Here is a 55,592-nt window from a genome sequence, read left to right as displayed (position 1 = left end):
ATTTATATGAGTAAAAAGTTATACATAATTGTCCTGTGAAATAATTTAGCTGCTTGAAAAATTATATCAAGTAATTAATATGTTTTGTGTATTTATGTATTATAATTAGAATTTACATCAATCTAAGTTATCGTATATAATAAAATATCATAATATTGGGTCCGTCTTGACACGGGCCATGCCTTTCTAGTATTTACACATAAAGTAAATATTTTATAATAAAAAATATTCATTTTTTGTTTATTACTTAAAATAGTTATTTTCGTCCTTTTTCTTTTATTTTTTCAACAGTAATTTTTCTACAAATTTTTTTGCTACATAATATAATTTTTTTCCTGTGTTTTTTTAATTAAAAAAAACTTTTTCCGTACAATGTTTTTTCATGTATCAATATTGTATAAATGATATTAAATATGTATATATGACGTAATGTATATGTAATGTATCAATATTGTATAAACAGTTTTGTAGTGTATATGTAATCTCTTGATTTTATATGAAATAGTGTATAAACATGTATATATATAGTATGAATGGTATATAAACATATATCGGTATTGTATAAAAGGTGTATAAGCATGTGTATATGATGTACAAATAGTCATGCAGTGTTATGTAATATATGATATTGTATAAATAGTTATATAATATATCGACATTGTATAAATAGTGTATAAGCGTGTATCAATATTGTATGAATCGTATATAAACATGTATATATAAATGTGTATCAATATTGTATAAATAGGTATGTAATGTATTGATATTGTATAAATGGTGTAAATATGTATCGATATTGTATAAATATTATATGTAATGTATCGATATTACATCCAAAGAATGAAGGTGGTAGAAATGCGGATGTTGCGCTGGATGTGTGGACTGACCCGAGGGGATAGAGTTCGGAATGAGACTATCCGGGAGAAGGTTGGTGTGACTTCAGTGGAGTGTAAGATGCGGGAAGCACGATTGAGATGGTTCGGACACGTGAAGAGGAGGGGCATGGATGCCCCGGTCCGTAGGTGTGAGAGGCTAGCGTTGGATGGTTTTAGACGGGGTAGGGGTAGACCGAAGAAGTACTGGGGTGAGGTGATTAGGCGGGACATAGAACAGTTACAGCTCACCGAGGACATGACCCTAGATAGGAAGGTCTGGAAGATGCGAATTACGGCAGAGGATTAGGGCCAGTTCGGGTCGCTAGTGTAGGGAATTAATTGGTGGGGGTGTATTCCTGTTATGATTCCGTATTCAATGTTCCGTGTTCCGTGTTCCATGTTTATTACGAATATGTGTGCTTTCCTCTGCTTTATATTCCTGCATTCCTGCTTTACTCTGTTTTATATTCCTTATGGGGGCCGTATCTATGTTATGTCATCTGCTTCTGTGCTGTACTATGTGTTTGTGTGATATCTCGTGACTTGAGCCGGGGGTCTTTCGGAAACAGCCTTTCTACTTCATCAGAGGTAGAGGTATGGACTGCGTACATCTTACCCCCCCAGACCCCACTAAGTGGGAATACACTGGGTTTGTTGTTGTTGTTGTATCGATATTAGATATTTATTTGACTATTATGTGTTTCACCTTAATAAATAAAAATATAAACAATAAATAATAAAACAACATAAATATTTTTTTTTTTTTGTAAAAAGGAAGATGTTTTATGGTGTATAAACGTGTATCGATATTGTACAATAATAATTTTTTTGTTAAGAAAAGTGATAGCAAATTAGAAAAAAAGGAGAAAGTTTTTTCTAAAATATAGCGAAACAAAAAAAAACAGAAAAAAAAAGCTTTTCCTAAACTAAAAGCTGAAATTTGGCCGTCCAGGTGGGTACAACTCACTTGAGTCAATCGTACCCTAAGGTGCAAGTGGTACCCTGACTCGTACCCTAGGCCTTTCCTATGTCACCTACACTATTTAGGGTATGATCACACACCTTTGAGTAATATCCAAAGGGTACGACTCATCCTCTAACTCGTATGCTTCAACCGTACCAAAAAGAGTCCACTCGAAGTTCAAATCCAAACTCTATATGACTCATACCCTTTGTTACGATTGAGGAGGGGGTCACTTGTACCTAGGACGGTGAATAAACCTCACCACACTGCCTAGGATACGAGAGGAGATGGGAAGGAGGATACAACTCGTATCCAAGGGGTACGACTCATGCCCCTAGTCGTACCCAACTCAGAGACACCAAATGAAGAAGTTCTTCTCATGGTTCAAAGCTTATGTGTTTCAAGTAACAACACTAAACCACTAATAATCGAACAATACATCAACCAATGACGCCGAACAATACTCAAGCCACCGAATAATGGATAAATTCGGTAGTCTCCACCTCTCTCTTCTTTTCTTTACTCCATTTCCGTCTATATCAATATCACTCATTTCTCTTTTCGATTTTCTAAAGCAAATAGAGCCAAAATCTACAATTTCAGAAAGAGATAGAGAAATTGAGTACCCATGAGTTTCAAGATATTTTTTCTAACTGGTTTTATGGTTCGAGAATTGAACATAATAGCTTGTATAGAAGTCTATCAATTTGGGTGCACAATGTGGTTGATAGAAGGGAAACGCTAAAGGTAGTTCTTCCTCTAGAAAGTCATTTAACTTTCTTGATAAGCTCAAATTTGTAGAGATGCCTGAGTGGAAGCAGTGGTATGTAGTGGGGAAGGGAGGGTTCCGTATACTTGAGGAACTTTCAATTGAAAATTGTACCAAGTTGCCTGAAAATTTTTCTTTTTCTGACATAATTATCTCTTTGTGATTGTAATTTTTTACGATCTAAGCTGGGGCACTGGCCATGATGAGCTCCCGAACCTATGAAGGCTTGAGAAAACTCCTTAATTTGAAATTGCAATTTTGCCTATACAAAAGAGGGCTTGGAGAATTTTGGGGGAATATATTGAGTTCTTTCGTACTCTTTCATTCACTAACTTCTCTATTATTCTTTGCTTTCTTTATTTTGATCTCCGACGAACTTCTATCGCTCTCACCATTTTTGTCCCGACACCCGAAGTAGAAGTTCGTGGTGAAGAACCTCTTCGACTCGCCGTCTCTGTTCGCTGCTCCGAAAAAGGTAACCTCTTTTTCATTTTAAGCGCAGTATTTTTCATTTATGTTGTAACCTCTAAGCCTCACCCTCATTTTTTTCTTCTTCTTTAATTTCGTTTTCTATTATTCTTGCCATTTGGTTGTTGTTTGCCTTTCATATAGCTATGTTATGGTCAGATTTTATTCGTTGCTTTGGCTGACATTATGAGATGAAATGGGAACATTCCATGGTGTTACCGTCTTTCTCTTTTTGTCTTTGGATACTTTCACTCCCCATGAAATGCTCTAGTTTGGTTGGTCCTCTCTTGATTAATACGAATCATTATATTTGGCTCAAGTATAAGGTGAAGAAAGTGCTAACATAAGCATCAAGTTTGCACGATGAACATCCTTTGATGTCCATCGTTTTCTATCCCTCTCTTCATCTCGGAAACTTGTAAATTTTCCTTCCCTGACACTCTTCATTTGTTTCTTAGATGAATTATTTATAACTTTTGAAAGTTCCTTTTTTTATTTGAGGAGAATGAGTTTAAGTTTATACTCATGGTACTCCCTAAATAGAATGACCACGGTTTGTTAGACTTGTCATTTTGGTAGTGTTCTTATAGTTACACGTTTAGTATAAAACTAGATATTGTTCACGGGCCCAATGTATCTAGTTTTGAAAGAAAAAATACTATCTTTCTCATTTGTAGTATGTTTATCATGAACAAACATTATCTAATATACAATAAAGAACAATGACATAAGCTATAGTAATACTCTTTTTAACTACTTTTTATAAATACGTAAAAAATCCAAAAGTATAAATACTACAATGTATGTCACTATAAAAGTTTCGTTTTAGATTGCTTACTTCTGTTCATATTTTTTGAAGTGTGCTAATAAATTTTATCAGATTTACACCACTATAAACATTCCACGTGGCAATGGATTCTAACTTTTCATAAAGATATTAAATATCTCCCTCTCATTCATCTAAAGATTTAAAGTCTAAAACGCGTCCCAAAGCTTTGAAGCAGCCTTAGTCCAAAAACAGGTGGTTGCTTTCCTTCATATCTTCTTCACACATGTAACCGAGTGAATAAGTTGCGGTCTTCTCTTTTTCTTTTTGTAAATATAACCACGTGAAACAGGTTCACAGGCCACCAGTATCCACAATGTTTTGAAGGGTGCTTCAACAAAATTATCTATGCAAAAATAGTACTTTAATTATTTTTATACACAACTAAAAGAAGAGGTAAGAAATAGAGTAAATATCGAAATTAATTCCCAGCAACAGTGCAAATAGGCCAAGAGGAGCTGAAGCTTCTCCTTTTGGTATTATTTGAAAAGAAGCAATTGCAGATTCACCACAAAATGATACTACTTGCAGATTTACAAATGTAATTCTTTTCTTTTAAAAGTATGACAGAATTATTGGAGATTGTTTCTTCGTTTAGGCCACCTCATTTTTGTTGCATGATGTATTTAGGGTATGAAATATCAACAATTCACCAATATGAAATCTCGCGAAGTACAAACAAACAAGTGATGTGCTATACATTTCTTTTTCAAGAATGAGCAAATTTGTTAAATACTACCCAACAACAATAACAACATACTCAGTGTATTCAATCAAATTAAATTTTTGCTATTGAATTCATGACAAAAATTGAATTTGGAGGCCAGCTTGAAGGATGCAAAGAAAAAAAGAGAAGCAATCCAAGAGCAAAAATTGAGTTTAGCCAAAAAGTGTTTAGAAAAATCTATTACTCTCGATGAAATTGAACAAACAGATGACTAGCAAGTGCAACAGACGCCACTGCTGATGGAAAAACAAACTGATATATCCATTTGTTGCAACAGATTGTCCATATGTTGTATTGTAAGTTATCTGACAGGTAAAATATATTTTGCAACAGATTACCAATCAACAGATTACCAATCTGTCTCTTTCCGAAATCCAATAAAAAGATAAAATGTTGTATTTAGATCCGTTTTTTTTTTAATTTGCATATTCGAAAAGTCACCAGTTTTATTTAATTAAGGGATATGAACAGTCATGGCTTTTTATTTGACTAAGTCAAGTCACCACCACTTCCAATTAAATCATTTTGTCATTGTGGTCGTTAAGCTCAGTATAGAGCTCTTGATCTTTTATGAGTTTGTCAACGAGGACCACTCTCTTTCTCGGCAGCTTTCTTATAATACTCCTCTTGGTCCTTCTTAGCTCTACGTAGGGTCAAGGAGAAGTATGGAAGGTTCTCTTTGAGTTTTTCCAAGGCAAGCGTTCTCTCAGCTGATAAATCCCGTGTTGCAGCATATATGGATAGTGCAACACTCAATGCAGAACAGTTTTTTGGTAAAAGCAAGTCTTGAGAAGACATAATCAGTAATCTATCAATATCAGCTTTCGTTGTGTCAAGCAGTTCTGTTGATATCTTGTCCTCTGCGGAGAAGATTGATTAGTAGAAAAACCAAGTGATTGAGATCGTTTAATTTGTTGACTAACTCGAGCAAAGACATCTTCTGGATTATCAAACTTTACAAGGCAGTTTGGTGGTTCAATAACATCAGATGTCTTGTTTCCGGTGTTAGCTAATGATAGGGAGATTCTGCCTTCCTCACCATCCTGAAAAGAAAAAACACTCAAAATTAGATGGAGTATCTCTACATAACGAGACAAGATGAACTAAATCTAGCATTCAGTTTTTCCTTTCTATTCCCCACCCTTTTTTACCTTCTCACCTTTATCAGATTCGAACTTTTTCTTTTTTTTTTGGATACTTGATAATGCTTTGGAAATTGCTTTCTTTCTCCTTTTAGCCTTAATCTCTAATGGAGTGAATGAAACTGAAATCCTCTATGATCGAATGACGCTACTGTTAGATATCAATTTCTTTACATTAGCAGTTAATGCATTAACAGTATTAATCACACCATCATGCTTCACATTTGCATGCACAAGATAAGCAATGAGGGATAAGATTGATCATTCTTCTACCATATAGAGGACAACATATCCGTCATGCAAAAGTCTACACCATTGCCAGAAATGCTTGCCACAACGAAAGTCTGTAGAAAGCATGACAAATAAACATGAGCAACATCTGACATTAAATCTTAACAAAGTATCAGAACCATATTCATGGTCCCTCAGCCTTATCAGTTCGGACCTACCAAACTTAACTGTAAAATTGCAAATATCTTGTTTGAATGATCTATGACTAATCGGTAAAAACAACATTCACAAAATCACTGTACTCTATGTGTCTTTCCATGATAACATTATCAGTAATACATACCTCCCACATATGAAGTGGTTTCATCTGCATGCAGCTTATTCCTCTGAACCTATCTTTACTGCAGCCTCTTGTGATGGTCAGACAAAAGTTGATTAACTTTCAGTTCCTTTTATATCTACAAAGAAGAAGGAAAAAATTTATGTCATAAAAAGAAAATTATCCTTCAGTTACATCAGATGAGGAGTCTGTTGTGTCAGATGTGGAGTCTGTTGCGTCAGATGTGGAGTCTGATACAACAGATATGAAGTCTGTTGGAATACATAGCAGCCTTACTGGTGGTTTGATTTGTTCCAACAGTTGCTCCGTCTGTTGCAACATCAACAACAGCATAAACTACAAGCAACAAAGAAAAGAACAACATTTGTTCTAACATCATCATCAATAACAAAGAAGCATGCATCCTATGTTCCAACACCATCAACAACCAGGGACGGACCCACATGGAGTCCTCCGGGTGCGCGAGCACAGACTGAACTCGTATCGAACTTTATATATGTATATGAAAATTAAGAAAAAACGTATATAATCTAATCAGTGAGCACCCATAGTAAGAGTTGTTTGGTTAGCCTAGTTGTTGTTTATGGGTGCTTAAAGCTATTTATTTCTTTTGGACTTGAGTTCGATTCCCACTCAGCACATATTTTTTTAATTTGTTTACCAACTCTTCTCTCCTTATTCACTTTAAACTTTCTTTTATTTTTTCTCTCTTATTCCTTGTGTTGATTGTTCGGACTCTATTATTTTTAAGCTAAGAAACACCCACCGTCTAAAAAACCTGGATCCGCCACTGTCAACAACACCATACCACAAGTTACAACAACGCCAACCCCACCAACAACATCAATAACAACATCAACAACAAAGAAACAAACAAAATACATTAAAAAATGATACTGCCAATAAGACTTTTAAACTTCTCCTAACAGATAACTTTTTTTCGCATCTTGTAATAAAAATTCTCGGTTCGTTTATTCAACAATTAAAAGTTCCTTCAAATTTTTAAATAAATATGATATTGAACAATGGTAATTAAATTAAAAAAATGTAAATAACTTGCAAGAAGAAGACGAGAATGAAAGAGCAACAGTGAATCATATCATATCTTAATGTCAAAAGGGGGTCAAAACAACAATTTTAGTCGAGGAATCTAAGATATGGATATGGATCAGTTTAGATTCGAACGAAAATTTATGAGAAAGATGAGAGAAAAAAAAGTTGTGATAACCCTAAAGAGGATAAAAAGAAAAAAGATAAGAGACGAATAAAATAAATTTAGGGCTGAAGGAGAGAAGAGGAAAGATGAGATAATTCTAATTTCTAGATGTACTATCCTTAATATTAAATGACTAAACAAAGTGTATTTATTCAAATTTATATTTTCAAAACATAATTAATAAGGCTAATTTGGTAGTAAAATAAACCCCTGATTAATATTTTCTTAATGGATGTGCCAAGTCAATATGAAACGAAAGAAATATTAGGGGTTTCAATATTCATTAATTAATATTCACTAATAATTTGAGGGGCACGAGGAAGAAAATGGGTGACATGGAAAAGACAGGACAAGAGTACTCAATGAGATTTTTGAGTTATCCAAGAAACATTTTTACCGCCTTTAATAGTACTACTACTTTATCTATTCGGACAGTAGCTTGTTTTAAAACTAAAAGAAAAAAAATATTTTTAAACTGATATGTCGTTTGTTGCAACAGATTTAAATATCTGTTTGAAAAATTCCAACAACTCAGTTATCTATGACAACAGATGGAAATGTCCATTTGATAACTAAATCAAAAATGTCATCTGTTACAACAGGTATCAATATCTGTTTAAAAATTTTCAACAGCTCAGTCATCCGTCATAACAGATGCAAATGTCTATTTGATAATTAAATTTGATAGGTCATCTGTTGCAACAGATATTGTTATCTGTTTGAAATTCTCTAACAGCTCAGTCGTTTGTTGCAACAGATTTCATTGCAATTGATTTAGGTGAAACTAGGAATGAAAGAATGAGCTTCTCATTAATGTTAAGATTAATAATAGTACCTACATCGATCTAGGTGGAACGATGGATGAATGAATGAGCTCACAGGGTCAACTACAAATTCAATTGAGTCGTTGCATTTGCATGGTGTTAGTATTGCGTTTATCCTGACCCGAGTCGTCGATCGATCACTCTAAGTTGAAATGAGTTCTCATTAACTTAATGTTAAGATTAATAATAGTACCTACATTGATCCAGGTGGAATTTGGGATGGATGAATAAGCTCAAATGGTCAACTACAACTTCAATTGAGTCTTTTGGCAATTGCATGATGAGACGGTACTGCATTCCTCCTGACAAGAGTTATCGATCGATCACTCTGAGACGAAATGATTCTTACTACCTTGTATGTTCAACTAATACATTAATTGAATAATCTGAGACTAGGGGTGAGTTCTCATAGGGTCAGCTACAACTTCAATTGAGTCTTTTGGCAATTGTATGATGAGACGGGACTGCGTTCCTCCCGACAAGAATCGTCGATCGATTACTCTGAGCCGAACCGATTCTTACTACCTCATATGTTCAACTAATACCTTAATTGATTAATCTAGGACTAGGGGTGAGTTCTCATAATGCCAACTACAATAGATGACAATGCCTATTTGATAATTTACAACAGATGGGTAATTTATTGCGACATTGACTTAATCCATTTGATAATTTACAACAGATGGGTAATCTGTCGCAACAGATACTTAAACTGTTTGATAGTTTACAACAGATTCGTGATATGTCGCAACAAATGACGTAATCTGTTTGATAGTTTACAATAAATGCGTAATATGTTGCAACAGATTACATAATCTGTTTGATTTGATCCAACAGAAAAGACATCTGTTGCAATAGGTTGAACATTTGTTTATATATAATTCAATTGAGTTCATATGTTAGACTAATATCTTAATTGAATGTGAGTTTTCATAGGGTCAACTACAACTTCAATTCAGTCTTTTGGCAATTGCATGATGAGACGGTACTGCGTTCCTCCCGACCAGAGTCGTCGATCGATCACTCTGAGCCGAATCGATTTTTACTACCTCATATATTAGACTAATACCTTAATTGATTAATCTAGGACTAGGGTACTGATACCTTAATTGAATAATCTAGGACTAGGGGTGAGTTCTCATAGGGTCAACTATAACTTCAATTGAGTCTTTTGGCAATTGCATGATGAGACGGTGTTGCGTTCCTCCCGACTAGAGTCGTCGATCAATCACTCTGAGTCGAACCGATTCCTACTACCTCATATGTTAGACTAATACCTTAATTGATTAATCTAGGACTAGGGTACTAATACCTTAATTGAATAATCTAGGACTAGGGGTGAGTTCTTATAGGATAAACTATCGATTAATCTAGGACTAGGGGTGAGTTCTCTTAGGGTCAGCCACAACAGATGACAACGCCTATTTGATAATTTGCAACATATGAGTAATCTGTTGCGACATATGACAATCCATTTGATAATTTACAACAGATGGGTAATCTGTCGCAACAAATGACTTAATCTGTTTGATAATTTACAACAGATTCGTAATATGTTGTTACCTAATCTGATTGATAATTTACAATAGATGAGAAATCTGACGCAACATGTTGAACATTTGGTTTTTACAATTTCAATTGAGATCATATGTTAGACTAATAGTACCTAAAGTGATTAATCTAGGACCAGAGATGAGTTTTCATAGGGTCAACTAGAGTAGTCGGTCAAGTACAACTTCAATTATTTTTATACAATTTCAATTGAATTACCCTCTTGACAATTGCATGATAAGAGGGTTAAAAATTACGCATATAGTTTATGATTTTAAAAATAATTAAGATCATTCAGACCAAATTAACATTTTCAAAACTACTTGTCATTCTTTTCCAAAATACAAATCAACCCATACAAAACGTTTCATCATTTCAAATCTCGAGGTCTCTCTCTCATTCTTACTCAGCAATACAGTACAGACAACAACTACTCAACAAATTTGCTCAACCCTCCATAATAGATCACTTTTCTTCTCATTTCCGACCACATAGGTGTTATATTTGACTTCATTCTTGCTTGTATCAGTCGTTTTCTTTGTCTTCGTAGGCAACAGAGTTCGAGAAGAGCTCTATATTTGTTATTTTTTTTTTCTAAAAAATAAGGACTTTTAAGTTAATGATGAAAAATAAAACTTTTAGTTGTATTATCTTCGAGAATGAGTTTACAATTTTGGGTTTTGATGATAAAATTATAGGAAAAACTCAAGAAGTTCCTAATTTCCGTTGCAGTGTTCTGTTGACTGTCGTAGTATTGTTGAATGGTGTTTGTGGTGTTGGTGGTGGTGGTGGTAGTGGTGTTTGTGGTCGTCGTGGTGGCATTGGTTGATGGTGTTTATGGTGGCTGTCGGTGGTGTCGGTATTCGTGGTGTTTATTTGTTTGTTGGCATTGGTTGTGGGTGTTTGTGGTGGTGGCTGTTGGTGTGTCGGTATTCGTGGTGTTTGTAATGTATTTTTTAAAATCTATGCATACATTAATTGTAATGTAATTTTTATTTTTCTTTGTCTGTAGGTAAAACATGTCTCCCAAAAGAAAAGAAAGTGAAAGTGGATCAACGTCTGACCAATAAAAAAAAGGCTACAGTACAGAGGGATTCGGAGGAGCTTCCTGAACAATCTCAATCAGGAAAAAGTGAAGCTGGGGAGAGATGTGAAAACAACGTTGAGGGAGGTGGACGAGGGTCAGTAGATGGTGATGAAGAAAATGAAAGTAAGAAAGAGGAGAAATTAGAGAGTGAGAAAGAGAAAGAGGATGATCATCAACATGATGATAATGGATCACCGATGGGGCGTGAATTAATATCGACATCCCACCATGATCCTGTCAAAACTTTTAGTATTGACAGGTTTCAAGTTGTGATGCCGATAAATGACCCAGAAGGAAAACAACTAACTGGTCAAATTGTACTTAAATGTCAGATGGGGAAAATTTTTGAACATTTTATGAAAATTATGAAGCACAAAAATATAGGCGGACTTTTTAAGAAGAGTTGCTTTGGACGCTTTCTTGAGCTGCCTGAGGATCCCTCTACCCGTATTCGTTTCTCTATGACGATGGTATATGGTCTTCTTAAATGCAGGATCAAGTACGCGGGGGATGATCAAGATCCGGAGGAGGGGGCAAAAAGAAGATGGATGAAATCTGGATCAACTATTGTGGCATGCCCGTTTGTTTTGGCTTGCAAGAGTTTGCCATAGTGACGAGCTTGAGATGCCATCGTCCAGAAAAACCACAACCTCGCAAAAGATCCAAGGCAAGAAAATGCAAGGAAAAAATAGATGGGTTGTTTGACATTGCTCGACTTGGCTTCAAAGCATCGGATTTGTTGACAGATCTCGAGGATAAAACATACAAGAGCAGTACAGGGAGCAATTGTGCTTAATTTTACTCATCCATTAATTTATATTGAATATAGTTATTATGACTTTTTTTTTGGCTTGCTTCCTGTTTACATTTTTTAGGCTTGGACATTTGAAGTCATTCCTCCCCTTCGAAAGCAGTTAATGGATTACCCGGATGAGGTTTCTCATCCAAGGATATTTAGGTGGTTCCTGCAAAGAGCAACACCAATATTAAGGATCTCTTTAACCTTCTGGATGATGCAGTACGTCTTCTTCAAGTAAAATAATTCTACTAAAAAATAAGAAAGATATTGAACAGAAGTTATATCTGGTGCAACAGATGTTATATCTGATGCACCAGATGGGACATCTGTTGCGATAGGGTATATCTTGTATCAGATTACCCATCTGTTGCTTTGGTTCTCTGAACCCGACTCCTAAAAGATTAACCATCTACTGCAAATTATGCAACAGATGTGTAATCTATGCAACAAATGTGTAATCTTATAACATATTATTTTTCTGTTGCGATGTACAGATCATCTGTTATATAACAAATTACCCATCTTGTGCAACTGTTGCAACAGATGATTGATATTTTGCATCAGATTATTCATGTATTGCTTTGTTTCTCTGAACCAGACTCAAACGGATTTTAACCATATACTGCAAACGATGCAACAGATGAGTTTTTTTTTAAAAAAAAAAATTTAGCCCAACTGTGAAAATTATTATATTATATGATTTAAATGCATCTGTCTTTTTTATAGGTTATGCATCCATGGATCGTGCCTACTAAGGAGGAGTCGGTGATGACTTCTTATATTACTCTAGGTCACGTTGATACTATATCAGACCCAATGGTGGAGTTAATAAAGAAAGAATTGGCTGGAGTAACAGCAATAAGAAGAGCAGTTAGGCAAGGCTAGCCTAATGTTGAGGCTCTTCATGACAAGGTCAGCCTAATGTTGAGGCTCTTCATGACCAACCTTTTACTAAGGCAGATCCGGGTGCTTTTTTTGGTGGAGTTGTTGGTGTTGGTGGCAGGCATGCTAATGCTGCTACCACTCGTGATTATGAGCATATTGATGTTCAAAAGAGAATAAATATGTTTGAAAACACCCCTTTTCGCCCTTACACAGGTCCCTCTCACCCCTCTTCACCTTCGTGTTCTCGTTGCGAATGCGAAGAGTGCAAGGACAGACAGGATAAACTCTTTGTAAAAGTAGAGGCTATCTCTAAAGCTACCGAGGAATTCAAATCCAAGAGGTGTGTCATACCATTCAAGAAGGTGAGGGAGCAGCGCACTCCTACAGTGTTGGTTAAGAGAGAGAAAAGAGCAATTCGAGACGTACTCTTCGGTCAAAAATAAAAAGAAATTGCAATTCCTCCCTCTCCAAAAGCTGTTGAAGTTCAGGGGCTAGTCAAGAAGGTGGACAAATACGTGGAACTTGACGCCGAAGAGAAGAGGGATCTGCGACAGGCCAAGAATGCCAAGCTAGGCGCACCAGATTACCCTAGGCCTCACTTTTCCGCCCAAGAATTCCAGACTATGACTGATTTGCGTATGCCGTACGAGGACAAGACAAGTTTACTTTTCCTAACCTAGCCCTTCTAATTTACCCCATAAAGAAGAAGCTATGCAACAGATTTCACATCTGTTGCAACAACTGGGTATACTGATGCAACTGGTAGTGGTTCTGTTGCAACTTATTATCCATCTGTTGCATAAGTTGCGTTGGATGGACCCTATGCAATAGATGGACCATCCGCTGAATCTTTACTATTACTAACCTATTTAAAAATTGACTTCTTATCTCACAACATGTTGACATAATTCTCTGCCTCATGAGGAAAAGGCAATTAACGTATCGGGAAGCTTATGACGCTGTCGATAGGATAATGGACCTCGACTTCTGTAAGAAGCTCAAGGATAGGTACGATTAACTCAATGGGGAGGCGTTAGCCCTTGGCGTGGGACTTGATTTCCTAGTTCCTACGTTGGTCTTGGATGAAGAAGAAATGATAAAATATGTTAGAGGGGACAGATCAAATCCACACGGCAAGAGCTGGACCGAGGTAAAAAGGATTCTTGCAGTCACTAGTGTGAACGACATACATTATCGGGCTGTTGAGATACTACTCGAGGGAAAAATCAATGTTTATGACTCCAATGTACCTTTCGTCGATGATTTCGATCTTTTTCTCCTCGTGGAGCCACTGATGGTGCTGTTGCCCATCTTGTTGAGAGAGAGTAAACTTATGAATCATTTGCCAAAGAAAGTGTTGATGAAGAAATCATGGTATTTTGAAGGTCGAAACAAGGGAATGATTCTTCCAAAAGATGATGCCGCTAATGCGAGCGACTCGCACACTCTTGCACACATCGAATGTTTGCTGACCGGCACAGAAATGGCCGAGCCAATGACTTTTCTGTGCGATAACGCTATGAAAAACCTGCAAGAGGTCTGGGCTTATGGGGTACTAACTGTACGCTTGAAGCCTGTGTATATAGAAGAGCATGTGAAATAGAAATTTTTAATTTCAAGTCACCCTTCACTTTATTACATGTACATATAGTGGCAATAATTTTTTTTCTGATGAAAGTTGAGTTTTTTATAATGCAATAGATTAGATTGTCAATCTGTTGTAAAATATATTTAATCTGTTCTGGCAGATAGTTTATCTGTTGCAATAGGTTGGTTATCTGTTGCATTACGTCGATGTTATTTCTATGAATAGTTTAATAATCTAAGTCTAATCTGTTGCAATAGTGGGAAGACCTGTTTGATAATTTTCAACAGATGACCTAAATTTTACAACATATGTCTAAATCTTTTTGATATTTTCCAACAGTTACGCTTGAATATTCATGTGCTCGACAACACCAAATCAGCAGCAAATATACACACTACTATAAAAATTTCAGCAATTAGGCTTGAATATTCATGTGCCCAACAACACCAAACCAGTAGCAATAACGACAACAATGTTGTATCTTCTTGCTCGATTTTATTTCTTTTCAGAAGCCTTAACTTTGTTCAACAAACCCCAGATTACACGATTTGCTTGTGAAGGGTGTCATTCATTATACCAATCAAAGTAATCGCATCCACCCAATTTCTATAAAAAAGAGAACATAAATTACAAAACAATTACAAGTCAATAATTAATCAACTAATTAAATAAAAAAAATATTACCTTTGAAATCTTACAAATGAAAAACTACGATCCGGATTTTGTTGAGTCCAAGAAGTTTTTAACAGAGCTTCATGACCGCACTTACAATATCGAAAATTTTTATCCCAAAAAACAGTGGAAGATGCGCTCGACATTGTCAAGCTTAGTTGAAAAATATGAAAGAAATAATTTGAAGAATTTGGATAGATAAAAAAAGATGACGATAAAGAAGAAGATTTGGGAATTTAGGGTTAAATTTTATGAGGAAGACGAATATATAAGACAATTGGGGAGGGGGGGAATGATGGGGGCCAAGTGACGGCAAGTCAGCGAAATGTGTTAGACTAACATATTTGATGCCTATTTTATTTTACGTGTTTAAAATGAACACTGTCTACTTGATGCCTATTTTATTTTAGGTGTTTGAACTGAACACCGTCGATGGGTTGCGTATTTTTTATTTCAATTCAATTCACTTTAACCTTTTTACACGTAGTGAAAATTTTTATGTCCAACGAAAGTTGAATTTTTATAATGCAACAGATTCTCCATCCGTTGTAACAGTTTATTTACCTATTCTGACATATAGTTTATCTGTTGCAATAGGTTGGTCATCTATTGCATTATCTCGATGTTTTTATCTAAGTCCATCTGTTGCAACAGTGGAAAGACCTGTTTGATAAATTCCAACAGACCACCTACCTGTTGCAACATATGTCTAAATCTATTCTATTTTTCTAATAGATGTGTCTTCTGTTGTAACAGATACATTATCTGTTGAATATTTGAATCTAGTATTCCTTTTCAATTAATAAGTTCAAATCTAAGGAATAAATGAAATTCATAGATAAAATAAAATAAATCGAAGCCTTCATAAATTAGCTGAAATAAGTCAACGAATAAATGAAATGTAATAAAAATTGTTATGGGTACAGATCTCAACAAATACATCAACAACAATTTAATTATACTGCCAAGGATTTCCTTGACAGGCTCAATCTATAAAGATCTACTCAGTATGAAAAAGTTGTTCTTCATCTGGTGCTATGGAATTCGGCTTTGCTCGTCGTGGATCTTTATTGTCGCTTACGTATGATTTTTGTGCTTTCTGTTCTCCGTATTTTCATAAAAAGAGTAGCATATTGTCAATGCTGTTGAGCAGTAGCTTCTTTTACATCCACCTGGAAAGCTAGAATTGGTTAATGCTAATCACGGAGATACAACAAAACAAAAAATGATAACTCATCTCTTCTGGCAAATCAAACAGGTCTTTCTCCTATTTTAAATTGTCCCAAACAGATTATATTTCTGTTGCAACAATGAATCAACTGTTGAGACAAATTTCTACATGAGGAAGACCTTGTATGATAATTTCCAATGGATGAACCATCTGTAGCAGTAGATAGGTCGTTTGTTGGTACAAATAAAAGCGGTATGAAGAGCTGTTTGATTTTCTAAAACAGATGAGACATATGTTTATCTGGTGCAACAGGTTAGTCAACTGTTGCAACAGATGTATATATCTATTTGATAATTTTCAGCAGATGTGTCATCTGTTGAAACAGATATGTGTCTGTTTGTTTTATCAGTTGGAAGACATAATATATTTACCTTCTTCAGCTTGTGTTGCTCTCCTTTGGATATTATACGCTGCTCAGTGAAACACACAGACAGAGGAGTTGCAATTTTGCTTTTTTGGATGCTTGATAATGCCCTGGAAATCACTCTCCTTCCCCTCTTAGCCCTAATCTCTAATGGAGCGGATGGAAATAAAATCCTCTTTGATGGAATAAGACCCCTCTTAGATGTCGATTCCTTTACAGAAGCAGTTAATGCATTAATAGCATTAATCACTACATCATGTTTCGCCCTGCAGTCTTGACATTTGCATGCAGAACATTCGCTGGGAGAGGCAAAATCTATATAACCAGTGTGATCATACTCATAATGGTTTGCTTTAAATACTGTAAGAGGAGCAACATTAGCACCAACAGCAGCACCACTACCACCACCAACAACTCCACCACCACTAAGACTATCAACAACAACAAGCCCACCCTCCAAAATTATTTTTCTTGCAATGGTTGTTGCTCTAAACAATTTCATTTTTATTCTGTCGATAACCTTAGGGCCTGATAAAGTTTGCACAGACCGTAAAGTAAGAAAAAATGACATCTTCAACTCTCGATTGGTCGGAACTAGCGACGGATGCACAATTTAACATAAATCATTACATATATTAGAATGATTGTTAAATCATTAAAAAAATCATTAATTAAAAGAAAAAATTAATTATAATTATACTTACTGCATCCTTCGGGGGGTTGAAAAGATAAATTTTTTTTGCATTTTTATCAGTTTTGGCCGACAACCATCTCAAGATTCTTGGACGGAAAACTCCTTCTTGGTAGTTCACTTGTTGTCTCAAATAAGGAATGGCTTCAAACGCCCAAGCCTATAAAATAACGCTAATAAATCAAAATCATTATTGAGTGAAAAAAATGAATGATATCATAATAGAAGAAAGAAACATTTACCATGAAAGCCCATGTGAAGCCATATAAGTTAACTGTCTTTGGCGCTAAGGAGTCAACAAATATTTGACAGTCATTTTGAAGCTTTCATACCCCCAAAGATAGTTGTTAAACGCCTCAAGATCCTCGGAGAGTTTTATTAAACCGAGGCTTATGTTGTTGTTAACGTCTCTCGCCCAAAGAATATTATGTACAAACCAAACCAAGCACAATGACTGCTTGTGCTTCTTTGAAAGTCCTTTACCTTTCAACGATTCTATCAAATTTTTATTTTTGAAGCTTGGACCAACAATGGATAAAGGTCATCACGATCACACGACTTGCCTTTGTCTTTTTTGGATGTGCGGGGTGCTTTTTTTGGGTTAGAATAGGTATAACTTGAGAAGGAGGATAACATTTTAATCCAGTAACTATGACAAACTCCTTCCAACCAAAATAAATAAGCACACCACAGTAATTTATCCATAGCTCATACATCTTATCTTTGTCTCATATATAAACCTATGCTTGAGAAGTTCATATATCATTTTCATTTGGAAATGAGTATTGTTGTCCTCCGACAAATCAAGATATTTACCAAAGCAGCTGTCCCTGAAATAAGCATCCAATTTTTTTTCTCGACGTATTTTTCTAAAGGCGTCGAAAGATTTTCCCATGGCTGACTTAACCAAGAAATCACCCGTTAAATCTGCGACACCATCACACTTCATTCTCTTAGGATAACGATCAATGCTGAAGGCTTTGACCAAATCTTCGGTGGAAGGGTTATTAGCATCTGCATCATCTGTTTTGAAATATTCCTCTTCCCCGTGTTCATCATATTCTGCTTTTGATTAAGATAACACTTGTAAATCAAGCTCATAGAGTGGTGGATGTAGCCTAGCTGCTTCACTTGTTCCTTTACTTGGACTTGATTCGGTTTCTGTTCTTTTGGGAACCATATTATCTAAAATTAATAGGAACATAAAATAATATATTATTATTGATTAATGCATCGTTAAAAAAGGATAACAGTAAATCAAACAAGCAAAACAGTAAAATAACAGTTGCAATAGATCACCGATCTGTTGCACCATGTAGTATATCTGTTGCAGCATATAACCAAACTGTTGCAGCGGATGAGTAATCTATTGCAACAATACAAAACATATCACTCATCTTTTAAGACAGATGAATGGTCTGTGCAACAGATCACACAACTGTTGTGACATCATCTGTTGCAACATATGAGTAATCTGTTGCAACAGTTAAATAATCCGTAGCAGCGGCTAAGTAATCTGTTGTGATAATACAAAATATATCACTCATCTGTTGAGAAAGATGAATGGTTTGTGCAACAGATCACACATCTGTTGCAATATATGAGTGATCTATCAGAGCAGTTAACTAACCTGTAGCAACGGCTGAGTAATCTGTTGCGATAATACAAAAAATATCACTCATCTGTTGAAAAAGATGAATAGTCTGTGCAACAGGTCACACATCTGTTGCAACACATGAGTGATCTGTTGGAACAGTTATCAACGGTCAATATTGTTAAGATTTCTTCCAACATAGGGTCGTCTATCGCGGTAGATGAATGATCAGTTGGAAAAATCAAGTCTTGGACATTTCCTGTAGGAAAAGTTGATAGGATTTTATCCAACAGGAGGTTCATCTATTGCATCAGGTCATTAATCTGATGGTTCTTCCATTGCAACAGATAGTTAATTAGTTGCATCATATTTTTTATTCGATGCTTAATCTGTTGCAACATATGGTAAAGTTGTAACATCAGATAGTTAATCTGTTGCATCAGAATTGTAATCTGATGGTTCCTTTGGTGCATCAGATGGTTAATCTGTTGCATCATATGATGAATCTGTTACATCAGATAGTTAATATGTTGCACCAGATGGGCAATCTGTCGGAGGAAACAAAAAATAGTAGCACGATTTTGTTCAACAAAAAAACAACAATTTCACCATTGTTACCAAGAACAAGAAAAGAACAAATCAACCCAAATTATCGTTTTATTTTTATAAACACAAACAATAAAAATCAAACTTCAAAAAAATGCAACAAACAACAAAATATCATAATTCACTTCGAAAAAAGAAGAGAAGAAATATCAAAAATTAGGATTTTATTCAGACCGCATTTCAAATTAATGCAACAAATATTGAAATTGTTAACCAATACTATAAGAGAAGTTGACTCAAGTTCCTCATTTTCTTCAAAACTAAAAAGGCCATAAATTTTTACTTGTGAAAGAAGAAAAGAAATGATGAAGAATTTGAAGCTATTGTGGCAGGAGAACAAGACTGTCACGTCGATTGAAAGTTGAAGTCGAAAATGAACTCGAAGCTCAACTATTTGTAGTCGGATGTTGAAGTCGCCGAGGATTGAAATGAGAAATTTACAGAACAGTTGGTTGAGTGAGAGTTGAGAGAAACTGTCGAGAGAGGGATGAGAGACGGGTTGATTTGAATTGAAGAGGGAAACTCGAGCCCAACTATTTGTCCCCGGAGGTAGATTTCGCCGGGGGTTGAAGGGAGAAAAGAAGGGAACTCGAACCCCAACTATTTATTACCGGAGGTAGAAGTCGTCGGGGGTTGAAGGGAGAAATTTTGCAGAACTGTTGGTTGGGAGAGAGTTGAGAGAAGCTGTCGAGAGAGAAGAGAGAGTGGTTGATTTGGATTGAAGAAGGGTGTGGGTTGGGTTGATTTGTATTTTTAAAAGATTAGAAAGTTTTGAAAATATTAATCAAGTCCACAGTTAACTTAATCAAGTTTTCTAATGAGGTTTGACCCTATCTGTTGGTCAATGTCACCAATTCTTCATTCAAGACTTAAAAACACCTTTCCTTCAATTTTCTCGACTTAGTTAGACCTAAAATCTTCAAATCTTGAAGTTCTCAGGTTTTTCGTCATGTAGTTTGTGCAGAATTTATTTTTCTTATCCATCAATTGGAGTAGTTCAAACTGAAATCCTCAAACTTAATTTTCTAGATTTTAGAAGGAAAATTCCAAACCAGAAAGATCGTTTATCAAAGTATAAAAAAAAGATTTCCGTTCAACTACTTTAGCATAGGACTGATCGACCTCAACATATAGTAGGATACAAACGAAATTTTAGGAAAGGTTGATTTTTTTATTCAACTAATCAATGTTTTAACATTCTAACTTTATAACACTTTTCAGTAGAAAGTGTTGTCCAATATCTGAATAGACAACACACAACAAATATTAACAACAAAAATTGTGTTAAAAAAGAAAATAAGTTGTGGCATCCCTTTACCTTCACAAGGTACGGAAAATCTGTGTACACATCACATTTTCTAGACCTCACTTATAAAATTACACTGGATTAGTTGTTCTTGTCGTGTAAGATTTTGTAACGAAAAACTTCATAAATTTGAAAAGAAAAATGTATTTTTTCACTCATACATGATGCCAAAAAGATGAAACTTCGTGGACTTGATGTGCAAAATGACTCTCTTGAACAATAAAAGAGGAAATTGGATGCTAGCTCCTCCAATAAATATGGTACATAGTGTACATAGTGTGCTGAAAATGGGGTTTGGTCAGTTGTCTTTAGCATGATGTTGTTGTCAGAAGATAAAAGCAGGAATAATCTTTCAATAAAACACGAGGAGAGGAATATTCCAAGGAATAATTTGACAAGCAACCCCAATCAGTTCATGAAATATTTAAGAATTAATACATAAAAATGACCCTAAACTTGACATCAAATTATAATATTGACCTTAAGCTTTGATAGTACACAAATAGGACCTTTAACTATTCAAAACCTGAACAAATATGACCTCCGATTTTACAACCCCATGTGTGAGTCTCACTCGCGCCTACGTGGAAAGGTAACCCAATCACACAGTGCCACGTCGTTAAAAGGGCTGACTTGGAGAGAGGTCATATTTGTACAGTTTTGAATAGTTAAAGGTCATATTTGTGCACTGTTAAAGTTTTGCTTTTTGTGTTAAAACGACGTCGTTTTATTTTTTTAATTATTATTATTATAATTTTTTTATTTATTTCTATAGTAGCAGCACCTAATATTTTTTTAATTTTAAAAAATTATTATTATTTTATTTATTTCTATAGCAACAACACCTAATTTTTTTTTAACTAAAAAAAAACAGCCACTAGCAGAGATCGAACCCGCACAGTAGGCTGAAGGAAGCGCCCAAGAAGAGAAAATAACACCACTGGGCTATCTAAGTGTCTTGTTTCATGTGGTTCAACATTAATATACGTACATAAATATACATTTTCTATCTTATATATATACAATGTAATTTTTTTACCGAGGGGGTTCGGGTGAACCCCATGGCAACAACGTAGGTCCGTCCCTCGTTAATTTAATAACATTTTAATTACGTTAATTTGATAAAGTTAATTTAATATCCTACTACTACTATCCTTAATAACATTAATTTAATAACGTTTTATTAAAACTATAATTTTTTTATTATTAGTATAGTTTCATCTTTAATTTAATATTTAAATAAATAATATTTAGATATATTATATAACTTAAATTCGTTCTCTGCTTTATAATATATATACATACCCGCTCGATTTTTTCATATGAGGCTGACCCGCCTAATTAATAAATCTTCAATATTGCTTTTTTTCCGTAATGACAAAAGAAATCAGATGCCATTTTCATCTTTGAGCCAAAAATAATGAAAAAATAATAGTGAAGAGTTATTTAAAGGTCATATTTGTGCAATTTTGAATAGTTAAAGGTCATATTTGTGCACTATCAAAATTTAAGATCATATTTATGTATTATGCCCTTAGATTTTAAGCTGGACGCGCCCAGTTTTGCGTGTTGAACACGCGTTTTGCCACGTAGGATTGGAGGTAATATTTGTGCAGTTTTGAATAGTTAAAGGTCATATTTGTGCACTGTCAAAGTTTAAGGTCAAAGTTATAATTTGGTGTCAAGTTTAAGGTCATTTTTATGTATTAACTCAATATTTAAACATGATATGTCGATTAACAGGACTAGTCATGCCATGAATTTATCTGCTTAGCCTGCAGAGCTGATAAGAGACCATAATATTTTGAGGGACAAGAAATAATTGATTATATATTTTCTTTCCAGTTAGATTTCTCACTTACCAACATAACAACGGGGATGAACAACGATTTGGGACTTTAATCTTAGAAGCATGTTCATATGGCTTTCATGTGTTCTGAGTCTCGAGCATTGTCAATATGTTTCTCCATCAGATCAGTAAATCGAAATAATACCTTTGACCTTTCCTACAATTATAAATCATGGAGGATTAGGTCTAATCTTGCCTGCACACCATTAACATAGCATAAGACTTCACTAACACACACTCTAGGCTACGGTCATGTTCAATTAACTCCCTTGTCTTAAAGTCGAGGGTCAGAAAATCGTTTCCTAAAAGCTCAAAGAATTAGTTCCATTGTGCAATAAAGGTTCAAATACAAATATGAAAAAGAGAATTGAATTCCATTAAGGTGATTGACTTGGATTAACAAACTTACCTGATGCAACATCAACAAACTGTGCGTTGATGAAAAGTTGAGTATGTTCCACATTGACGACTGGCTTGATGGGTTCCTTGACAACAACCGTTATGCTATAGTTATAAGCGGATATTATGCCTAGATGGAAGAATTTTCCTAAATAAAATGATTTTTCTCAATGTAATTCTCTAAAGTACAAAGTCTGCTCAAACTCTTATTAAATAGAGGGAAGATGTAACATCTTAGATTGTTTCTAGTTTACAGTTTACATTTTCATTAGGATATATACAACAATTTTTTACAAGGAGTATATATAAGAATGAAAATGATGTTGACAATAAATTTAATAAAACTTGTTGCATGTTATATTATACAGAGTTGTATATAAAAGAGTTTTGAAAGAAAACCAACATTTCTCATCATTAACAACACAATATAAAGCAACTTGATATCACAATTGTTTAGCTTTAGTTGTAAAACACGCCGAGGAGGAGTATGTTAATAACAAGATGAGTTCTTCAATTGGGTCATTTTAAAGGAAAATTTCAAAAAATAAAGGGTTCATTCGCTACAGAGCGAGCAAAAGAAGAGGAGCCCTCCGCGCATTAGTCACTGATTCCAACAATTCAATTTCAGTCTCTCTCGAAAGGGAATAGTCTCTAATACATTGTAGACATAACAATTGCCTATCACTAATCCACTGTAGACATAACAATGGCTTATCTTCTCTGAAAGCCGAAAGGAACTCAATACCTTAGAAATTAATATAGGGGAGGAGTGAATGCTGAGTTAGAGTACAAGCTAACTGAATCTAGACTACAAGGTTTGTTAATTCACCCATACAAATTGGGAGAGAGCAATCTGAAGAAAACTGAGAAAAATTGTTTGCAAAATTAAAAAGAAGAACATACCTCGATTTATGAAGAATTACAAATCGATGTGATGTTGTTGGAGATGATTCTAGGATCATATTTGAGTGTTTGCAAATACAAGTTGAAAATCTTGTGTTTGGAGTGGGAAGACGGAAAAAAGGGATGCTTCTAGAGGTAGATCATAGAGGATTTCTTCCTAAAAGTCTCATTTCTATATGGTAGAAAAATGTCCTGAATCTGCAAAAATGAAACAAGGACAGAAGGAACTTCTGATGAAGTCCCTCTTGTTCCTTTTATTTAATTCTATTGTCATGTACTTGATTTAAACTAAAATGAGTGCAATAAAATAGTGAATACTCCTTTTGTTTTGTTTTTTTTTTCGATTGTTGGGTATGGCAAAAGTTTCATGTATATCTTGTTTTATATTTGTTTTGGTCTTAACTTTCTATATACACCAGTTTTAGCCTCAATGCTTGGGCACAAAATAGTAGTGACAACCATCAAAACATTGTTTGCATATGTTTGTTTTGTCTGGGAATAGTCAAATTGTTTGTATGTGGCATTCCACTTTTCATGTTTAATCATCTCCTTTTTTCATCGAAACTTTAGTAGCTAATCCTTATTTTTTTTATTTGCATGAACTTCTTTATTGAGTCTATCGGGCTCCCATTTATTGCATTCCGTCGGTTAAAATCAACCTCCATCGAGTCAAAAGCCTCAACCAAATCCACAAATGAGCTGGTATATACGGATATACTGCAATATACAGTGAATATACACTGGGAAGCAGCAACCATGCATTATTGTACGACGTACATGAAAATAGAGGAGAAATAAACAGGTTTTCACACAAATCTATATCTATAATCTATCTATAATAATATATTAAAAGTGTGAAGGACCTTAAAAATAACGTTTGAACTTTTTGCCCTTCATTAAAAATCTTTACTTTAGACAAAGTTGTCTTTTTACCTTTTTTTAATTATTTTAATAATATTAAATTATAAAAACCAAAAAACCTTTTCTCACAAAAATAGAAATTTTTTTCCAGCATCTAAAAAATTAATCATTCCTAATTAAAAGAGGACAACTCATAAACCCCAATTAGTTAAAACAAGGAATAAAAGTATGCAACAAAAACTTTCCTCTCCCAGCTTTGATCAATTTTTTTTTTCCTTTTTAGCTTTGTCTCTTTGATCATGCATTAATGCTATTCTAATTCCTTTTCTTAGGCTACTATTATAATGAACTTAATTACCGAAGCTGTTGTAATTAATGCATTGAAGTCATTCGATTGCATGTCCATAATAAGTCTTGGTCATAGGGAGTTGTCCAACAAAAGAATATAATAAAGCAACAACTGACACTCGAAAGCTTCTGAAGTTAGTTGATTAAGAGGTAAGAATTTTTTCTACTTCATCTTTAGTTTTTTATTTTTTCATTTATGTTTCATCCATTAAAATTAACACGTTCACTATTTTTTAGGAAACAAAACTTGGTGCTATACTATTCATTGATTCAATCAAAAAATGGGCAACATTATTACAACAAGATATTTTTTGCTATATCATGCATAGCTGCATCACTCCTCCTAATCCTAATTTCCTGTCAGCCAACAAGGAAATCGAGAACCACATCAGTATAGACGTCGCGTATTAGGATAGAAGGTTAAATTCGTTTTAATTTATGAATCATGTTTTTCTGTAATGTGTGGCTTTTTTGTGCAATTTAATTGTAATATTGTTGTATGCTTTGGTATATTCGTTTTAAGAAATTTGTGATTATTTTATGGGCATTGGATGAAAGGGTATGGAGGTTGCAAATTAGGGTAGAAGGTTAAATTCTTTTTGATTTATGAATCATGTTTTTTGTAATGTCATAGCTTTTATGTTCAATTTAGTTTTAATATTGTTGCATGTCATATTATATTTGTTTTCAGAAATTTGTGATTCTTTTTTATACAGATGCATTAGATAGAAGGGTATGAGGGCCACAGATTAGGGTAAAATATTAATTTTTTTTTTATTTATGAATCATGATTTTTGTAATACCAAAGTGTTTATGTGCATTTTAGTTCTTATTTATTTTAGAAGTTTGTTATTATTTTTATATGGGTGCATTAGATAGGAGGGTCCGAAGGTCATATGTTAGGTGAAAGGTAGGTAGTTAGACTTTAACTTACTTTTTTGGAAGTTTAGGTTTGGTGGGAGTCTGAGAACATAGTGTTTATTATCATTTTAGCATCATAAATGTATTTTTTTTGCCTTTGATGTTTATAACCATCTAATGTGTATTGTGTTTCAATTACCACATTATTTTATGCATTATTTTTCTAGATGTTGTCACTGCTTTCCTTGCTAATTGATATATGTGTTAGCTTCAGTTTAATTAATTAGGATTTCTAAATAACACAATTTAAAATTTTATTTTGCATTATATTAAAGGTAATGTTTTGGTGATGATCAATTAAAACTCACGTGTAACACACGTATCTTAAACTAGTAATATATTAAAAGTGTAAAGACCCTTAGAAAAGTGATTTGAATTTTTTGTCCTTCATTAAAACACTCCATAATAGACAAAATCGTCATTTACTATTTTTTAAAAATAATTATCATTATATTATTATTTACATACTTTGGATAAAAAAAAAAGGAAGAATCCCACACCTAAAATAAATTAAATATAATGTGTGAAATTTTTTGTTAGGAATCCTATGCAATTTTTTATTAGAAAAATTATGTGAAAGGGAAAAAAATTAAGAATCAAATATATACTTATTGAAAAAGGAAATACGCATAGGAGCTTTTAAGGAAAAAAAAATTACTAAGCAAAATATTTCTTTTTTTCAAAAAAATCTATGCAAAAGGAAAAAAAATATATGATTTAGTTAAGGAATCATATTATTTAACACTTCTAAAGCAATTAAAATTTTATCTTATATAAAAACTTCTAAATCATATAGAATTTTACCTTATATAAATTTCATTTTACCTTATATAAATTTTATTTTACCTTATATAAAAAAAAGAATGTCTATAATTCTATTTAAGTTGAATTTTGATCAAAGTTTACTTGAAAAAATTTTGATTTTGATGATTGATAATTAATTAAAGCTTTCTTCTTGCATTCATCACTAGTGTTTTCTAGCTTTCTTTCTTATATGAATTCTCTTTTAATTTTTTATTATACGCATTTAGTTTAATTGTAAATAAATCATGAGATCTAACATATCATCATTATGTTTGTTAATAAACGTTATTTGTTGTGTTTTTTTGAGGAGTATGACAATTCATGCATCCTATCAGAATCTGGCTCTCCTACCATCCACCACTTTAATTTTAGTATTGCTTTCAAAATACGATCATAAGTTGCATATTGTTTCCATATCTTTGTCGTCTTGAGAAAAATGACAGTACCTTAATTTGGTGTTATTGTGATCTCCACAATGCGTTCATGCAGGTCATTGAGATATCAAAAGGAAACAAAGTCAAATATGAGCTGGACAAAAAATCGATCTTACTAAGGTATATGACACGATGATCTAAATTAAGGTAGCTCTAAGCGATCCTCTGAGGAGAAATATTATCAAATAGTATTTGTAGAGGTAATTTTAATTTCTTTTATCAATTTAAATAATTATTTTTCTTTAATAAATGATGTTTTGTAACTTGCAAGCATGTTTTTCCATTCAAAGTATTAGTTCAAAATTGGGACATAACTTCTTTTTACTATAGTTTTTTTTTTTATAATTGTATATATGCCAAAGTTGGAGTCTTTTAGCAAAATTATTTATTTTAAAGTTTAATGGCACTTTCTAATAATTTTATTGTTTGTATATATTTAGTTATGACACTATGTTTCGGACTTAAGTATATCAAATACTTTATATTCATTATTTACAATAACAACAATATACCCAGTGAACCACTAAAGCTGGCATGATGGTTCAGCGCCATGTCTCTTAAGCAAAAGGTCGGGGGTTCGATCCCCGCCTCTGGCGAATGGAGCAAACTCTGTGGCCAGTTTCCTACCGCTTAGTGCGCTGACAGAGGAACGGAGGATTAGTCTCACGAGTGCCGGCTGTGGGGATACCTTGGGAAACCAAAAAAAAAAAAAATATACCCAGTGCATTCCCACTAAGTGGATATTCATTATGTCTAATTGTATTATTTTGGTAAGTGATATTTTTTTAAATATAAATAGTGTATATATGTAACATGATTGATCATAATTATACCTTTTAAATATATAACTTATAATTTAAATATATTATCTAATGTTATTTATGTAATTTTCTAAAGTCATCTACTCATCGATACACACATATATATGCAAAATGAATTTTTATTTTTAATATACGCAACACTCTTTTTAGCGTTAGAAACTAAAGAGTCCAAAAATACATCGTACGAGAAAAATATATGATAAATTTTAAATATTATTTAATTTGAATTCTATTCAAAGTCATATTAATTAATTATATATGGTCATAAACTTTTGATTTTGGAGTTTAAGGACTTTCTATTAAGGAAGATTTTAAACAAGATTTTAATTTCTAATAATTATTAATAAACTTTTGATTTTGGAGTTTAAGGACTTTCTATTAAGGAAGATTTTAAACAAGATTTTAATTTCTAATAATTATTAATTATCACGTTCTTTTTCCAAGTTTAAGAGTTTTTCTCTTTTATTAGGATTTGCTTTAATTTTCTACCATAATTAAGGTTTTTTTTTTATGCAAAGTATTTTCTTTTTTTGAAAATATTTCTTCCATCCTTGATGAGAAAAATTTTGACTTATCTTTTCTTTGTACAAATAATATAATAGCATCAATAAGTAAAGAGTTTTGTTTTGGAGAGATTTATTCTCTCTAGACTTTGTGTTTATAATATTAATTTTTTAATATGTCGATCATTTAACTAAAGCATGATAAATATTATGTTGTTTTATTATAATTTTTTTTATAATCCTATTTTGTGAATGTTTGTAATATAAGCTTTGCATAACATCGTGTTATTCAATTTCAACTTTAATATTTTTTAGGTTTACAAGTGTATTTTTTATTGTAGAACTTCATGAGTTAAAACTGTAATTTTTATTTAATAGATCTTCGTGATTTTCAGATTTATTTTTTTATGAACAAAAATATTTATATTTATTTGTGCTTGGTTAATAGAATGATTGAATTTTTCTAATGCGGGCGTGGACATGTATTACATTGTAATGTATGCTAATACCTCCTGGAAATGATTGTGAGGCCAATTTTTTTTTTTTTTCTTTTGCCGGTTAGCAAAAAAGAATTCTGTTAGTTTGAATTCAAATTGTTAAGTTGTTACTCAAATAATCATATTCATCATTTACTTAAATTAGCAATCTATGTTAAAGCACATAACGAAAAAATAATTTAAATAATAAAAAAGATCTAAATAAAATATTAATTGATTATAAAAGTGCTAGATTAAATGACATGAAAGACACTGTGTTTACATAATGCATTAAATTAAGTATATGTTTAAAAATACCTTATGTTCAAGGATGAGAGATTAAATTAAAATAAATCTAACAAATAGAACAAGTTTTGAACTTCAACTATTTTCATAAATTAAAAAAAAAAAGTAATTTTACTTTAAAAGTATTTTTGGGAAAAATATATTTAAAAACTTTGTCAAATACTGATAGTTAGTCAAATACTAATAGGTGTTCTGTTTCTAAATTTATTAGTCAAACATAAATTGTTTCTTGCCAAAAAATAGATATCGAAGTGATTTTATAAAATTAAACTTATTGAAACAAATTACACGCGTGGAACGTGTATACTAAAACTAGTATACAATGTATAAGCGGGAATATACAGAAAAACGCACGAGAGAAGTGTAGTGATATGCATGAACGAAAAATGAGCAGAAAATCCATGGAATTTAAGTCAAAAAACTGGACAAACCTTTAATGGACCAAAAAGGGTCCAATCTTAAATCTTCTCTACTTATTTTTCATTCTAATTTATTTATTTGTATTTACTTGAATATTTTAATTAATTAATATAGATAAATTTTTTAAGATGTTGCTATTTTTATCTTCATTTTATTTTATCTACTCTTTTTTTTTTTTTTGTTGAATTTCCCTATTCTCTTTTATTTTTTTAAAACAAATAAATAAATAAAAGAATAAAAATGAACTCTGCGTTAATTTTTCCGAAAGCAAGTTTTTTGTGCTAAGATGACTTTTTTTTTTCAGTCCATATGTCAATTAGTCTCATTTAGGCTAAAGGGAGTTTTCTTAAATATAAAAAGAAAGTGTTTTTTTTTTAATTGAACAGGTTTAAACTCTTCCATAATTGATTAAATGTTTCTTATTTATTTTGGTTTGGTATTTCTTCTTAAAATTTATTATTGTCAAAATTATGATTTTAATTAACATTGACCATCAAAATAGATTTTTCTTTAAAAATGACCCTCTTTTCCTTGAAAAGAAATTGTTTTTCCTTAAAATTATGTTACTGAAAAAAATGAAAATTTGCTTAAATTTCTTCTTCCAAAGACAATTCCTTTTGACTAAAATAAGACTATTTAGACTTGAACGAAATAAAGCTATTTTCAAAATCGCTCAATCAAGTTTGATATTTTCATAAAAATTAAAATTTTCATAAAGTTAGCCATTTTGAGTTAGTCAAAATACTTTGGTCAACCGTTTTAAAAGGAACGTTCTTAAGTATCTTATAATCCTTCTTAGGATGTTAGTTGAACCCTTATCCATTTTCTTTAATTTTAAAGGTTTATTTTTATTTTTAAACTTTTGGAATTCTTTTAAGTTTTTCTATAATTTTTTTTTAAATAATTTATCTTTTTTTGATAAATTTGAAAAGGGATAAAACAAAAATAAGTAATTTTTCTTGAGTTATTTTAAAATTTTCCCAAGCTTCGAAATGAATTAAAAAGTCAAATATTATTTTCTTTTAAATAATTTATCTTCTCTTGACAATCTTTAATCTTCTTTGTTCTTTTTGTCAAGATTTTGGTAACCATATTTAAGACCTTGAATTAAAAGGGACAACCAAGTTTTGCAATTAAGTAAGAGTCCTTTAAGTTTAAAAAATGAGGTAAAAGGGATAACTTTTATTTCAGTTTTTTTAAAAAAAAAAAAAAAAATTCGCTCCAACAACTTTGCATGGTTGTTGAACAACTATTCAAAGTTGTGGAACAACTTTGATATTTGTTCAATAACACTATTAAAGTTGTTCGACAATCGTGCAAAGTTATTGAGATAACTAATGTAGTTATCAAACAACTGTCTCAATTGTTTAAATGATTTTATTCTAAGTCTGTAATAATATTATGAGACTCACCCATCCTTTTTTTTAATTAAAGAGTTGAGAGGCTCTTCTGGGCTCATTTTTCTCATATTTAAGCTATGGTTGGTGAAAGGAAAATGTCGTGCTGACATTCCTATCAAAGCTTTGAATTGTCTGCAAAGTGTGTGAAGAGAACTCCTTCTCTTTGGAGTGGAATTTGTCACTACTTCTTCGCTTTGATCAGTCATAGAAAATATTGTGGAAAATTTTGTTTGACGGAATGGAAGATATTTTGCTCAAAGGCTCTCAAAATAATCTGCAAGTGTATGTAAACTTTTAAAGTTCAAAATAAACCATGATATTTTTCTTTTGGTTAACAACCATGAATTGTATGTCCATCCAAAGTTTTAGGAAATAAGTAAAAGGAAAAAGTCATTGTTTTCACCTCAAACTATACACAAAAAGTCTAGATCACACCTAAACTATGATAATGATCTATTACACATCTAAACTATAAAAAGTGGAACTATTACCTCCATAGAAGATGACGTGGCAGAGAAGGTGTATTCACCTTCCTAAGGTGCGTGAGAGCAAGGAAAAAAACTTAAAATGACAGCTTTTATACCCGTGTCACTGTTTCATTTGTCATTGTATCATTAAGTACTCCTAATATACTTCTTTAACACGTACAATTAGATTAATTATTTTTTCAATTGAAAAAATGTTAGTAAAATTTTTATTTTATTCAGTTGAAAAAATATTAATAAAATTAAATTTTCTTATTTATTCATTTTAATATATGGGTCCCACCTTCTTCAATTGCTTCTTCTTCACCAAAATCACCATTAAAACACCACCATTGACACCATCATCATCAAACTCAAATCTTCACCACAATAATTTTAAGAATCCACCATAAATTTCATTATCGGAATCACAATACAACCGTCACTATTTCATTTGTCATTATATCATTAAGTACTCCTAATGTTCTTCTTAATATATACAATTATATTAATTATTTTTTCAATTGAAAAAATGTTAATAAAATTAATATTTTTTTCAACTGAATAAATATTAATAAAATTAAATTTTCTTATTTATTCATTTTAATATGTGGGTCCCGTCTTCTTCAATTGATTCTTCTTCACCAAAATCACCATTAAAACACCACCATTGAAACCTCATCATCAAACTTAAATCTTCACCACAATAATTTTAAGAATCCACCATAAATTTCTTTATCGAAATCACAATACAACCATTAGTATCACAAAAATCACAAACAACCACCATAAAACTCAACATTCACTTTGTCAGTATCACTATTCTTTAACTGTTTCTTCTTCACTTTGTTGTGAAGAATTGGATATAGTTGGAGGTAGTAGTTTGTTGTTGCTACTGCTAACACAACAACCCATTTTTGTTAGCAAAGAAAAACAGACAGTTACTTCTAGGGGTGTGCATCGGTAGATTTGGTTCGGTTTTATATATTATTGGTTCGGTTTATCGGTTTTCAATTTTTAAATATGCTAAACCAATAACCAAATCAATAAGATATTTTTTTATTGATTTTTATTTTATCTATTTTTAGTCCTTAACGATTCGGTTTTCGGTTTAACCGATAAGAAAATATTCATAAAATAGAAATAGAAGTAACCAACATGAAAAAATCCGAATCTTAGTTGTAATAAAAAATCCTACATGATGTATTTTATACAAAAATCTTCAAGTTTGAACTAAATGCTGTTAGGAGAAATTAAGAGTTCGTATAATTGAAATAATAAGTTTGTTAATTTGTAGAAAATAAAGAGAAATATATATATAATAAGTCATATATATATATATATTGGGTTATCGGTTTACCCAATAAGAAAAAATCGAGCCGTACCAATAACCCAATAATTTTTTTTATAAAACCATTAAAAAATCATTAACCCAATAATAATAAACCAATAATATTTTTATCGGTTTGGTTTATTGGTCGGTTTGGTTTTTGCACACCCCTAGTTACTTTATTGTGTGACGGTGGTTATGACGACGGCGATGGTGATGGAGGACGACGGTGACAACTGGGGAAGAAATTGGGAAATGGAGAAGAATGGGAGAGAAGTGAGTCAATGAAGTGATTCAAAGAAACAATGGTGATTTTTATTGTGATATTGTGATTTTTGTATTGTGATTCGATAATGAAATTTATGGTAGATTCTTAAAATTATTGTGGTGAAGATTTGAGTTTGATGATGATGGTGTTAATGGTGGTGTTTTAATGGTGATTTTGGTGAATAAGAAGCAATGGGGACGTGGAATTTTTTTAAAAAAAATTGACATAATATCTGATGTGGTAATGACATGGCGATGATGTGGCGCGAATGTAAATCACTCTCCATCATGTGACGGGTTCTAACGTTACGTTTTGGGGTGGAAATAGTTTCACTTTTTTTTATAGTTTAGGTGTGTAATAGGACACTATCATAGTTTAGGTGTGACATAGACTTTTCGTGTATAGTTTGAGGTGAAAACGATGACTTTTCTCATAAGTAAAACTTCCTTTGCAACAAATTGGCAGCAATACAACTTCCAATATTGTCTCAGTTAGAGTGCTTCTCTGTCCTTTTTTGGAGTTCATGTGATGCTAATTTCTTTCATTGTTTTACATTTAAGTTTTTGAGTTTCACCTACGGCAAGGGTGGGAATTACATAAGTTCCAAGACCATGTTATCAAGGTACTTCTTGCTAAATCACTATTAAAAATAATGGCACAAATGAACTTGTTTTGTATGATAGTGACATAGATGAGCCAAACATTTAAACGATGACATAGATGAACCATTTCTAATAGTTCATTGTTATATTTGAGCATTTTTCCTTATATTTGAAATTCTTTGGTAAAATCACCGATTTTTGTGTGTTGAAAAAATTACTAACTGATTATCAACGGAACAACTAAATAAACGAAAAAAACCTATTCCATTATATTATAATTACAAATTGATTACCTACGTACTTTTAAAATAGAACAATCGATTTTACCAACTTACTTTATATCCATTAGTAAATTTATAACGAAAAAAGGACAAATATACCCTTGAACTATGATAAATGGTACGTATATACCCTCTGTCATACTTTGAGTACACATATGCCCTTACCATTAATAAAATGGTACGTAAATAGCCTCCTCAATCGAAACTCCACATTACCAAAATAGCCTCCTCAACCGAAACTCCACTTCCACAAAACCGATATGTCCATATAGAGGAGTATGGAAGAAAGGGACATGAAGTATATGGAGTCTACGATGATGCTTATATAATGGAAGGAGACTTGAGTCGGATAAGATTGAAGCCAAGTCTCAAGATGGAGAGGAAGCCGAGGTTCAAAATGAAGATGTTGGCCGAGACTTGTTCATATTGAGCTCTCGGGTTCTTCATGTTTTGCGGACTGTTTTGAGTGCTTGTTTTTGAAGTGGCCAATTGAACGAAGTAAAGCCGTGAATTTGTGGGCAAATTCTTCTCAAGATGGAGAGGATGATACAAGTATGATCATGATCATGACACTTTTGAGTATTTTTTAAGACTAGTCACTAAAGGGCCCTTTTGTCATTTTGTCTATTATTGTAATGTAGTATAAATAGAACATTGTAGGGTTTCTTTATTTAGTTGATCATTATTATTTAAGAATACTTCTCTTAGAGTGAGAGAGAGTCCAATTGAAACTAGGGCATAGCATAAGGGTGGATTCTCTTGTCTGTTGCATTTTGCTTGATACGTTGGTGCTTGGGTGGTGGATGCCTCTCTTGTGTCAATCGTAAGAGTTAGGTGTTTGTTGTGTGAAGTTTTAAAGGTCCAAGAGTGGAATATGCTCTTGGATTGTTAAGACTACATCAACACTTGTCTAACTACTTATCTTGTATCTTGTTTTAGTTTCGGCTTCTTGTGTTGTTAATGTAACCCGTTTGTTCTTGTTGCTATTGTAATATTGTGGAGCTACATCTTGTGTTGCTAAACTTATTGTTGGATGGCTGTTTGGTGTATTAACACCTTGTATCCTTTTCTTTCTTGTTCTAGATAGTGAATCCAAGAGAGGTCCCCATTTGGTCCACAATTTATTGTGATTTGTGGACTGTTTTGGGATTGTTATCTTGAAAAAAAAAGTTATTGTTCACGTTTTTAGGATCTTTCAAAAAACTTGATTTTTGTGTGTTTCTAGTGTTAGATCTTGTTCCCTAACACTATTAGAGTATAGAAATTGAAAATTCCAACAAAAGAGAAGTGTTAAAATCGAAAATCCCCCAAAAAATATACTAAACTCGTTTTTAACCCTAGGTCAAATTTTGAGTTTTTAATTTTGCGTTTTTCTTATATTTTTAGTGTTAGATTTGTGTTGCCTAATACTATAGGAGTATAAGGTTCGAATTTGAGCTAAATTGGAGGTTATTTGAGTCATCCACCAATGTTGAGCTTGAGTTTGAAGAACTTGAAGGTGGCATCTCATTGTGGGAGGTTGTTTTGAAATAACGCGTGTTTTGTGTTGTAGGTTTTGCATTGTATTATTGTGTGTGATGTTGCTGATTGATTTGGTAGCTTGATTGAACCGTAACTTGAAGGGTTATTTTCGATACCACCTCAATGGAACCCGAGGCTTCAAATGCTTAAACAATGGATAATAATGCCATCAATCTAATTTTGGCTCACCTTGAAACTATGTCTCGAGATGTGGCTAGGTTGAATGTGGGTCTTGAGAAATTAGATGCGGATATGGCATCAATAAGTGGGAGATTAGAACGTGTGGAAAGCCAAAGGAGTCGACCTTCTACCCCTCAAAACATTTCCCCAACTAATACTCCTGAGACCTTGCACCAAATGCAATATTAATCAATTGCCATAAATCAAACCAATCTTTACTCCCGAAGCCGAGAAAAAGATAGACCAAACCATCCTCCACTCCACCAAGTCCAACAAGAAGGGCTTGGAACCCAAATACCATCACCAAACCTGAACCCTCCCATCCAAACTCCACTTGACCAAAGACCTCACTATCCAAATCCAATCCTTCTACTACAAGCTCCACTTAACCCAAATAGACCCATCCATGTTGAGGGCTATGGTAAGGGAGGAAGATATGATAGTTATGGGCCGTATGATGATGTTTACTTGAGGGAAGAAAGAATGAGGCGTAGACATGGAGAGTTACGCTGAGAGGTGAGAGATGGCCACCCAAATCGAGATGTAGGTCTCAATTCCATCAAAGTGAGCCTTCCCATTTTCAAAGGTGAGAGTGATTCCAACTTAATGATCTCACCGAAGAAAAAACAGTTGTTATGCTATAACTCACTTCGAAGGGTATGCTAATACATGTTGGGAGTATGTTAAATGGTTTGGGAATGAGATGATTGGGGGAAAACCTCATCCTTGGTTTCGATTGAAGAACCTTATGCGACAAAGGTACTTTCTCGAGACTTATAGGCATGAGCTCCTTGCTAAATTATACAATTTGAGGCAAGGGAACAAGAGTGTCATGGCTTACTACGATGAATTTCAACAATTGATGTTGAAACTTGACCACTGAGGCGAGCAAGTAAGTCATGACATTGTGCGCTTCAAGGTTGGGTTAAACAAGGACATCTCCACTCGCATGACGCTTCACAAATTCGACACCATAGATGGCATCTTCCATGCGGCTTTATAGGTTGAGAGGGAGTTCAAAGATAACTCATTCATGGCTACCCAACTCGAGGCCACCAAGGTTGTCCAAAAACATCCTCCAAGGTATGAAGGTAAATTGAATTCTACTTCCAATCCCAAGGGATTTTAATGCTTCAAATGCCAATGGTGGGGGCACAAGGCTAGTGAGTGCCCAAACCGGAGGAATGTGATCCTAAGGGAGGGAAAATTGTACTATCTTGGGGAAGAAGTAGTAATTGAATCGGCTAAGGTTGATGACAAGCCTCAAGATGGAGAGCAAAAAGAGGTTAAAATGCAAGGCGAGAACGATGTAGAAGATGTGTGGCCATGTGAAGGAGATTGTGAAGTGCCTTTGTAAAAGTGGTGAGGTTATGAATTTGTGGGCAAATTCCTCTCAAGATGGAGAGGATGATACAAGTATGATCATGATCATGACACTTTTGAGTATTTTTTAAGAATAGTCTCTAAAGGGCCCTTTTGTCATTTTGTGTATATTTGTTTTGTAATATATAAGGAACATGTAGGGTTTTATTTACTTAGTTGATGAATGAAATTGTAAGTCTTACAAGACAAAGAAACACAAGTCCTCTTTCTTTGAGGCACCCAAAACCGAAATTAGGGCTTAGACAAGTGTAGAATCACTTGTGTTTGCATTTGCTTGGAAACATTGATTCTTCAGAGGTGGATTCTGATCTTGTGTCTTTGTAAGAGATATGTTTATTGTTGTGTGTAGTGTTAAGGGTTCAAGAGTTACCATTATTGGGTTCTTAACATTATACCTTCATGTGGTCTATCTATCTATCCTTTTTCTTTTGTAATCTTGTATTCGTTTTGTATCTTGTACTGTGAAGCCGTTTTTATTGTTGTTGTTGTTGTTCTTCTCATTGTTGTTTCATCTTGTGTTGTTAACTTAGTTTGTTAATAACTGCCCCTCACACTAACGTTAGGGACATATGTGTACCCCAAAGTATGACGGAAGGTATATACGTACCATTTATTATAGTTCAGGGGTATGTTTATCCCCTTTTCGTTTTAATTTTTTTATTTTAAATTATTAACCCAAATCCTCTACCCGACCCAATAAATCCACTACCCGATCCAGTCCCAATTAAAGTCCAAGAGACGCCTATCTTATAGATCTGTTTTTCTCATCCCTATAACGATATACACAGATAATACAATAACACTTACTACCATCAATTTCAAAAGAAAACAAAACATTAATCCATAACACCAAAACAACACCAAATAAATTGAACCCCTTACGTTTCATTTCCAGCGAAATTTCATCGAGAAAACACTATCCACCATCGATCAAACACCACATAGCCACCGTCTCCGTTGAATTGGAAACACCCCACTGATGGACCATCGTCGCACCCCTAGCTCTCTGGCCATCTCTGACCTAGTCTCCACTCCCTAATTAGTAAACACCAACTAGTAGCAGTGATCCATCACTGCAATTTGATGAGATTCACATTTAAGAGAAAAACAGAGGGAGTATCAAATTTGAAATAAAAAATAGAGGTCGGATCGAGTTGGTTTGAAATCTGTTTCGATGGATTTATTGGGTCAGGATCGGGTTCGATAGGTTGGTTTGAAATCGGTTTTGATGGATTTATTGGGTCGGGATCTAGTTTGATGGGTTTATTGGATCACATAGTGGATTTAAGTTAATTATTTGGGATAAAAATTAAAATAATAAAGGACAAATATACCCCCAAATAATGACAAATGATACGTATACCCTCTGTCATACTTTAGGGTACACATATGCCCCTACCGTTAGTGTGAGGAACATATATGTACCATTTCATTAATGATAGGGGCATCTGTGTACTCAAAGTATAACGGAGGGTATATACGTACCATTTATCATAGTTTGAACGTATATTTGTCCCTTCTCCGAATTTATAATTTAAGGGCCCACTTGGCCATGGAAATTTTTCCCTTTTTTTCAAAAAAAAAAATTGGAGTTGAAAATTGTGGTGTTTGGCCATGAAAATTCAGAAAATAATTTCAAAAAAAAACATCTGAAAAGAGAAAACAGATTTTTGGTGTTTTCACAATTTTTCAACTCCAATTTCAACTTTTATTATTATTACATATAACCTCAATCTTATAAATTTTTTACATAAAACTCTCCCAGTTTTAAAAAATAAGATAATTATAGTTTCAAACTTAATGCTATCTTAATTAATATATATCTCTTTTTCTCGCTCATCATTATTTTTTCCCTTATTTAATTTTCTCTCTTATTTAAGACATTATTTTACTGCTAATGATCCTAATTACTATAATATAATAATAATAATAATTTTTCTGTTGTGATACGGATGTTTAAGGAATTATAGTCGTATAATTAATAATGGATAATCGTTTTCTATATTTATGGAATTAATAAAGTTGTAACAGATTAATTTACCACTGTCACAAATTATTTTCATTTTTAATTTGATTATATATATTATATTGTGTACATATTTATTATACTATTCAAATATAAATAGTTTATACCGTATATATGCTAAAAATATAAATCGGTGATACATATTTTTCATAAAAAAATATATCTAATTTAACAAATTTATACCTTAAACTGCAACTGCTACCTTTATATACCATAATATTTGGTATCTTTATACACAAAGTATTATATTTATACCCATAAATATATAAAATATTATATTTATAACAGAAATATACAAAGGATGTTATATATAAAGTTTATACCATGTATATATTATATACACACATATATAAATACTAGTTTAGGTGTACGCGTTTCGCGCGTGTACCTCACTTTATTGAGTTCAAACGTTACACTAAATAGGATATTTGTTTAAATAATAAAGATGAATACAATAATTAAATTCGACATCTTTTGGAGAATTTATTTAATTAAACTAACTTTTACCAAAACAAATTCTCAAAGCTGATCGACATTCATTTACTACCTATAAACTGCAACAAAACAATATGATGATAGAGACATCAAAACAATATAATTGAATCTAACTTTTACACAAAAAAATTTTCAAAGTCGTCTGACACTCATCTAGCACCTGTAAACTATACAAAATAATCCGACAATAGAGATATCAAAATAATACAACTAAACTTTACCTTTACACAAAAAGAATTCTCAAAACATAGATATAAAAATAATACAATTAAACCTAACCTTTACCTAAAATAATTTCTTAAAGTCGACCGACATTTTTTAAAAAAAAATTAAAAGAGTCGATCGACATTCATCTACGACCTGTAAATTCATCTACGACCTGTAAACTTCAACAAAATAATACAATAGTGATCACAAAGCTTCAGTTTTGATGAAAATAATTTTTTTCTGAGCAAAAATTTTGACACTAAAGAATGAGTTGAATGAAAATAAAAAAGACATATATATACACGCACATTGAATTCTATTATGTTGACAAAAATAGTGAAGAAGTTGAGGCTTATAAAATTAAGCATCCATCAATCTAGACATGCAACTGAATCAAGTTAGATGGACATCAATCATATTTTCACAATAAGTAAATCAGTTTCTTCTCTAGTTTAACGTGCATCTCAATATTTATAGAACTATTTTATTAATAGAGTCCTATTTTAAGAGTATTTTTCTATCCTATTTTAGGAGTATTTCTCTAATGAAAATATTAATTGATTCTCCTTCCATATGTTTTAAGAGTCCCATGTATTTTAGAAATCTAGTTAATATAATAAAAATAATTAAATAATAAATTGAAGAAAACAGTGAAAAGACAGTTTTGTCTAAAGGAGAGTCTTTTAATAAAGGACAAAAAGTTCAAATCACTTTTGTAAAGGTCTTCACACTTTTAATATATTATATATTATAGATTATAGATATAGATATAGATATAGATTATTAATATTAATAATAATTATTATATAATATATTATATTAAACGTTAAGACATTTGTTTAAATAATAAAGATGAATACGATAAATAAATTCAACATCTTTTGGAGAGTTTAATTAATTAAACCTAACTTTAAAAAAAAAATTCTCAAAGCCGATCGACATTCATCTACAACCTGTAAACTACAACAAAACAATACGATGATAGAGATATCAAAAAAATATAATTAAATCTAACTTTTACACAAAACTTTCCTCAAAGTCGTCCGACACACATCTACCATCTGTAAACTATAACAAAATAATATGACAATAGAGATATCAAAATAATACAACTAAACTCTACCTTTACACAAGAAAAAATTCTTAAAACAGAGATATAAAAATAATACAATTAAACCTAACCTTTATGTAAAAAAATTTCACAAAGCCGATCGATATTCATCTACTACCACCTGTAAATTCATCTACGACATGTAAACTATAACAAAATAATACAATAGTGATCACAAAACTTCAGTTTTGATGAAATAATTCTTGTCTGAGCGAAAATTTGACACTAAAGAATGACTTGAATGAAAACAAAAAAGATATATATATATATATATATATATATATATATATATACACACACACGTTGAATTCTATTATATTGATAAAAATAGTGAAAAAATTGAGGGTTAGAAAATTAAACATCCATCAATCTAGACATGCAATCGAATCAAGTTAGATGAGCATCAATCATGTTTTCCCAATAAGTAAATCAGTTTCTTCTCTAGTTTAACGTGCATCTCAATATTTATAGAAGTATTTTCTTAATAGAGTCTTATTTTAAGAGTATTTTTCTATCCTATTTTAAGAGTATTTTTCTTATTGATCAATACAAAAAAAATAAATATTAATTGATTCTATTTCTATATATTTTAGAAGTGTAATTAATATGATACTACTAAACTTTACAAAAAATAACAAAACAATTTTGCCAAAAATAAATTGTATTGCATATATACTAATTGTACTAATTGTATTACAATATTACAGTACCTCTGAATTTGCCAAAAAAAAGAAATTCTACAAATATGAGGAAACGGTCGTTTCGAGAGCAAAAGTCAACATGGAAAAATTATTTAATTTTCTATATATTTAGGAGTTTACTTAATATTATAAATATAATAATATAATAATTACAACAAATAAGTGAAATTTTTTTTTTATCTATTAGAGATTTTTAATAATAAAGGGCAAAAAGTTCAAATCACTTTTCTAATGGTCTTTACACTTTTAATATATTATAGATATAGATTATAGATATAAAATATTAAGAAACATACTAAGTATATTTATAATATAAATATACAAAGTATGTTATATATGAAGTTTATACCATATATATATTATATACACATTTATAAATAAACAAAGTATAAAGAAACATACTAAGCATATTTATATACTTATGGTATATGATATAATATACCATAAATATGCAAAGTATGTTTTATATAGAAATAATTTATTTACACACAGTAAAATCTTTCATGTATAAGAAAATTAAAGAAATAAATGAGCGGCACCCTAAAATTTAATAACAACTCATCATTTTCTATTTTTTAGGACCGAAAAATAAAGGAAATAAATTAAATAAATTCCTAAAAAAATAAATTTGTTTGAAAGATAATATTTGTTACCAAGCAGTAATCTGTTAATATAATATTTGTATTTAAAATTTTCAAATATGAGAAAACAACTATTAATGTAAATATTATATATGTCATAATTGAAAATTCATTAAATATGGCCATATATATATAATTATTTTTATAAAAGTGGCTAATTGTATTCTTTTCCCGTTAGTAAGAAAATTTTAGTTGGGTGATTTTGATAATTTATAAAAGTATTTTTTAAAAGTATGGCCAAATACAACTCCAACTCAATTTTTTTTTTTTTTTTTTTTTTTTTTTAGTTTTCATGGTCAACCGATTACTAACTATCATGAGCTGTGGAGATGTACCTTTCCTCTTGCCTCAATTATTGAACTGATAAATTAATGAATAGTCAATTATTGAAAGCAGACTCCATTACGAAGTCTTTGTTTTCTTGTTGGATAAAAAGTCATGCTGTTTGAAAAGGACATTTTTTTCCCTATGACTTGGACTGTAGTTAATAGCAGAAAATAGGTAATAGAAACATTAATCTTTAAAAAATTCTTAAAATCAGCTTGTTTTGGTTTGCAGATTTCAGAAATGGATATTGGCTTAGCAGTCGGTGGTGCATTTATCTCTTCAGCTTTGAATGTTTTATTTGATAGGCTTGCTCCTCAGGGTGAACTATTCAAGATGTTTCAGAAGCTGAGGATGACTTTGCTTGGTCTTCAGGCTGTGCTAAGTGATACACAGAATAAGCAGGCGTCAAATCCATATGTGAGTCAGTGGCTTAATGAGCTGCAAGATGCTGTGGACTGTGCTGAGAACTTAATAGAAGAAGTCAATTATGAAGTTTTGAGAGTAAAGGTGGAAGATCAGGGTCGAAATCTTGGAGAAACAAGCAACCTGCAGGTAAGTTGTCATCTCAGCTTGTCCTTGAGTGCTGAATTTTTTCTTAACATAAAAGATAAGTTGGAAGAAACCATTGAAACATTGGAGGATCTACAAAAGCAAATTGGTTTCCTTGACATGAAATCGTGTCTTGATTCGGGTAAACAAGAAACTAGAAAACCTTCAACTTCTGTGGTTGATGAAGCTGATATCTTTGGTAGGAAAAATGAAATAGAAGAATTGATTGACTGTGTATTGTCTGAGGATGGAAATGGAAAAAATCTTACTGTAGTTCCTATTGTTGGAATGGGGGGTGTGGGCAAGACAACACTAGCTAAAGCTGTTTACAACGATGAGAAGGTAAAGGACCATTTTGGATTGAAAGCTTGGATTTGTGTGTCTGAATCATATGACTCTGTCAGAATAACAAAAGAGCTACTTCAAGAAATTAGTTCTTTTGACTGTATGGTTAAGAACACTCTTAATCAACTTCAAATCAAATTGAAGGAAAGCTTGAAAGGCAAAAAGTTTCTTATTGTTTTAGATGATGTCTGGAATGACAACTATGAGGAGTGGGATGACTTGAGAAATATTTTTGTACAAGGAGATATAGGAAGTAAGATCATTGTGACGACACGCAAGGAGACTGTTTCCTTGATGATGAGTAGTCGGGCAATCAATGTTGGGACTCTGTCAAGTGAAGTCTCTTGGGCTTTATTCAAACGGCATTCATTCGAAAACAGGGCTCCCGAGGAACATCCAGAATTTCAAGAGGTTGGAAAGCAAATTGCACGCAAGTGCAAAGGATTGCCATTATCTCTAAAGGCACTGGCTGGTATTTTACGCTCCAAAGTAGAGTTGAATGAGTGGAAAGACATTTTAAGAAGTGAAATATGGGAGCTTCCAAGTCATTCGAATGGCATCTTACCTGCATTAATGTTGAGCTACCGTGATCTTCCAGCACATCTGAAGCGGTGTTTTGCTTTTTGTGCAATATATCCCAAAGATTATCTATTTTGCAAAGAACAAGTTGTTCAGCTGTGGATTGCTAATGGTCTTGTACAGCAGTTGGCTTCAGGTAACCAATACTTTCACGAGTTGAGATCAAGATCATTGTTTGAAAGGGGTCGAGAGTGTTCTGAATGGAATTCGGAGGGATTCCTAATGCATGACCTTGTCAATGATTTGGCCCAAATTGCATCTTCAAATCTTTGTATTAGATTGGAAGACATCCAAGGATCTCATATGTTGGAACAAAGTCGGCACATCTCTTATTCAATGGGCCATGGTGACTTTGGAATGTTGAAACCCCTCTACAAATTGAAGCAGCTTAGGACATTGCTTCCAATCACTACCCTGTTCGGTTACTCATTTAAGCTGAGCAAGAGGGTGCTGCATGACATATTGCCCAGACTAACATCCCTAAGGGCACTATCCTTGTCTCATTATCAGATCAAGGAATTGCCAAATGACTTGTTTATCTAGTTAAAGCACCTAAGATTTTTGGACCTTTCTTCGACAGAGATTAAAAAGTTACCAGATTCCATTTGTGCATTGTATACCTTAGAGACACTTCTCTTGTCTTCTTGTAGATATCTTGAGGAGTTACCTCTGAATCTGGAAAAGTTAATCAACCTGCGTTACCTTGACATTAGCTGCACCGCTTCTTCTCGCTTGAAGATTTCGCTACATCCAAGCAAGTTGAAAAGCCTCCATGTGCTAGTCGGAGCTAAGTTTCTTCTAACTAGTTGCAGTGGTTTGAGAATTGGATATTTGGGTGAACTACAAAACTTGTATGGGGCTCTATCGATTCTAGAGTTGCAAAATGTGGTTGATAGAAGGGAAACTCAGAAGGCAAACATGAGGGAAAAGGAACATGTTAAAAGGTTATCATTGGAGTGGAACACAAGTATTGCTGACAATTCACAAACTGAAAGAGACATACTTGATGAGTTACACCCACACAACAACATAGAAAAACTCCAAATCAACGGATATAGAGGGACAAAATTTCCGAACTGGCTTGCTGACCAATCGTTTCTTAAGCTGGTGGGATTGTCTCTTAGCAACTGCAAGGACTGTGATTCCTTGCCAGCACTGGGACAACTTCCTTCTTTGAAATTCCTTGCCATTAGAGGGATGCATAGAATAACAGAGGTGACTGAAGAATTCTATGGTAGTTCGTCCACCAAAAAGCCTTTTTACTCTCTTGAGAAGCTTGAATTTGCAGAGATGCCGGAGTGGAAGCAGTGGCATGTACTAGGAAATGGAGAGTTCCCTACACTTCATGAATTTTCCATTAAAGGTTGCCCCAAGTTCATTGGGAAATTGCCTGAAAATCTTCGTTCTCTGTCAGCATTGAGGATTTCAAAATGCCCTGAACTCATTTTGGAGACACCTATCCAACTATCATGTTTAAAATTGTTTAAAATTGTTGGTTCACCTAAGGTTGGAGTACTTTTTGATGATGTTGAACTGTTCACATCTCAACTTGAGGGAATGAAGCAGATTGTTGAATTATCTATTACTGATTGCAACTATCTTACCTCCTTGCCTATTAGCAGTGATTTTACCATGTTTCTGGAGAAATTGATACTAGTTGGATGTGATTCTATAGATGAGATATCACCTGAGTTGGTCCCAAGAGCACACACTTTGACCGTAAAGCGTTGTCACAGCCTTACTAGGCTTGTTATTCCTGCTGGGATTGAAAATCTCTATATTAGGGATTGTGAGAATCTTGAAATACTTTCGGTGGCATGGGAGACTCAGATGATGTCATTGCGTATTAACAACTGCGAGAATCTGAAGTCCCTGCCAGACCATATGCATGAACTCTTTCCATCTCTCAAGGAAATGGATCTGCAAAATTGTCCAGAAATAGAGTCCTTTCCTGATGGAGGATTGCCCTTGAATTTAGAACTCCTTTGGATCAACGATTGCAAGAAACTGGTGAATGGTCGAAAGGAGTGGTGTTTACAGACACTTCCTTGTCTCAGAGAGTTATGCATCTTCCATGATGGCAGTGACGAAGAGATTCTGGCAAATGAGAATTGGGAGTTGCCTAGCTCTATTCGAAACCTTTATATATCCAATCTGAAAACATTAAGCAGCCAAGTTCTCAAAAGCCTCACCTCTCTTGATTACCTATATGCTACTAATTTACCTCAAGTTCATTCACTGCTGGAAGGAGGACTTCCCTCGTCTCTTTCTGAGCTAGAATTATACCGCCATCATGACCTCCATTCACTACCAACCGAAGGTCTTCAACGCCTGACATCACTTCGACGTCTAGCGATCTGGGATTGCCCTAATCTCCAGTCTCTTCCTGAATCAGCGATCCCCTCCTCCCTCTCTGTGCTGGCCATTTCGTATTGCCCTAACCTCCAATCTCTTCCAGTAAAAAGCATGCCCCCTTCCATGTCTACATTATCTATTTACGAGTGCCCGTTGCTCAAACCACTCCTAGAATTTGACACGGGGGATTATTGGCCAAACATTGCTCACATTCCCACCATAGAAATCGATTGGGAATACCAGTAGAGATTAAAAGAAATGGCTCTCAGATAAATGTAAGTTAATTCTTTTTCCTCAGTAGCTTTTTACTTTTGTTTACTTCCCTTTGCTTGCTTGTTAATTCTTTTCCTGTGTTAAATCTTTGAGCAGCACAAAGCGTATATTGTCACTATGAAGCCGAGGAATCATCTTTCGATTGGGATGAAGTTATTTTTAGATGACGACAAAAGAGGTGGAAAAATGAAAGCTGTTATTGCCTTTGAGAATTCATCTTTTTAGCGATTCATATATTCTTGTTATATATCTTACTCTACTCCATCTTGCTTGACTATTAAGTCCCTTTTCTTAATGTACTAATAATCTTTTAAGACTCTCTTTTAACCTATTTTCTCCCTCAAATCTTGCAGACTGGAAATTATTTGCCATCATGAAAGCTGTTAAATGTAAGCTCTTTTTTGCTTACTCTTTAGATAATGTGCCAGTTACTTTTGAAAATTTCTCCTTCCTTGTCTACTAGCTCGTTTCAGTTCGCTGACCCAATGATTGTTGCAGGAGTTGTTCAATCAATTTGTGGAATCACATGGAAGTGCACAAATGCTTGAAAAATGAAATCTCTATTTCACAATCAGGTATGTGTTTTTTATTCCCTGTAATAAGACTGCATCAAGCTTGGAAAGAAAAATTCTGAAGGAAAATTTTCATACTTTGTTCTTTTTCATTCACTTTGCTTTAATGTCTAGATAACTTGACAGTTAATTTTGTGGAATTCTCTGCTTGTTTATTAGCTTTGATTTGATGGTTGAGCCATTGTCATTGTAGGAGTTGTTCAATCTCTGAGCTGCGTATATATCATTGACATAATCTCCAATCACTTCCACAACCATTGGATTGTCCTCTTCCATGTATGAACTATGTATGTCCAACTGCCTGTTGCTCGAACCACATCGAGAATTTGAGAAGGGGGGATTACTTGCCAAAAATTGTTCGTATTTCCTAGTTTAGACGACAAAAAGGTGATAAGTTGCAACTAATGTAATCTTTGAACTTTCTCTGAGACATTGTAAAAAAAAAAAAAATCCAATGTAGGTTGGAACTGATAATTTGCTTTAGAAGGTTGCTAGCACAAAGTAATGCTAATGTACTGCAAATCTTTTCCATTTACATAGGTAGATATGTCAGCCGGATGTGCATGGTATTTCGAAACATGAACCAATCTCCATTAAAGATTCTTTTTGTTAATGTTCTATTTCAAGTTTCATCTCAGTAACAATCCATGTATTCCTGTCGTTTTGTTTTTTTTTCCAGGAAGAGGTGTTTTGGAGGAACAGACATTCCTCAACAATATTGGCATAACCCAAATTGCTCCCACAAAGCACAATTTATCACCCTTGATCCCAAACATAGCCACCTAGATGGTGTTGAGCTGCTTTTCCCTGAGGTTCGTTTGCATTTTGTCCACCGGCCATTTGATAATTGTGATTCCGGGCCATTCATGACACTTTGTTCCCCATTTCACCTCTCTTCCACATAGATAAAGGGTCCAAAGGAACACAACCTCATTTTCTCAGTCAGGTAGGCAAAGCCCTGAACTACATCAAGCTTGAAAGTTAAAGAAATTCGAAAAGACTTCCAATATCTTCTTCCATTATTTAAGCAATGTTATATCACATTGATTTCAAGTTTGATATGACTGCATTTGATATCACATACTGAGATTTTGTCAATTGTCAGTATTTGGATCTTTATCTTGATAGATCAAACATCACTTTTTTCAGTATTTGGATCTGTAGCACAATGGTTAAAACATCAGTTTCTTGTTTTGAATATTCCGAGATTTGAATCAGAAGATATAAACAGTAAGCTGATGATTTTGAAGATTATGAAGTTTCCTTCAAATTATTTCGGCATAATCTATAAACATGGCCTTTAACTTGACCTTAGATCACATCTATGACCTCCAACTTTGGGTGTGCACAAGTACACTTAAACTTGTATAAGGTTGAACAAGTAGACACAAGTCCTATGTGGCATAATATATAGGACGCCATGTAGGACAAGAATCGGCCATGTTGGATGCAACATAGGACATATGTGTCTACTTGATCAACTCTATACAAGTTTAAGTGTCTACTTGTGCACACCCAAAGTTGGAGGTCATAGATGAGGCCAAGTTAAAGGGCATGCTTATGTATTCTATTACTCGGCCTCGAGTCGGACCTCAGAACTAGGGGAAAGGCAAGGAAGTGTATCCTACTCGGAATGAATTCAAGGTTAGATAACAAAAAAGGATTTACTCATTTCATGTTTATATTGTACTAGTAGTAGTAGTAGCAGTTAGCTGACAGCATAACCAAGAAAGAATCATCTCTTGTTAATGCCGTCTTACTAGGCACTGTTGCAATTTACTGTCCAGATAAATTGACTGTTAATTTCGAGGATTTCCTTTGCTAGTCTATTAGCTTGATTTGGTTGTTGATCCATTGACACTTTAGGAGTTTCTTAATATTTTCTTTGTTGTTCTTAAAGTCCATGAATTCTCGGAATCACAAGGAAGATCATAAATGGCAGAAACCATGCAATAAAAATTTGGATGAAGATTTCCAAACTCAGATTTTTTTTTTCTTCCCTTTTTTTAGGCAGCTTGAAGTATTGCTTAAAATAGTTTGTTGGCTTATACGAGTCCATCCAGGTTCCCTTACACACAGAAACAGTAAATAAACAAGATATAAAGAAAAGTGCTGAAGATATAAACCACGACCTGCCTCACATCACAGGATTTCCCACAAACTCCACTATCTTCAAGCCAAGATGTGATTACAGACTCCAATAATCACAACGATCAAACTCTTAATCCTATTCACCTTGTAACACCTCTATTACAAGACTTGTGCAGCAACTCTAATACACACTTTAAATCAACTGAGTCTAGTTGACTTCCTAGGTAACTGTATCCATAATAACAAAAGGCATGATGAAGAAAACTGGACTAATCAAAAGCTGAATTGAGTAACTAGCTCTAGTTGACACGACTCATCCTAAGAACATAGACAAGACTAATACCTACCCTCCTTTATAACTCAGGAGCAGGTTTACAATATTAAGAATGAAAGACAATGACTCAAGAAATCGACAAAGACACAATGAAACTCGATCAGGTCCCTTGTTGAAAGTGAGCAGTAATCTTTTGGAAAGAATTTTGCTTGAGAGATAAATCTTTGTTTGCAAAAACTAGGTTTTGCTCTTCTCACATCGTCCTTTAATACAAGAGAGCAAAACCTTAACATCACTCTATTGGTCCAGCATGGACAGGCCAGCTGCCAGTGCAACAGTTCCACCAATCAGCTGCAGGAAAATACAACTTACAGTTGTACCATACGACAACAGGATAACCATTAGTTAATGAACCAGGTCCTTTGTTGGATTTGTCAAATCATCAAAATCAAAACTATAACATTGTTATTTCCCTTTTTCGAGTGAGTTGAGGAAGGAGGAGGTGGTTTAGAGTAATGCAGAGTCAATTATTGATCTACTGCAATTATAACTTTATTATCTGTAATTATCTGGTGTTAACTTAACCACCTCTTTTTCATTCCTTGTCAGGTTTCCGGTAACATTTTGTAAGCTATTCCAGCTTCTTTTGCCAGTTGTGTTGAAATAGACAAATATCAGCTCAGCTGTGATTTATCAGCAGTGTGTAGGTGAAGAAAGGTACTTTCTCTTTTCTATGGATCACTCTGAGAAGGAAATATTCAGCAAATTTTTGTACAAGTAGTTTTTTATGTATGAAGCTCTGATGTTTGTTCACTACTCCAGCTGCAATTCAAAATTGAGAAACTGCAATTGTTCAAATTCACATTGTATCATCATTTTATGCTTGAGTAATTTAACTGTTGTTGTCTTTATCAGGTAAACATGTCGACCGTGAGAGTTCCTTATAGCTCTATGTCTGAATGTGCTCCTCAGACTAAAGAAAAAAGGGTTTAAAATGTTTGAATTGAAAGACCGCGAGAGTTCCTTTAGCTGTAGCTGCTTGTAAGCTGCCGGATTGAGTTACTTGCGACCTGCCTGCTTTCATTACTTGCGTGCAACATGTCTACTTGAGCTACTTGCGAGCGGTTTGTCTGATTGCAAGCCTGAGGAAGCTGCTGCAAGGCTTTTCAGCAAGCTGCCTACTTGAGTTACTGGCAACTTGCTTAGTTTCAAGCTTATTCAGAAAGCTGCATAAGCCTATTCGAAAGTTGTGTAATATATTTTTACGGCATAATACATAAATGTGTCCTTTAACTTGGCTTTAACTTTCATCTATGCGCTCCAACTTTGGGTGTGCACAAGTAGACACTTAAACGTATATAAAGTTGAACAAGAAGACACATGCATCCTACGTGGCATTCTACGTGGCCAATTCATGTCCCACATGGCATCCTACATGTATTATGTCACATAGGATGCATGTGTTACTTGTTCAACACTATACAAGTTTAGGTGACATTCAAAATTGGAGGTTATAAATGTGAACTGAGACCAAATTAAAGAACATGCTTATGTATTATGCCTATTTTTATTCCACCTTATATTCCGTACGAGTTAAACAAAAACTATCTGCATAAATTAATGTGTTATTTGACACATTAACTAAACGGTATAAGTATTAAGTAATGCAGAAATCTATTTTATGCAGCCCATCGCTCCCTCCATCCACTTTTACTTTAATTTATTTTCAATGAGTAAGAAGACTTGTAATAATTAGAAGTACTATAATAACATTACTATTTTATTTATACACTGCAAATTTATTTCCAAGTTCGGCCTCTCCCTCTTCAAGTCGTTTTTGCTACTTTTGTGAAATTTATACACTGTTACACGAAATAGCGTATACAATATGTATATCAATAATATATTCATATATGGTATTCACAGTATAGCAAAAATGCTCTTAAATAGCCAATCAATACATAATAATCCATGTATAATTTATTGAAAAGTACGTCACGATCATGTCAATAGCTTTGACGTTACAAACAACAATAAATTTAGAATTAACATAGAGGTTCAGAATGTACCGACAGGAGGAGTATTGAAACAGCTAGCTTCTTCGACCCCAATCGTGTAACGCTAAGTTTGTTAAGAGTTAGTTATATTCAAGGACCATGTAAATAAATTTTACCTATCAGGCTTGATATGGAGAGTAAACTTGAACTGATTTATACCTGCAGAAAAAAGAATCCAAAAGATATACTAATATATATCTAATAATGTAAAAAGGGTGTCTTCTAATAATGTGTGAAATGAAACTTCAAATGAACTTTCTTGGTCCTGTTTGGTTTGGATTATGGAATTGATAGCAATTATTTGAATAATAACTTTACATTTATTACTTGTAATGGTGTAACCCGTGGGTTGACTTGGAAATGATTTTCACAGGTGATAACCAAATAGGATCAGATTAATAAACCTATCTAATCATTAAAAAATAGAGTACAAATTGAATATATACAGAACGGGATGGGAGCATAGAAACATGAGAGCTATCTTCCAGGTCTTTTGAGCTTTTCATGCGAAAAGAAGCAAATAAATTAAGTCATCAGATAAAAGATGGGTTCTTCGAGCAATCCAGTAGTTATGATTTGGTGACTTGTTTTACTTTTTTTTCTTTCAAATCTGATGATGTTCAATCTGAGAATTGCAAAAGAATTAACTAGACAGGAAACCACAATCCTGAAGAAAAAGGACATTGGGACCGTCCAGAAAAAAATCAAACAAGGGAAATGAAGTTGTACATTCCTCAATTGAAAATGGAAAGTAAAAAATGACCAGCGGACTAGACATTTCTCCTTCAGGATATGGTAATTAATAGATAACTGAAACTTTTATTGCAATCAGATAATGAACAAACCTTCTATATTAAGTATCATAGTCAAGAAAATAGTTGAAATCATAACTCCACCAAATCTCTTTAATCTGTGAGAATCAATTCTAACCAGCAATGTTATCAGATAAGCCCGTGTTTCTCAACTTTTTATTTTATTCGAGCTTCTTACAACCTTTCTCAGCAGCTTAAACTGATTGCAGTAGCTACTAGAATCTCAGTCTACGGTTCCAGCTCAGCCCCTATAAGGGTCAGCATAGGGGTTGCTGTGATAGGCTAATAAAATTAACAGGACAAGAGCAGTGTAGAGGTTATGCGAGGATGTACTGAGGATAAAGAGAGAAAAGATTTGGCATTTGAAAGAACCGCTAAAACATCAGAATATGAGAAGAAGACCAAGAAACAGTAATGTGAGAAACAAGAGAACAGGAACTGGAGGAAGAAAAACTAAACAACAACCAGTATTGTACGCAATCCAAACCACTACCTTAGAGGTGAGGGAGAGGTTGTTTCTGATAGAACCCGACTCACGACAAAACAACAGTCTATAAAGACTATAAGAACAAGAAACAATAGGTAGTAACAAAATATCAGATAAACAACACAGACTAAAGAAAATCAAATAATGAAATTCATTTTTATCTTCAACATGAAAAAAGTTTTCATCTATGACAAAAATCATCGCTCATTCTTTTTGAAAAATAAAAATACTTATCCCAAGCATAATTGTTAAGACTTGCACATATTTAGAAGATGAGGATGCTCATATGAATATGTGAGCATAATAGGAGAGATATGATTGGGAAACGAGACTGAGATGATTCGGGCACGAGAAGAGGATATGTGGATGCACTAGTGAGGAGGTATGAGAGGTTGGCTATAGCGGAAGAAGTACTAGAGGATGTGATTTGTCCGGACAAGGCACATCTCCATCTTAATGAGGACGCGACCCTAGTAACAAATATGAAGAAACCTCCCCATCCCCCGCCTAGGCTCGAGACAATGCTTAGGCCCAGGTCCTCCCTACCTTGGGATCAAGACCACACTCAGGCCCAATTCCCCCTCGCCGCACCCACCTAGGGCCCGAGACCATGCTCAGGCCAATACCTAACCCCTCCCCGCACCTGCCTAGACCCAAGCCCCCCTTACCCCTAATCCCACCTCGCCCCTACTAAGGGACTGAGACCACGCTCGATCCCAGACCCCTTATTCCTCCCCTGCCCAAGCCCCCCTACAAAGCTCGAGACCACGCCCCACTCCCCGTTCCCCGCCTAAGTCCGAAACCACGCTTAGGCATAGGGCCCTCTCTCCCATTCCTACTTAGGCCTGAGGCCACGCTCAGACCCAGGCCACCCATCCCTGCCCTCGATTGGGCTCGAGACCATGCTCAGACCCAGACCCGCCTAGGCCCGAGACCACGCTTAGGCCCAGAACCCCACTCTCTATCCCCCATTTAGGCCCACGACCGCAAACAGACCTTAACCCCCTTCCTTATCCCTACCGAGACTTGAGACCATGCTCAGGCCCAGGCCTCCCTCTCTGCCCCTGCCTAGGCCGGGATTCAGCTCAGGACCTGTAACACCCCATTTTTCTGAATCAGAATGCTATACGGTTCTCATGACCCCGAAGGACCACAAGCTAACCCATGACTGATACCTGTACCTGTACACTGCATAATATAACATAAAAATATGGAAACATGAACTGAATGGCCGTAAGGTTCAAATCTAATTAAACGTCGGATAATATAATGTCTGAAAATGGTATAATAATACCAAAACAAGTCTGAAATAACTGTCTAACATGTTGTAGTCTAGAAAGCCTCTAACCATCTGAATAAGGAGTTGATGGAACATGTCCCCAACTAACTCCAACTACTGAAATAAACTGAAAACTGAAATAGAAATGAAATCATCATGTCCTCGAAGGATGAGGCCTCACGTCCAACTCTGACTGCTGATACTAGAATCTACTACTGATCTGGAACTCGTGCGTTTGAACCTATGGTGTAACATAAGAGAAATCACCATAGCCCAAATGTGTCAGTACATCTGAATGTACTGAGTATATGAGGGAGGTAGGCTAAATGCAAAGGGTTATATGCATGAACATTGCTGATTAATATGAACGTGAGAATGCATACACACATACGTAACTGTAACTGAACTCGTGGAGATACTGACTAATGAGTCTGAATACTGACAACATGAGTGTACTGATACTAAGATACTTAATAGATGAACGACTATTTCTGACAGTTTGAATTATGAAGAACTGGTCTGATTGACTGTGTCTAACAATCCTGAAACTGAATATTGAGTACGTAAATCACTAATAAGTGAGGAATGATACTGTATTACTAATTACTGAGGGACTAGTACTATGTTACTGATACGTGAATAACTGTGAATGATAGTCCTGATTATGAAGGACTGGTCTGGGCGACTGTATTTGCCATCCATGAATGACATCCATGAATATGAGGAACTGAAATGCTTTAACGTATCTGACAGTCATGAAGATGGATACTGGAAATATGAGTTCTAAGAACTAATATCATAAGTAACTGTATCTGACAGTCCTGAATATGGTGGAACTAGCTGAGTTTCGTATTGTATCCGAGCTGACTGTATCTGATAGTCATGATATTTTGAAGAACTATCTAAGTTCTATTACTGAAACTGAGACTGTGGGAGGTAATCATCTAATCGACATACCCCAGAAACTGAACTGGTTGGGGTCCAATCTTTGCCCTGATTGGAAAGACGTCAATACCGTGCCACGGGTAGAGACAACATGTGAGTAACCCTATTCGTGTTTGGGAGCTTATTCCATCTACCCTACTATCAGGTAAATCCAAAGGAGATGCGTTAGCCCTATGAGTAGGGACATCTCAACCTACGCTGGCTACGTAGTTCTGGAACGCAAGGATTGCTTCTAG

At 33.8% G+C, this 55,592-nt stretch overlaps 2 protein-coding genes across 11 annotated transcripts; one reads left to right on the top strand and one right to left on the bottom strand.

The window, feature by feature from the left end:
* Window positions 1-14,839: 14,839 nt before the first annotated feature.
* On the bottom strand, window positions 14,840-24,458 carry LOC107846976. 10 transcript variants are annotated; one of them, XR_007047021.1, is made up of 3 exons: window positions 23,015-23,894; window positions 22,619-22,762; window positions 14,840-14,898 (listed from the first exon to the last, which is right to left on the bottom strand). XR_007047021.1 is itself a non-coding variant. In XM_047399231.1 (3 exons), exons 1-3 carry the CDS (start codon window positions 23,964-23,966, stop codon window positions 18,196-18,198), a joined length of 375 nt encoding a protein of 124 aa, XP_047255187.1. In that variant the 5' UTR covers window positions 23,967-24,443; the 3' UTR covers window positions 17,832-18,195. The 10 variants fall into 10 exon arrangements, 1 of the variants encoding a protein (XP_047255187.1); XR_007047020.1 differs by lacking the exon at window positions 14,840-14,898 and adding an exon at window positions 16,075-16,136; XM_047399231.1 differs by lacking the exons at window positions 14,840-14,898; window positions 22,619-22,762 and adding exons at window positions 17,832-18,435; window positions 23,908-24,443 and having other exon boundaries at window positions 23,015-23,090.
* Window positions 24,459-42,834: 18,376 nt separating this feature from the next.
* On the top strand, window positions 42,835-51,462 carry LOC107847616 (putative disease resistance RPP13-like protein 1). Its single transcript, XM_047399230.1, is given in 8 exon segments — window positions 42,835-46,841; window positions 46,936-47,017; window positions 47,193-47,228; window positions 47,338-47,414; window positions 47,605-47,798; window positions 48,091-49,055; window positions 50,386-50,493; window positions 50,692-51,462. A coding segment is annotated over 1 exon segment (3,834 nt). The 5' UTR covers window positions 42,835-42,978; the 3' UTR covers window positions 46,813-46,841; window positions 46,936-47,017; window positions 47,193-47,228; window positions 47,338-47,414; window positions 47,605-47,798; window positions 48,091-49,055; window positions 50,386-50,493; window positions 50,692-51,462.
* Window positions 51,463-55,592: the final 4,130 nt, after the last annotated feature.

The sequence above is a fragment of the Capsicum annuum genome, chromosome 11, assembly GCF_002878395.1.
Source record: "Capsicum annuum cultivar UCD-10X-F1 chromosome 11, UCD10Xv1.1, whole genome shotgun sequence".
NCBI classification, from domain to species: Eukaryota; Viridiplantae; Streptophyta; class Magnoliopsida; order Solanales; family Solanaceae; genus Capsicum; species Capsicum annuum.
The sequence above is the reverse complement of the archived record's forward strand: the minus strand, read 5'-3'. Positions and strand labels throughout refer to the sequence as shown.

Bases quoted from the DNA above. Each gene is read 5' to 3' on its own strand.
- LOC107846976 (XM_047399231.1), bottom strand. From the start codon at position 23,966: ATGATCCTAGAATCATCTCCAACAACATCACATCGATTTGTAATTCTT. The intron at 23,091-23,907 runs GTATGTTCTTCT...GTTGTTGTCAAG, and splicing joins GTAATTCTTCATAAATCGAG to GAACCCATCAAGCCAGTCGT. The intron at 18,436-23,014 runs GTAAGTTTGTTA...TATTAATTTTAG, and splicing joins GTTTGTTGATGTTGCATCAG to ATAATATGGTTCCCAAAAGA.